At 34.1% G+C, this 64,671-nt stretch overlaps 2 protein-coding genes and 1 pseudogene across 2 annotated transcripts; all 3 read right to left on the minus strand.

Annotated features, from left to right (window-relative positions):
- Positions 1 to 5,284: 5,284 nt before the first annotated feature.
- On the minus strand, positions 5,285 to 6,223 carry LOC127564099 (olfactory receptor 6C2-like). The gene has a single exon (XM_052000410.1). It carries the CDS (start codon positions 6,221 to 6,223, stop codon positions 5,285 to 5,287), a length of 939 nt encoding a protein of 312 aa, XP_051856370.1.
- Positions 6,224 to 26,276: 20,053 nt separating this feature from the next.
- On the minus strand, positions 26,277 to 27,230 carry LOC127538700 (olfactory receptor 6C2-like; annotated as a pseudogene).
- Positions 27,231 to 53,266: 26,036 nt separating this feature from the next.
- Positions 53,267 to 54,205, minus strand: LOC127564094 (olfactory receptor 6C2-like). The gene has a single exon (XM_052000406.1). The coding sequence runs from the start codon at positions 54,203 to 54,205 to the stop codon at positions 53,267 to 53,269; it is 939 nt and encodes a 312-aa protein (XP_051856366.1).
- Positions 54,206 to 64,671: the final 10,466 nt, after the last annotated feature.

A 64,671-nucleotide genomic window follows, 5' to 3' on the forward strand; every position in this document is an offset into this window, starting at 1 on the left:
CTGTATTTCCCAAGTTATATTTTTCTCTTTCCCCTTTCCCCCCTTCACCAGTATTTTGCTTCTAACCATTACCTCCTTCAATCTGCCCTTCCTTTTACAGACCTTGCTCTTTTTTATCCCTTTCCCCTTGTTCTATTCTTTCTTCTATTACCTCCTTTCCTTTTCCCTTTCTCTCCTAGTTCTCTATATGAGACAATTTTCTGTATTAAACTAAATATGTCTAATATTCTCTCTTTGGGCCAAATCTGATGAGATTAACCCCCTTTCCTTCTTTCTCTTAATTGTAATAGATCTGTTTGAACTCTTCGTGTGATGTAATTTACTCCTTTTTACCTCTCTTTCCCTCTTCTTCCAATACAATCCATTTTCTACCTATAGCTTCTTTATTTTTTCTGAGGCAATTGGAGTTAAATGACTTGCCCAGGATCACACTGCTAGGAAGTGTTAAATGTCTGAGACCAAATTTGAATTCAGGTCCTCCTGACTTCGAGGCTGGTGCTCTATCTACTGCACCACCCAGCTGCCTCCATAGTTTCCTTTTTTATCTCATCACAGTGAAATCAAATTATACCTATACCCTCTAAACATACCCTTAACAAATATACAGTTCTCAAGAGTTAAACATGTCATCATCCTACATAGGCATGTAAATATTTTGACCTTTAAAGGACATAGTTTTTTTCCCCCTTTTTACTTTATTATTTAATTTTGTTGGATAGTTTTTGGATAGTGTTCCAGTCCAAGTTCCTTTGTCCTCCAAAATATCACATACCAGGTCCTTCAATCTTTTAAAATGGAAGTTTCTAGATCCTGGGTAATCCTGATTGTGGCTTCTTGATAGTTGAATTGTTTCTTTCTGGCTGCTTCCAGTATTTTCTCCTTGATCTGCTGATTCTGGAATTAAGCTACAATATTCCTTGGAGTTTTCATTTTTGGATCTCTTTCAGGAAGTGATCAATGGATTCTTTCAATGACTATTTTGCCTTCTGATTCTAGTACTTCAGGGAAGTTTTCCTTGATGATTTCTTGAAATATATTGTATAGGCTCTTTTTTTCAACATAGATTTCTGGGAGTCCAAAATTCTTAGATTGTTTCTCCTTGATCTATTTTCCAGGTCAGTTGTTTTTCTGATGAGGCATTTTACATTTTCTTCTGTTTTCATTTTTTTGGATTTTGTTTGACTGATTCTTGATGTCTCATTGAATCATTTGCTTCCATTTGTTCAATTTTAATTTTTTTGTGAATTATTTTCTTCAGTTAGCTTTTTAAATTTCCTTTTGTATTTAGCCAACTGAACTTTTAAAAAGATTGTTTTGTTTATTGGACTTTTTTCCATTTCCGAAATGAAATTCTGTTTTTCAAGAAGTTGATTTCCATTTCATCAAAATTATTCTTTAAGGATTGATTTTTTTAAAGATAATTTCTGTGTTTCCTTTCCCAGTGATCTCATTTCCTTTCCCCATTTTTCTTCTAACTCTCTTTTAAGATCCTTTTTGAATTCTTCCAAAAGAGCCTTGCTAGATGGAGATGAATTTATATCACTCTTTGAGGCTTCATCTGGAGATGTTTTGCCTTTAGTGTCTTCAGAATTTGAGGTCTGTTCTTCTCTGTATCCATGGAAGTTATCTTTAATCAGAGCATTTTTCCTTCCTCCTCATTTTTAAAGGTTGAGATTTGCTCTTTTTTAAAAATTATTTTTACATGTAACTGGGCAAGATAAAATACTAAATATGTTTTCAATAAAATGGAAAGCCTTGGACTTATGAAAGAAGATGTTATTCATTTTTAGAGAAGCAGAAGACAAGCATAGTATGTTCTCACATAGATGCATGTAAATGTATATATTGTGTATGATTTTAAAAATCTATGTATATGTATGTGTACATAAATATGTGCTTATGTATGTGTATATATCCCTTCTTGGGAGAACCGAGGGAGGAAAGATAAGAAAAAGAATAAAATAAAAAAATGCACAGCAGAGAACAAGAGAAAATCTACAAGAAGCAAAGAAAAGATGTATAGCCTTGAAGACAATGGGCAATATTTATTACATAGGCTTTCTTGAAATGGAAATTTATTGATATTTTAAATCCTCTCAAGTTCTGCTTTACACATAGGAATGTTTTATTTTTGTTTTTATTTCTCCTATTTTATATTTATGTTTTAAATAAATAAATAGTCAGACTATCTGATTCCAGTTTTTGTACTCAGGCTGCCCAAAGTCTGAAATTGGCCATATATATCTGTCTAGAATTAAGAATAGATCCTTAGTGAAGAATAGGATGTGTTTCCCACTTTTAATTCTCCCTCTCCAGAGGGAGAATAACTTTTACTTTGATAATTCTTCTTACCCATGTCCTGTTCAGAAGTCAAACCAATGTGCAGCATAACAAATCTTTATTTTAAAAGGGAAGCACATATGCAAACTGACTCCTTGAGACAGTATTACACTGTGTTTGTAACCAGCCTGAGAGTAAATGAGTCCAAACCAAGAGATGGCAACAACCAAGGCACTAAAAATGTCCTGTACAAGAATATGGAAGAGCAGACTAACAGTGCCCCCTTTGTCCAAAAGGGTAATTCATGGCTAGGGAGAAGGGAATTTTCTGAAGCATACTTTGGAGAAACTAGAAAATGAGCAGATACCCATCAGTTGGGGAATGGTTGAATAAGTCATGATATATGAATGTAACAGAATATTATTGTTCTGCCAAAAAAAAAAAATTGTGGCAATCAGGATTCTAGCTTGGACTGCCAATTATACTCAGAGAGAGCTTGACATTGTGTCTCCCATGCTTTTGTCACTTCAAATAAACATCAACGGTTAAGGGCAATATCATTTCCATTGAAAATCTTATTTCTTCTAGGCAGAATAATGGAAAAGCACCATTTGATCTAATGGAATAAATTGTGTTAATATTATATTTTTCTAAGAATATTGTAAAAGTCCCATTTGGGTACTGAATATAACTAACTCTAATCATTATATACCCAAATATTTCCTCCCTTTTTACCTCTCTTCAGTTTCACTTTGTGACATTAATACTTAATTTTGCCTAGACAGAGTAAATAAAACTGATCTCTTGCTTAACCTGGGGCGGGGGAGGGGGGAAAGAAAGAGAGGAAAGAGTGGGGTGTGTGTGGGGGGAGGATATCACAGTGCTACTAAGACTCTGTTAACTGTGTTTGAATATTCTTCCTATGTTAATTGTAAATAATAAAAGACGTCTTGAATAATCCAGAAAAATGCAGAATACTCTGTTCTTTAACACTATATATGTAGTGGTGAAAATGCAGTAATAATATTATTAAATAAGAACAGCAGTCTTTAGAGTCATGAATCACCCTTTCCCTAGCTGTATATGCAATGGCCATACTTGTTTCCTTCCTGTTTGTTCCTTTAGGTGTATATCTACTATTCCCATGAATAATGTATCTTTTTTGTGTCTCAAGTTTATGTGAGGAATATTTCATTATTACCTTGATTATTGTGCTATCTTATTAAATATTTTTAATTTGAACTAATTGTGTTTTGTATTTGAGGAATAAAATTAAATATATTGGAGAAGGTAGGGAATTATGGTTTCGAGTGGATACAAACCTAGAGAGTATCTCAAATCTCATGGTCTTGGGACCCATTTTGTGACTAAGGGTCATTTGTGACTGCTGGTGTTACACAGTGGGTGTACTCTCACTGAAAAGCATAGCTCATAATAGCTAATGAAACCCCACCATTGTGTTTGCCTTTATTAGTCAGACAAATGACATAGTTAATTCAAAACAAAAGCATTTAATGAGATAGAAAGAAGTATAAAAATAAAAATATTACTCTCCTCTAAATGGTTTAACCAATCCAGGTATCCCAGGTTGTAGCTTAGCATAATCACTGTAAATGTTACATATATATAATTCTTGAAATCTAGTTAACTTTCCCCTCAACTATTTATCTTAAAGGAAAGAAAAAAAAAGTGGTATATTTATAGAGTTGAACATGTTAATATGCTGTGGTTACAAGAAATAATATATAGGATAAATGCCATTCATAAGTCTCATTACTGAATTTAAGGAAAGTGTAAAATACAAGAGAAAAAAAAAGCTTTTTACTCTCACCCTTTATGTGCTACCAGAGGCTAAAAAAGGGCTCCTTTTTTTTGGAGCATAGGTACTAACAATATTATGGCATTTATATAACTTTACTTTTTAGGTATATGACCAATAATTTGTCTCATTGTAAAATATGGTGCTAGGAATGAATGGATTAAGAATGCAAGGAGAAAGAGCTATTTTTAAAGGAGGGAGACAAATCCATAGGTTGCCTCTGAGGGGAAAAAAAAGTGAAAGATTATAATATCTGATTTCTTATTTCAGGGTATCCTTCAGACTTTTAGTCTTCAAGATATGTTTTATTTTGAGGCTTTGACCTTACCTTCCAAGATTTTAAGCCTAAATCTACATATGACAATTTACATAGAGATAATTTCAACTTTCAAATAAAAGATCTCAATATTTTGTCTTTCATGATTTATAGCACAGATCACCAGGCAAAACTAATTTCTCGCTTGTCTATACTATCTTGAGTATTCTCTTGACTGATATCTCCACTGTGCACCAAGCTCATTATTAGGAAGACAATCATTCTGTAGGATCTCATCAGTCTTGGTAGCCTACTTCTTTACTACTTTTTTCCTTTTAATAGAGGACAGAGCCAAGAATTCCAAATCTTAAGTATTTCTCACCTGATTGCATTAATTTGGGACTTTCCTAACTTATTTCTCTGCCATACCCTCGTGTAGAGTAGTTTTTCTTTTCCTCCCAGTTTTTAGCTTTTGTGTGTATTAGATTTTAAGTTCTTATGGAGCAGAGATTGGATTCCTTTTTTCATATCAATATTTTTATGCTTAGCACAGGGCCTGGCATTTAATAAAGAATAAATGTATATTGACTTTTAAGTAGGGGCCTGGAAATTCTTTAATAATGTATTATGTATGTTTTGTTCTAAATAAATTAAATGTTCATTGAATTTTATAGAAATTAAGGGGTGATTGGGGAGGGTGAAAGCAAGTGAAATCCCTAGAACAAGGGATGAAATATAGAGGCAAAAGCATCAATCAATCATTAATACCAGTGAGAATTTCTGGTTAGGAGAGAACAAGTTGTTAAATTTGGGTCTGTGTCTAAGGGGGGCATTAGTAGTAGAATAAAATTGAGTTACAGGACCCGCAGCAGAATTCAAAACTATTCATATTTTCTTTTACTAATTTTGCAGCTGAATGTTCATGCCTTTTATATTTTTGAAATCAATATAGTCCTTTTTAATGTGTCTCTAAAAGCTTGTATCACTTGTTTATTCCTCAAGGTGTATATAAAGGGATTCATTACTGGTGCTACTGAGGTTATAAGTAGTGCCACAACCTTATTCAAAGCCACTCCTTCTTTTGCAGAAGGTTTGATATAGATGAAGATGCAACTACCATAAGCAATGGAGACAACAATAATGTGAGAGGAACAAGTGAAAAAGGCTTTTTTCCTTTGTTCAGCTGAGGGGAATCTCAGAATAGTCCTGCCAATATAGACATAAGATAAAATCACTAACACTAAGGTGATGATGAGGGTCAGTGAAGCTGAGGTTAAAATCATTCTTTCCATCAACTGTGTATCAGAGCATGTGATCTCCAGCAATGGTGATACATCACAAAGAAAATGGTCAATAATTTTGGAGTTACAGAATTCTAGCTCAAGACCTACACCAAGTATTGGAATGATGAACAGCAACCCAAATACCCAACAACCCAGGATAAGCTGGTTACAGACTCTGCTGTTCATGATGGTTGCATAGTGCAGAGGTTTGCAGATAGCTACATAGCGGTCATAAGACATAGCTGCCAAAAGAAAAAATTCTGAGGCCCCAAGGAGGATACCAAAAAATAATTGAGAGAAACATCCATGATAAGTCACAGTATAGTCTCCAGTTGATAAATTATAAAGGTATCTGGGAATGCAGACAGTTGTGTATAATAGTTCTAAGAAGGAAAAGTTCCTAAGGAAAAAATACATGGGAGTTTTAAGATGGGGATCCACCAGAGTGAGGGTGATTATGGTCAAGTTCCCAGTTACACTCAGGATATAAGTCAGAAGCAGAAAAATAAAAAGTAGAACCTGCATCTGTGGGTCATCTGTTAATCCTCGAAGAATGAATAATGTTATCACTGTGTGGTTTCTCATTTCTGACTTCTGTCTTTTGATGTATCTGTATGCATATAACCAAGAGAGATAGAGAGAGACAGAGTCAGAGACAGTCACAAATGAAGAGACAGAGAGACAGAGACTAAGAGAGAGGCAGAGACAGAGGAAGAGGGAAGCAGAGAAATTGAAAATGGGAACAGTCATCATAAAATGTCAGCAATATCATTTGGATATAAATGCTCAGAAGCCATTCCTTTCTCTTCCACTGGCTAAATAAAAAATCATGTCAACATTGTTTTATCCTCAATGACTTTAAGCATTTTATCAATCTGCCAAGCATAATATTTTTTAAAAAGACATTTGAACCCAATCTATCTTTCTTTATCCTCCCCTACAGTTCCTTGCCTCCACCCCATTCCTTCCCAAATCTACATTACTTTTTGTTATATAAAAAGGTTGTGATTCCTTTTGTTTTTCTCACCATATTCATTTCCAGATACACCTCTTTCATTGAATCTTTTGTGACCTAGAAAACAAAAAGTGAAGATCAACTAAGTGACCATCTATGATAGTGTATGCTAAATGCATTTATTGTGCTATCTTATTAAATATTTTAATTTGAACTAATTGTGTTTCGTGCTTGAGGAATAAAAGGAGCAATAAAGACCGTAGTTTTGAACAACAATTAGTATTTGAAATCTGAGTGTAAAATCTTAGAGCCCCATTATCCCTAAGAACCATTCTTTTCACATCCCATTATTTTCTAGCTCCATGTAGCCATAGGAGCTGAAGAATATTTGGAGTTTCTACCTAAAACATCCCCATCTGACTGAGCCTATTATGTATTATTTTGCCACCATACTCATTGCTTCGATAACTAAGAAACAGCAATCTTCTATTTCTGTTTCACTCTTTTTGATTATATTTACTCAAAAAAATACTTCACTAACACACTGCCTGATTGTCCAGGACTAACAAGAACATTCAGAGGAAATCAGTCCTCTGGATCTATAATTGGAAATTGATATAGTATCTGGTGCAAAGTTCTTATAGGAAAAGGTGATAGTGCTTGAGAGTCTTACCCTAGATACTAATGTAAAGGAAAGATGAAATCTTCCTATTGAAGGTTAGATCATCAGCTGCTTTGGGAATTAGATGGGGGGGGGAGGGGATTGGCATGGAAGAAATCTTAGGAGAGGGAAAATATTAATAGCACTCAGGAAGGAGGGGAACAATTGAGTAATATATGGGTGGAGGACCACAAAATGATGAGTAGGAACAATAACTGTATAGGGAGGAAGCAAAATTACTTAGAAAGAAGGTATCAACAGCCAGAGAGAGAGAATACCTGTTCCACTCACATCCTCCTAGATTAGCACATTCAAGGGAAGAGGTCCATTGCCCACAGCCCATTCATTCTAAGTAAGCCTCTGTTCAGAAGGCATGTCTCCACAATTCATAAGCTCTCCACAACTACTCAGGTGGTTGCTACCTTTGTTACAATCTGTATTTGAAATGAAGGAAATCACTCTTCTCTGCATAACTGTGAGACTGTCACCACCTACAACTGCAAACCCTCCTTTGTTGTTGCCACATTATTTTGACTGTGAACCAACTTTTCTGTATGCTTTTCTTTTACCTTAGAAGCAGCTGGTGATTCAATGGACAGAAGACTTTCTTAATCTGGAGTCAAAATAGTTGAGTTTTAATCCAACCTTCTTAGCTGTGTGATCCTAGGCAAGTCACCTCTGTTTGCTTGACAAAAGGATCCACTAGGGAAGGAAATGGTAAATCATTCCAGTTTTTTTTTTTTTTTTTACAAGAAAATTCCATTGGTAGATAGTCTATTGGTTCCTGAAGAATTGGACAAGCTTGTTCTCTTTTCTACTCTTTGGATCTCCTCTTTTTTTTTTGGTGGGGGGATGGGTCTGTTTGTCTATGAAACCTTTTTAAGAATCCATGGGAAGATTTAACTTAAGAAAAATTCCAGTTACAAATTTTGCCATTAGAGTTTTAAGAGGCTCTTCTACATTCTTCAAACTGTATCCTAATGTTTTTTCCTTCTTCCTAATTCTTTTTCTCCTTTCCCCTTATTTAGAACTTCCACTACATCCTGGCACTGAACTCCCTTTTTTAATTACTTCTTTAGGTAATGAATTCACAAAAGTATCTATAATAAATTACTACTAACTGATAATGGCCCTTTCCAATTAATAACTTAACTTGTATAATAATTTAACAAAAAGTAGCAAGGGAGTTTCTTGAAAGTGGAGGATATGCATCAATAACAACACCATGAAGACTGCTATCTATTTTGCTTTTATAGAAGAGTGGGGAATATTGGATAATTGACATTTCTCTACTGCTGTTCCTTTTTTGTTATCTTTTAAGATAACAGAATTTTAAACAATTTCAATGCACCTTGAAGGAAGCCACATTCAGAGACAGAAATAGCCACAGAGAAAATATTAACCTTTGCATTTTCATTTCTGTAGGGCAGATAAGTAGTGGGATTATTTCTGCAAAGACTGTGAATATTGCAGAGAGAATTTTAAATTCTCTCTTTTTCCTATTTAGAAGTGACAATTTGCATATTCCTAATGGGTTTTCCCTTCTATTTCCGGATCCCTGTTAGGATCCATGTATATTGTAACTTAATTTCATTTATTCCATCACAATGAAGCATTGCAATGAGAAGTCATCATAGACCAGCATCATCTTTTACTAGTGAAACTTTGTATCTTTGTAGATACCATTTCTGTCAGTTCATTCTGTCCCTGTGATTCTCAGGTTAAGCCACAAGAAATTTAATTTACTTTGAGCAATATATATATATATAGCTAATCATTAATCATTAGTTTATCCTCTTTAGAAGCTACAAAAATGTTTTCCATCTGCATTCAGTTTCCCTCCATGGGCCCCTGCTTTAGGCTTCTTAAGGAAGTCAATTAATTGAAGGAAGGATTATGCTTGATTGCTTTAAATATCGCCAAGAACCCTGAGGGGAATTTCTTCTGGAGTTTGTCACAGGAGGATTCGATATCCCAGAATGACCACAGTGCAGAATCCAATGTTGCAGACCCTATCATAGGCATGGTACAATGATCTTGGATTCTTGAATACATGAGAGGCATTTTGTCTTTTATTTAGATTTTGTAGGAAAAATTCCATATAGAGTGACATCTTGAGTCAGAATTGTGGCCTTGTAGAAACTTGTCTCTGAGATTTTCTTTCTGACAAATTCCTTCCTCTGATGCCTAAGTCCTACTGTGCCACCTTAAACAATTATTTCTTTCCTGAAAAGCATTCAACTTCCTTCTTCCTCCATCAGCAGGCCTTTCCTCTCAGTAAATTAAACTCTTAGGCCTGAAAAATTGTCACTTCCTATGTCAAATTGCTTACATTTTCAGTAAGAAACCTTTCATTCAAAGGAAATAACAAATAGAGGAAAGTTCAAGAGAGGTGCAGCAAGTAATAAAAGAGAAAGTTCCCTGTATCCCTGAGCTCACATAAGCTCAAAATTTATGAAGCTCAAAAGCTAACTCTATCAAGGGTAAGAAGTCAGTGACCATGCAATTCAGAAGAATATCTCAGATATGATACTAGATTTCATTTAGAAAATCCGTAGGAGTTGTTGGGTTTTTACAATAAGTTTTTGTCTCTGCTGACCACAGAATTCTTTTTTTTTCCTCCATGGAGTTAGGGATGGTACAATAAAGGGAATTCCAGGGGCAGCTAGGTGGTGCAGTGGATAGAACACCAGCCCTGAAGTCAGAAAGACTGGTTTCAAATCTAGTCTGAGACACTTAACACTTCCTGCTGTGTGACCCTGGGCAATTGACTTAGTCCCAATTGCCTCAGCAAAAATAAATAAATAAATAAAAATAAAGGGGATTCTGGAAGGGTGCTCTATTCTTTTGGTTTGTATCACTCTATCTGATAATTTTGTTTCCTACCCTATTCTAAGGCAGAATGGACTCATCAATCCCATGACTCTTGGCCTTGTAATTGGCTAAGAGATAGCTAGGCATCATCCTTCACTGATGATTTTTGACATTTTCTTGATGTTACTTCTCTTCAGTCTCTTTGTACTTGTGTTTATTTGTACAGAGGACAGAAAATTTTCCTTTTTTTAGAGTAGGACCTGTTCACAAATTTCTTCCTTCCTTCCTTCCTTCATTTCCTGCCCCCCCCCCCCATCTTTCTTTTGAGGCAGTTAAGATGAGACACTTGCCCAAAGTCATATAAGTAGTAAGTGTCTGAGACTGGATTTGAACTCAGGTCTACCTGACTTTAGGGCCAGTATTCTATCCATTATGCCTCGAAACTGTTTTTCAGTAATCATTAATTAATATATTCAATAGTTTGACTAATATTTCCCATCTCTACTTCAGCTATTTTTTACATTCTGAATTGAAATAATTTTCAATTAGGAGACCCCAATTAGTTATAGGGATAGGATTTGCTTGAGTGTTGTAATAGATTAGCCACCAAGAACCATGAGGAGTTTTTCTTTTGAGCTTGGAGAAATGGACCCCTGCCAGTTCTCTGCCAACTAAGATGGTTTGGGTCAGCTTGGGTTAAATGGCTATGTCATATAATTCAGGATCCAATGTTAAAGGCCCACTCACAAGCAAGGTGCTCTGACCCAGGTCAACTAGAACCATAAATAGGTGAAAGATGGAATATTCCTTCATCTCTAGGAAAATCATATATATAGATAACCTCTGTACAAATTGTAGCTTCCAGGTGGCTTATTTCTGGACCTGGATATTCCCTCTTTTTGTAAGTCCTATATCCAGGAGTCTAGAGATTTCACACTTACCACTGTGGATTCTTCTATGTTTTCCTACTCCCTAGGGAGTGAATTCCTACTTTTCAAAGTTACCTTGCCTTCTTCCCCCCTTCCTCTTTCTCCCTGAGCTTTATTGCCTAGAATATATATTTTTAGTTAATCTATCTTTTTGTACAATTGACAGATTACTACATGTTTTAATTCTCTCAGAGGTGCATATTTATTCAATCAGAAAGCTTGGTCATTCAAAGAAAATATCTTGAATTGTGAAATATTAAGAAGTATACTGCAAGCAAGTGGGGTGATAGTTTTTGGTAGGATGCTGTCATGCATTCCTTAGATTTCAAGGATCAACATGTAATCCATACACATGTGAAGTTAACCCTGTGAAACGATTTTCACCAAAGAGTACATGTCAAGTACATATGATACAAAATAATAATAGTATCTTAAAAGTGACTTTTTTTTTGTCTGAAACACATTGTAATTTGTATTAGTATTAGTATCCTTCCCTCCCTCCCTCTTTCCTTCCTTCCTTCCTTCCTTCCTTCTTTTCTTTCTTTTTTGTTTCAACAGATTTGATTTCTGTGTTCCTGTTTTTGAGACCAGCTACATCTCTTCAATACTCACAGTTTATAGCTATAAAAAAGTGAAAAATCATTTTCTTACTTACTTTTCTGCCCATATTTCATGTCTCAGTGAGAAGTTTTTTCCCCAAAGTCCCTTAAATGCTTCAAAGCTGAGCAGCAACAAGTTACTAGAAAGTCATATATCTATTTCTGGCCACATTATCTCACAAATCCATGACCTCAGCCTAACAGGAAGAATGCAGTTCTCTCCTAAATTCCTAGAATATACCAGTCTCTCTCTCTCTCTCTCTCTCTCTCTCTCTCTCTCTCTCTCTCTCTCTCTCACACACACACACACACACACACACACACACATTATCACCTCTAAAATGATCCTGCAACAGAGAACCTGTCCTGCTTTAAATGCAGAAAATATTTTGATGTGCTGTATAATGCTTAAATAAAGACAGAACCGTTGGAAAGAAAATGGCCTCTTAGGTCCAGCCTTTCTTTGGATCCCCTGATTTGATCCATTTAGGCAGAGAGAGCATTTTCCCTCCAAACTATACACTAATAACCCAGGATATTTGTTGCATCTGTCCAATGTGCTACAGCTGCCTAGGGACGAACTGACTTCACAAATGAAGGGCTCCTTGGGGGAACCCAAGTTCAAGAGTCACTAATGAATCTCTATTGTAATCAACTTTGACAAAAGATATAACATAGGTAGGTATGGGACTAGTACCCATAAGGATTGGAAAAAGTAGCAAGTAGCTTGGTCCATAGTAGTAAGGCAGCTGATGAAGGAAGAATGACATGTTGTTGATCTTCCTCACGTTGATCTCACATAGAGAGCAGTCTACAAAATTATTTGATCCTCTGCTTTAATCTGTTTTTAAAAGTGAGCATGCACTACACACGCACATTTATATATTATTCACTGTAGTACTTCATTAATGTATTATGGAATCAATCAAGTAGCATTTAATAAATTCTTAGTATCTGTCAGACACTATGCTGAGTAGTGGGCTACAAAGGAGGACAAAAACATTGTCCCTGTCCTAAAAGCCATTTTAATGAATGAAGTAACATGTAAATGAGTGTACATATAAAATAAATATAGAGTACAGGAAAGCTGATTTCAGAGGGAAGGCACTATAGTAGGAAACTGATATATCACCAGAAAAGGTTTCTTGCTGAAGGTGGGATTTGAGCACATTCTGGGGAAGCTAAGAGATGGAAGTGAGGAAGGCATTATGTTTCAGGATTGGAGAATTCCCAGTAGAAGGTCATAGAATAGGGAGATGGGTTATACTAGGTAAAAAACAGCACAGGCTTTGGGTGTGCTTTGATCTGTGCTTTGATGTCTTTGAATGACTACAGATAACTTCAATCACAGAGCAACAAATTTAGGTCATTTTAGGAACATTTAAAGGAACAAATGACAATATAAGTAATGAGTTCTTAGGCAAGACCTTAAAATCAAACTATTAAGTATTTATTAAGCAGCCATCATGTGCCAAACTTTGCATTAAGCACTAAGGATTCAAATAAAAACAAACTTTCAAAAAAGAGAACAACTTAATAGAGTTAATAGTCTAGCATAAAAAGAAACTATATAGAAGATAAATTGATGATAATATCAGAGAGCAGACACTTACTATTAACTGGAAAAGGGAAAGCCTTCTTGTAGAAAGTAGGATTTTAGTTGGGACTTCAGGGAGCCAAGAAATGCAGATGAGGAGGGAGAAAATTATAGACACAGTGGACGCGCAGTGAGGGGATGATGGTCTTATGTGAGGGATACCAGGAGGCCAGTGTCACTAAATTGTATACATTTACATATTTTGCTTATCTATATCAATGTATAGATCTAATTAAATAGACAGAGGTGAATAGAGAGCTAGACAGACAGAGCTATAAATAGAAAGGTAGATAAGTAGATGGAAAGATAGATAAAGAAATAGTAGGATTCTGGGAAGATGGCGAGTATGTCACAAAATTACAATCGCTTCAGATTTCCTTCACAAAAAGACAAACTGAGCTTAAGGGCAAACATATAAGTTTAAAACAAATTGGAGTTGGGGCAATACAGTAGTCCTCTTGGGCCAATAGGAGAAGATCCAAAGTAAAATTTCAGGAAGGAGGTTTGGCTCATGTGAAGTATAAAAATCTCCAGGCTAGTGGAGAAAAATGGGGAGCCCTGGGAGGGAACCTCAATGGGTCACTGGAACTTTCATTTCTCCAACAATGTGGGAATTCAGTTGTGTGAATTGCAAGACTGAGGGAAACCCTGGTGATAAGGAATGCCAGACCCAGCTGTGCTTCTGAGATGAGGCCCTGGGTGAGAAGGAACTAGCACATGCAGATGAGCACAAAAGTAGTGGTGCAGGATCACTGTTGGCTGTGAGCATTTACAAGACAATAGTTCTCAGTTTTGGGAGTACTGAAGGGAGGGTCTGAAGCCAGAGACACAATTCCATCCTTACACAGGATGAGAGGTGATTATATTAACCAGTTCTCATTTTTAAAAAAAGTGGAGAAAGAATCAAATCATAGAAAATTATTATGAGAATAGGGAAAACTAGTGTTCATTTTCAGAGGAGGATACAAAAGTAAAATAAACAAACAAATCTCTTCTACCCCAAAGAGTAACAATTAATATCTACCTGTCCCAAAAGAATTCAGAAAAGAATTCAAAAATGACTTTAAAAATCAAATGAGAGAGATTGAGGAAAAACTAAAAAAAAAAAAAAAAAAAAAAAAAAAAACCAAAACTAAAAACTAAAAATGAACAATTCAAGAAAAACAAGATTATCAAAAAGAAAGTCATCCAATTAGAAAAGGAGATCTAGAGTTAAGGAAGAAACTCTTTGAAAATTAGAATCAGACAAGGGGAAGTCAGTGAAGTTATAAGAGACTAAGAAATAATAAAACAAAATATACAGAATGGAAAAAAAAGAATATGTGACATACCATAAGAAAAATAACATATCTGGAGAAGAGATGAAGCAATGAAAATATAAGCATAATTGAACTACCTGAAAGCTCTGATGGAAAAAAAAAATCTGGATGCAACAATACAAGAAATTATTAAAGAAAATTATTATGAAGTATTAGAACAAGAGGGGAAAGTAGAAATAGAAATTAACCCACTGATCATGACCTGAAAGAGATATTAGAAGGAAAACCTTTAGGAACATTATTTCTAAATTTGGAAACTTCCAGATTAAAAAGAAAATTTTGCAAGCAACAACAATAACAAAAAAATTCAAATACAATATCTATTTATGTACTAAAAACTGCAAATTTTAAAATATAATATATTAAAGATCAAATGAACTAGAGTTGTGAGCAAAAATACACTATCTAGAAAAATTAAGTATAATACTGAACATCAGCAGCAAAAAGGATATTCAATGAATTACTAGAGTTTCAGGATTTTGTCGTAAACACACCTGAATGTAATAGAAAATTTGACATAAGAATTAACATGAAACACTCATTTTAAGGGATTCAATAAGGGCAAACTGTTTATGCTTTTTACATGGAAATATAAAACATGTCTAACATTGTCATCAGTAATTGTATAGTTCAAAAGTAATATTGTAGTGGAGCTGAGTATGATGTGATATTAAAAAGCAAAACTACAAAAAGGTAAAAACTAATTAAAGGAATGAGATGTGAGAGCAAGAATTGATGCAAAAGAATTAGATGGGAAAGGAGGGCTGGTTGGATAAGCCAGGCTATAGAAGAGCATGTAGATTAATGGGAGTGGGAAAAAGATGAATTAAATAATGGGAATGGAATAAAGAAGGAGAGATCCTTGGAGTGGATGGGGAGGCTAAATAATAGCAAGGCAAGCTAAACAGTAAAAGTAAAATGTAAAAGTAAGTAGAGGTAGAGAACATGAGATACTCACAAACACAATAATAATGATCTAATAATTTATTAGGAAAAAAAGCAGTTAGTAATCATCAAAGACAAACTTAAAATTAAAATAAATTCAATCAAATCAAATCAAAAAGGAGTCAAACACTCCTTCTTTGCCAGCACTCCTCAATTGTGTGTAATACACTGTGGTCTGATGAATTTGTCTGTCTTTTTTTGGTAAAGATACAAGATTGGCTTTACATTTTTCTCCAGTATGTATCTGTTTTTACAGATAAGGAATCAAGAAAAATAAGAATTAAATAATTTGTCAAGGATTATATAGCTAGCAAATGTCTCGGGCTGGGTTTGAACTTGTCTTCCTGTCTCTAGACCCAGTGATTTAACAACTGTACAATCTAGTTGCCCCCACATATTGGACCTGCTTCCCATTATAACTTAAAACTCCTTGAAGGTAGAGATTGCCTCATTTCAGTGTTTTATTCCATAGATTTTAGCATAGCTCTGGGCACTTAGTAATTATTTATTTTTATTTAGTGATTATTACTTAGCAATAAATAATCATTTTCTTTTTTCTTCCTTCCTTACACACTTATTCCCTCTTCCTCCTCCCCAGCCACTATCTTTTACTTGTACTCTGTGAACTGTTCTTTCTTCAAAATCTTGACCTATTGTTAAGATTCTTATAAGGTATTAAGACAGCAGAATTGATAGAGACAATAATTATTTAATTTAGCATGGTTCAGTATGATTGATTTAATTCTACAAGATGTTATGGGCCAAAACAAGGTACTAAGTGGAATTGAGGAGATACTGGTTAAATCTAGTTTAGCACTGATTTAATCCTACAACAAATAATGGTTTCCTAGTGATATAATGATTGGTGTATACTCAGTGTGGAACATATAAGGAGGAGTTCTCAAGGCCAGAAAGGACAAGTGCACTAGAAGCTCTCAGAGGCTGAGACAGATTCATTCCATCTTCCACCTTTATGCTGGCTGGAGGCTGGAGCACAAACCTTTGGATTCGGAAACATTTGAAGGAAGCTAGAGGCAGAAGCTGGCAGAGGCAAAGGACTAGTAGGAGGAGTTCTCAGAACCAAAAAGAGAGATAGACCTCTAAGAAAGCTAACCGGGCCCAAGAAAGGAGACAAGACTTTGAAGGAGACAATAAAGAATTTGGAATTTAATCCCTGGTTGCACTTGTGATTATTGAACTGAAACAAAGGCTGCTCCCAGAAGCCCCCCAAAAAACCTGCTCCCATAGAATATTACATTTTAGAGAAGAATATTACACCATATGATTAATTAATCTAAGCAACTATTATTCATTACTCTTGCCATCACATCCTTCCTTTCTTCCTTCCTTTTTACCTTCTTTCTTTCCTTCTTACCTTCTTTCTTTCCTTCTTTTCTTCCTTCCTTCCTTCCTTCCTTCCTTCCTTCCTTCCTTCCTTCCTTCCTTCCTTCCTTCATTTTCTTCCTTTCTAAAATATATTTAGATGATTTTTTAAATTTGGAGTTGGAGTTGATTGTGATATATGAAATGAGATTTGGTCTAAATCTAATTTCTTTTAGACTGCTTTCCATTCTGCACTCCCTGCCCCCAATAGTTTCTGTGGAATAATGGGTCATTTTAATAATTGTACTTATCAAAAACTATCTTTTCTACTAATGATTTTTTTCCATTGGGTTTAGCCAGTATCAAGTAGTTTTTAAGATCTTTTTTTGAATTGTAGTTGGAAACCTAGCACTACTATGTCTCTTTTTTCCATAATTTCTCTTGAGATTTGATTTTTTTTTTTATTTAGTCAGATCAATTTTGTTATCCTGATAGTTTTTAGATTTTTAAAATAATTTTTGTGTAGATTGTCATGCAACTGAATAAATAAACAAATTTTGGTGGTATTGGTATTACTAATAGTACCAATGGGACTACCAATTGTCATACTATTACTTATATTAGAATGATCAAGCATCAGGAATTAATGCTTTTCCAAATATTTAGATCTATTTATTCCTGTGATCAAATATTTTGTAGGTGTATTCACATTGTTCTTTTCTCTCTTGGTAGGTGGACTTTCAAACATGTTATACATTCTGTGATTATTTTTAATAAATTTTCTCTTTCTATATTTTATGCTGCAATTTATTGTTAATGTATAAAATAATTGTGTAAGTTATTTTTATATCCTTCCACTTTATGAAAGTTGTCTTAATGATTTTTTAGTTGAATCTCTAGCATTTTCTAGGTAGACCATCATTTACACAAATACATCTATTATTTTTCCTCTTTATCTATGATTATTCCCTCTTTGGCAATATGAGGTTATCACAAATAATATAATATTGTTTTTTATATTGCTGCATTTAGAAATTCTAAACTGTATCAAATAATAGTAATGACAATGAACACCCACACTTTATCTCTAATCTTATTGGAAGGTCTTCTATCCTTTCTATTACATCTAATAGTTTCTCTTGCATTTGTATTAGTAAATGTTTTACTTATTCCCATGTTTTATAATGTTGTATTAAATGTACAAATATATTTTATATTTTTTTTATCTATTGAAGATATTTTATACTTTTTAAAAATTGTTTTGCAAATAATATATTATATTTATTATTTTCCTTATACTGAACCAATTCTTTATTCCCTTTCTACATAAAATCTGGTCATGATATATAATCTTTTAAAATATTTTGCATTAAATGGTCAAATTCTGTTTCATCTTAGTCTTTATTTTCTCTCTTCTTGTTATTGAGTTCTGCTTCCTTCCTCTTGACTGTTCAGAAAGGATTGTCATCATTCAATATTCTCATTTATTGCTCTGCAATTTACTCTCCTTGATTCAGAACACAAGGTAATCTTTTGTCCCCATGGAGGCTTCCTAGATAAGGACATTTTAGGGACTCTGTTTTGAGGATTGCATCTAAGTAGCACAGTAGATAACATATCAGGCTAAGAGTCAGGAAGATTTCCCTAGGTTTATCCTCTGTCTCCTTTGAGGTTTTTCTGGTCATACCATTGAGAGGCATGGGTCTTCCCTGAACCCAGAATTAGATGGTCTTTCATTCCCTCCTGAGATTTACCTATTAAGAGAACTGTTGTTTTTATCATTGTACTCCTCTGGTTTCCACTTTTTGGACATTGGGGGTTTGTCTACTCTTGCAAGTGATGTTGCTTCAGGTATGTAGTTTGTTTACTAGTTCTGCTGCTTCTCTGACAGCATTTTGCTTCCATTATTTATATCTTTTTTTGGGGGGGGGTTAAGGATGGGGCATGGGGGTGGGGTATGGGTGGAGTTCAATCCTGAATAAGATTAATAATGTTAATGAGGATTTTTTTTTTTTTTTTTAGGATTTCTTGGACTTGTAATAGTCCAGGTGAAAATTGATGAGGATCAGAAGTAAGAGTGATGAGATATGAGTAAATTTTTAAGAGAGGATTTTAAAGAGAGAATCAAGAGAATTTGAACATTGGGAAGTTTGGGCATATAAAAGGACAGAGAAAAGCCAAAGATGACTACAAAGTTATGAAACTGGTGATTAGAAATATAGGAATGCTTTGAACAGAAAAGGAAATGTTGGGAGAAAAGAAAGATTTAGGGAAGAAAATAATTAGTTCCCTTAAGGTCATTTTGAGATTGTGATTCCTTCAGAATAAACAATTTTTTTTTGAGGGCTAATGAATTGTATTTTATTTATTTATTCTTTATTAAAGTTTTTTATTTTATTTTTAAAAACATATGCATGGATAATTCTTCACCATTGATCTTTGAAAAACCTTGTGTTCCAATTTTCCTCTCCTTCCCCTGCCCCCTCCCCTAGATGGGAAGTAGTCCGATATATGTTAAACATGGTAGAAATATATGTTAAATGCAATATTTGCATATATATCTATACAACTATTTTGCTGCACAAGAAAAATCAAATCAAATCAGAGAAAAAAGAGAGGAAAAAAATAAAATGCAAGCAAGCAACAAAAAAGAAGTGAAAATGTTATGTTGTCATCCACAGTCCTCTCTCTAGGTAGTATGGTTCTCTTCATCTCTTCATCAGTAATTTTAAGAAAGATGAGGATTGAGGAAAAGTCAATTGTTTTTGCATTGAAAGGATTATTGAGAGAACTTCCATTTAGATGTCCAACTAGCAGTTGTCACAAGATTCCAGCTTTCTCAATAACAAAACAATAACAAAGAAGAAGCACCAAATTAAACCAATAAGGGCAGCTTGATGGTACAGTACATACACAGTTGGGCCTGAAGCCAGGAAAACTCGACTTCCTGAGTTTAAATCTGGCCTTAGACACCTACTAGCTATGTGACCTGGGTGAGTTAACCTTGTTTGTCTCAGTTCTTCATTTGTAAAATGAGCTGGAGAAGAAAATGGCAAACTATTCTAATATCATTGTCGAGAAAATCCCAAATGGAAATAAGATAGAACAACCCTTATGGGTTTAAAGGCATTCAGAGCCTTAAAAGAATTAGTGTTTAATGACCAAATGTTCATTGGAAAAACAGGAATTAAATTTGGCAAGGTGTCTCTAGGCCTTCTTCCTCTCCACTATCATCTCTGCCTTTTGTTGTGCTTGCTTCTGTTTGGTCATTTAGTCATATTTGATTCTATCTGACCCTATGGGCAAATCCATGGGCTTCTCTTGGAAAAGTTACAGGAACAGCTTGCCCTTTCATTCTCCAATGTGTCTCAATTTTACACACGAGGAAGTGAGGCAAATAGCAGTTAAGTAACTTGCCTGGTATCTGACAACTAATAAATAAATGTTTGAGGCCAGATTTAAAGCATATCTTTCTAACACATTATCCACTATCTCACACAGAGAAGTCTTATATCTTAATTACCTATAAATAACTTCCTTTCTAAACATACTCATCTGCATGGAAAAGAAGAAATGTTTTTGGAATTGAGAAACTGGGGGACCCTGGAATTTTGGTCTATTTATTAGAGACATATAGGATGATATAAGGAATGCCTAACCTGAATGAGAGTGAGAGCTCTGAAGAAGAGATTGAATCATTTGTAAATTAAAGTTAATATAAAATATTTTAAGTTAAAGTATTAGCAATTTAACTAAAAGTGACCCTGCTCTGTGTACTTTTTCAAAATAAAATCTAAACTTGACTTTTATTTTTTAAATTTAAATATATGTTTCAAATTAATAATAATTAATTTTTCCCTTCCTTTTCCACTTTACCACCAGACAATTAAAAAAAAAAAAAGAAAGAAACCCTAGCAAAATTATGTATAGTAAAGGAAAGCAAATTCTCATTTTGATCATGTTCCAAAGCATATGTGCACATCACCTCTCTGGTAGGAGGTGAATAGTGTATATTTATTCCCCTGTAATTGTACTTTGTCTTAGTTTTAGGAATGGTTTCAAAATCTTTCAAAGTTGATTTGCTTATGATATTGTTATTTTATATATTGTGTGTGTGTGTGTGTGTGTGTGTGTGTGTGTGTGTGTGTATCTTTCTTTAACCTCTGGGAAAATATGCACAATAATGGTATTGCTCAATTTAGTGACTTTTTGTGACACAATTCCAAGTTGCATGTTTGGAACAGCATGGTTGGAACAATTTATACTTTTACTAGTGGTGCAAATGTGTTTCTGTTTCTGTTTCTATTTCTTACAGCTTCTCCAACACTGGCCACCTTCCTCTTTAGAATATCTTGCTGGATGTAACAGCTTGACTCTGAAAAGAACATACAAACTACTCCCTCAGCAAACAAAAAGTCAGATCCCTTTTGTACTTCAGTAATGAATTTCATGAAATATTAAGTGAGCAGCTTTGGCTGCTCTGCCAGGATCATGTTTGTTGATTCACTGATGGAAGGATTAGTTCTGTGGAAGATCAGAAAATAATTTTCTTATTGGACCCTTGGTCTTGTGATCATAGGAAGAAGTATCTGGAATATGATGACTAGTCATTGAATCAAAGGGTATTGTCTTTCTCAAGGACATTAAAAGGAATGGCCTCACCCTGTAACTTTGTGTCCTCAGCAAGTTCTGGCTTCACTTTGGGTAGAGTTCCAACAATTACTATGGAGCTTATTAGATAAAACTCAAGAAAATGAAACCAATGTTGATCTGTTTTGAGAAAAAAAAAAGTAAACAGAAGGAATTGTCTGGATAGTACATATTCAATGTGAAGATAAATTGCTAATATAGTAGTCTTTTACAATAATACATGTTTTGATTTTTTTAAGCTTCAGTCTGCTGAGAGTGTATGCTAATAGTTATTAGTCATGGTTTTATTTTTGTTTTGTTTTGTTTTGTTTTGGTCATGGTATGTTTGTGAGTCTTTTGTATAGAGAAAATAAGTAGCTGTCCTCTATTATACACCTACATACACAATATTATATTTACATAATATATACCCTCATATAGTATACTTAACTGCTTTTTTATTTGCCTTTTTTTGGTTGGGGAGATTGTAGACAAGAGCCAACTCTAAATTTTAAGTTATTTTCCCTAGCTATTTAGTATGAGGATAAAAAAACAGTCAAAGAATATTACCTCATTTAGAGGGCCCAAATTGCCCTCCAAATCTGAAACTAGCCATGTATTTCTGAGCCCAGAATTAAGAAAGGTCCTTTAGTAAAGAAAAATAGGATATATTTTCTCTCTTCACTCATCCTCTGGAGTCCCAATAGATATACTTATTGTTATAATTTTTCTTTTTCTTGTTCTGTTCAGAAGGCTGAATGAATGTTCAAAGCAATGTTCAGCATAAAGATCCTGTTTCTAAAGGTTAAACACTTTTTTATGGAAATAGTCTCTCATCTCACAAACCGGAAAGAGTTGTCTTGAGGAAGAGACATATAATTATTATATTTTGTTTGTAGGTAGCCTAAGAATAAATAAGTCCAGACCAAGAGATTTGGTCTCTCAATGACTAATTGAGAGATTGCCAAGAGATGGCAATGATCAGAGTACTTAGAGATTTCCTGTAGAATGATATGGAAGAGGCAGAATAACATTGGTCCAAAAGGTAACGTATGGGTTTGGAGAGGCAATTTCCTGATGACTCCTGCTGTTTGGAGAAAGATCACTCACTCAGTTCCTGAAAAATATTTTATTTCACAAGCAAAGAAAAGGAGTGATATCCCAGGACAGATCTTCTAGGAAGAAGAAAACTTGTGAAGCCACCCGAAAATGTCTTATGGTAGAAATTCAGAATTTTAGTGTTATAAAATGAGTTTGGGTGGGATTCAGTATCTGTTTGTGATCTTCCCCGATTCTTTTGTATATTCTGCATTCTTGTTGGCATGAATTTAAGATTATTTTATCATTAGGAAAAGAAAATAAAGGGGAAAAAAGAAGTGAGAGAAAGTGAAAAGCTGTGAATTTTTTTCCCCTTGCATCAAGGGATTATTTCTGATTCATGACCTAGAATATTAAAGCTTGCCAGGAGGGCAGCTTGTCCATGTAGTGGACAAATTGCTTATCCTGTAGTCAGGAGAACTTGGCTTCCTGAGTTCAAATCTAGCCTTAGTCATTTGGAAGCTATATTGAACCTGGGCAAGTCACTTAAATCTGTTTGCTTCAATTTCCTCATTTTTAAAATGAACTAGAGTATGAAATGGCAAACCATGCTAATGGCTTCATCAAGAAAGTCCTAAATGGGATTATAAAGAGTCAGATATGACAGAAATGATTAAACAACAAAAAATTGTAAAAGAGCTAGGGAAAGCCAGAGAATGCCATGAATTCAAATAATCCTGTGAACTGCAAGAACATGGTAAAGTTCAACTTTTCCATAAAGAAGATAACACACTAGGTAAGGCATCTAGATGAAGCTGGAAGTCGGAATCAGAGGGAAAGCTTGTAATCACATGTGCTGTGGAGGGTTGCCTAATGATGACCACAAATTCCATGGAGAATCATCCAGAATTTCTTTTGCATTTAATAAAGGAGGATTTATCAGAAGCAATGGAACCAGTGGGGTCAATGCATTCACTCAGCAGAAATGATACGTATGATGGAGACAACATGAAAGCTATTATGGAATCAGGGTCCTAACTTTGATCATCCCTCCAAAGAAAAACCAATTGTTAAGGAAAACATCTTTTCTTACTGCTTCTAGGCAGAATAATGGAAAAGCACCGTTGATTTACTGTATTAAATTGTGTTAATATTATAATTTTCTAAAAATAATTCCAAAGTTCCACTTGGTTATTGAGTACTACCAATTCTCATCATCGTATACTTTCACAAATTTCCTTCTTCTACACCTTTCTCTTCAGTTTCACGCTAAACCACTCATAATCATTTTTGTTTTGATGGAGTAATTAAATTTTTTCTTTTCCTTAATCTTGGATAAAAATACCACAATGATAGAAAGATTCTGTGTCAATATTGGAATATCCCTCCCATTTTAATTCTAAATAATAAAGGGCAATGTCTTAGATAAGCCAGAAAAATGCAGAATAGAATAGAAAATAAAAATAACATACGCCTCCCCTTTTAATGGGATAATTTATAGGCTGTAATAATGCCACCAAGTGTCATCTATTTTGTAACACCCAAAATCTATTCACTTTTCTCCTCAAGTAATTGTCTGAAAGGAAAGAAAAAAATAATGGAATATTTAAAAGCTTAAAATACTTGTTAATATATCCAAAGGTCTATTTAGAAGAAATAATACATATAAATAATCTGAAAGGAAAGAAAAAAAATAATGGAATATTTAAAAGCTTAAACTATTTGTTAATATATCCAAAGGTCTATTTAGAAGAAATAATACATATAAATAAAGATCATTAATAATCTATATAATATTTCTGAACTCAAAGAAAAAGTGAATTGTAACAGAAAAATAGTTTTCCCTTTATATGCTCTCAGATGCAAAAAAGCTGTTTTTGGGAAAAGTACTAACCAAGTTCTTCTGTGACCTTATTCTGCTTTATATTTTGGGCATAAAAGCAATATTTTGTCTCTTACAGTTTTATAAAATATGGTGCCAAAATCATTGTGTCTAGAATGCAAGGAAAATGATCTATTTATTTTTAAAATTAAAGCTTTTTATTTACAAAACATATGTATATGTAATTTTTCAACACTGATTCTTGCAAAACTTTCTGTTCCAAATTTTCCCCTCCTTCCCTCCATCCCCTCCCCTAGATGGCAGATAGTCCAGTACATGTTAAATATGTTAAAATATATGCTAAATTTAAGACATGTATACATATTGATGAAGTTATCTTGCTGCACAAGAAAAATCAGATATAGAAAGAAAAAAAACCTGAGAAAGAAAACAAAATGCAAGCAAACATTAACAGAAAATGCTATGTTGTGGTCCACACTTAGTTTCCAGAGGCCTCTCTTTGGGTGCAGTTGGCTTTCTTCATCACTGGACAATTAGAACTGATTTAAATTATCTCATTGCTAAATAGAACCACGTACATCAGAATTGATCATTATATAGTCTTCTTGTTGCTGTGTACAATGATCTTCTTGGTTCTGCTCATTTCACTTATCATCAGTTCATGTAAATCTCTCCAGGTCTCTCTGAAACCATCCTGCTGATCATTTCTTATTGAACAATAATATTCCATAACATTCATATATCATAATTTATTTAACCATTCTCTAATTAATGGACATCCACTCAATTTCCAGATTCTTGCCACAACAAAGAGGGCTGCCACAAACATTTTTACACATATGGGTTCCTTTTCCTTCTTTAAGATTTCTTTGGGATATAAACCCAGTAGAAACACTGCTGGCTCAAAGGGTATGCAGTTTGATAACTTTTTGAGTATAGTTCCAAGTTGCTCTCCAGAATGTTTGGATCCAAAAGATTTATTTTTAAAGGAATGAGACAAATCTATCAGTTGCCTCTAAGCAAAAATAATGTATTAGTAAAAGGTGGAAGGTAATAATATTAGATTTCTTATTTCAGAGCAAACTTCAGACATTGAATCTTGAATATTATTTTGAGGCTTTGACTTTTACATTCTAAGGTTTTAAGCCCAAAGCCACATATGACATTTTACAAAAAAGATCTCAGTATTTTGGCTTTCATGTTTTATAATATGGAATATCGGGCAAAATTGATTTCTCACTTGGCTGCCCTGCTTTGAGTATTATCTAACTGTCATTTGCACTGTATCCCAGGAAGTTAATTATTAGGAAGACTTAATAATCTTGCACAATCTCATTAGCCTTGGTAGTCAATCACTACTCACTTCTTCTACCCAGTACTCTTTTCCTCTGATTGGATGGTAGAGCCATGAATTCCAAAACTCCAGCTAAGGAGACTGTTGAATTCAAACATTCCCTCATTTCTCACCTGACTGCAATACTTTGGGGTTTCTCTGACTGTCTTTTCCACCATTCCTCATGCAGGCTATCTTTATCTTCCCCTTTTTAGCTTTCTTTGTGTGTGGTATCTTTCTAGTTAGATTTTAATTCATGTGGAGCAGAGATTGTTTTTCTTTTTTCATATATGTAATTTTGTACTTAACACAGTGGCTAGTACCTATTAATATATTGACTATTAAATAGGAGATTTGACAAATCTTTGCTATATTGGTTTTAAATAAATATTCAATGGGTTTTATAGAAATGAAAGGGTGAGTGAGATGGTTGAAAACAAGTGAAATTCTTATAGAGGGGAATGAAATGGGTGGGAGAATTTCTTAGTCAATGAGGATTTCTGTATAGGAGAGAAAAAGAGGTGTGAAATTTATGACTGTTGTTTAGGGGGCAGAAAATAAAAATGGGTCATAGAACTCATAAGAAAGAATTTAAAGGTATTCAGATTTTCTTTTACTAATTTTGCTCTTCACTGTCAATTGTCTCATAGTTTTTAAATTAATACAATCCTTTTCATGGTGTCTCTAAAAACTTGTATCACTTGTTCATTGCTCAAAGTATATATAAAAGGATTCATTACTGGTGCCACTGAAGTTATAAGTAGTGCTACCACCTTATTCAAAGCCACCCCTTCTTTTGTAGGTGGTTTGTTATAGATAAAGATTCAGGTTCCATAAGTCAGAGAGACAACAATCATGTGGGAGGAACAAGTGGAAAAGGCTTTTTTCCTTTGCTCAGCTGAGGGGAATCTCAAAATAGTCCTGCCAATATAGACATAAGATAGAATCACTAACACTAAGATGATGATGAGTGTGAGTGCACTAGAGTTAAAATCATTCTATCAACTGTGTATCAGAACATGTGATCTCCAGTAATGGTGATACATCACAAAAGAAGTGATCAATAATATTGGAGTCACAGAATTCTAGCTAAGACCTACACCAAATGGTGGAACCATGATCACCAACCCAGAAATCTAACAACCTAAAAGAAACTGGTTACAGACTCTGTTGTTCATGATGGTTGCATAATGTAGGGGTTTGCAGATTGCTACATAATGGTCATAAGACATGACAGCCAAGAGAAAAAACTCTAAGGCCCCAAAGTAAATAGCAAAAAATAATTGAGTGAAACATTCTTTATAGGTCACAATATAGTCCCCAGTTGATAAGTTGTAAAGGTATCTAGAAATACAAATAGTTGTGTATGCCAATTCTAAGAAAGAAAAATTCCTGAGGAAAAAGTACATGGGTGTTTTAAGGTGGAGATCCACCAAAGTGAGGGTGATAATGGTCAAATTCCTAGTTACACTCAGGATATAAACCAGAATCATAAAGATAAAGAACCTGCATCTGTGGGTCATTTGTGGATCATCTGTTAATCCTCGAAGAAAGAATGGTGTGGTTTCTCGTTTCTGACCTCTGTTTTTCCATGGATCTGTATGCATGATAATAGGGAAGATAAGCAGGGGTGGGGGACAGAGACACAGAGAGATGAGGACATTGGATCTGAGAAGAGGCAGTATAAAATAAGTCAACATTGCAATGTGGTTAAAAATGCTCAGAAGTCATGCTTGTGTCCTTTTGTTTTTTCACTGACGAAAAGAAATCATGTCAACATTTAGTTATCCTCATTGACTTTTTAGCAGGGTATCAACTAATGAATATAGTATTATTGTAAAGAATTTTAACATCAATTTTTCTTTCTTTCTTTCTTTTTTTTTTTTTGAGTTCCTTGCTTCCACTCCATTTCTTCCAAATCAATTTTAATTTGTGTTACCTAAAAAATTTTGTATTGATTTCTTTTTTTTCCACCATAATCATTTCCAGATACATCTTTTTCACTGAATTTCTTTGTAACTTACAAAAAAAAGTTAGGCAAGGACAACAGAGTGACTATCTATGATAGTACATGCCAAATATTCTTATCAAACGTAATACAGTTTTCAGCCATTTCCCAACTGTTAGACACTCACTTCATATCCCCTTTGTTGTTGTCACAGAATGTACCACTGATTTTTCAGTATCCATATGATGTTTCTTTGACCTCCTTTAGATATATTTTTAAGTAGTAAGATCACTGGCTCAGAGACTTAATAATTTATCAATTTCTTTTCTTAGAAAATTTCCAATTGTTTTATGGATTATATTGACAAATCTGTAATATGTCATAGATTAATGTTTCTGTATTTCCAGATATCCTCTAAATTGAGTAGTTTCATCTGTTTTTGGCCTTTGCTAATATATGGGTTATAGGAGACAAAACCTCAGAGTTTTAATGAATTGTTTTAATTTGAATTTCTTTTATTTAATGTTTTATAGCATATTTAATGGTTGTTGCCATTTTATAATACATATCTTGTGAATTGTTGTTTAAAGAGAGTAAATGGTTCTTAGTCTTATACATTTATAGAGTGCATATCATTTGAATTTAACTAACTAGTGCCATGGGAAATAATGTTCACTCACATATCTCCTCAAAAAGCCCAATTTCTTCTTTTCACCTTATTAAACCAATCTTCTATACAATCAAACTACACATCATTTGCATTGTTTGAGGTCCTTGTGGTTTCTCCTTGAATACATTCTGCCATCTCTTAAAATGACAAAGCTCAGAATAGATCATCATAGATATCTTATCTGTCCAGTATTTTTCTATTATACCTAACACTGTGATTGCTGGGTTCAGCAGAAGTGATGATAATAGAAATCAGGATGAGGACTTAGAGCAACAATAAATGCTGAATTTGAAGTCTCATTGGAAAATATCAGTGACCCCCAGCCCTAGAAACCTTTTCCTCTACATTCCAGTATCCTTTAGGGACATGTAGGTGAAGGAACTGAAGTCCATCAGGATTCTCTTTGTGATAATATCCTTACTTAAGTGAGCCTATTACACATTATGCTGTAACCCTGCTTATTTTGAAACAGCTTTCCTATCTTTGCTCATCAACTGTACTGGTCTTTACATTCTGGAGGTCCTCTGTTATTTTTATCCCTGAAATTTTTCAAGGAAAGGGCTTGGGAAGATCTAGTTTAAGAAAAGTTCAAATTATAGAAGATTGTCATTCGATTTTTCCAGGGGCTACAAGCTGGCACTTAATACCTTGCTCTGGCTTTCTAATACTTTTCCCTCTTTCTTTCTGACTAGTCTTCCACTACATCCTGGCATTACACTCCCTATTTAATTATCTCTTTCTCCAAAAAGTAATAGAAAACATAGGAATGGAATCCATAATATGGAATCAATAGCTTTAAGACTACTTGAAATAAATTTATTAGCTTTTAAAAGTTGATATATTACTTTTTGGAATTGACATTAAAGTTTATGTATATGATGGTAGAATACTGAAAACTATATTGTGAATACTGCTATCTATTTTATTTTTATAGAAGAACAACTTAGTAGAGAATATTGCATAATTGACCATTTTCCCTCCTGCCCCTCTTCCTATCTTTTAAGGTAAAACTATATTAAGATATAAATGTTTCCATGGCACAATAGATACTCCAGTCCTAGAGTTAGGAAGATTCATCTTTCTGAGTTCAAATTTGGACTTCTGCTAGCTTACACACTTACTAGCTGTGTGACTCTGGGTAAATCATTGAAACCTGTTTTCCTCAGTTTCCTCATCTGTAAAATGAGCTGGAGAAGAAAATGACAAATCACTTTGTCAGGAAAACCCCAAGTGAAGTTAAGGAGAGTCTGAAACGACTAAACAACAACATATATTAAACAATTTCTACATATAATCATAGAGATCATATTCAGAAACAGGATTAACCAGAATTTTAGAATGCTAGAGGGCTAGGTGAGTTTATTTCTATAAACACTATCAATATTGGGCTGTAATAACTAGAATTTTCTTTTTCCTAGATGAGGAGGCAAGTATTATGTTGTGATAAGGTCCTTGAGGGATTCTTTCTGTATTTTGGGATTCTTGTTCTAATCATTGCATATCCTAGTTTTATTTCAGAGAGGAACAGGTCATATGCTCCATCACAATGGAGTATTTCAATGAGAAGTCAATATAGTCCTGCATCACCCATTGCCAGTGATCTTTGTGGATGCCATCTCTGTCTGTTCACTCTGTACCACTTTCTTTAAGCAGGATCTGGTCATGATTGTTTCTCACTATTCACTAGTTAATTCTATTCAGTAGTTTTACAAATGTTTCCCAGTAGTATTCAACTTCCCTTCATGTTCCACTGGATTAGGCTTCCTTAGGAGAATCTAAGTAGTTATTATAATAAATGATTTCCTTGGTTGCAACAAAATATTTCCCACAAAGAGCTCTTAGGGCAATTTCTCCTGAGTTTTGAGAAATGAAGATTCTGCATCCCAGCTAAGATTACATATGCCCAGATCACACAATGAAGAATCCCATGTTGCAGATACCAAACAAGTGGAACAAGAAGCTTACTTTTCCAGATACATGATTATTGGAGAAGTAATTTCTTTTTTTCTTTTGGTTTTGTGGAAAATATTTCACATAGAATGACTTTTTGAGCCAGAATTGTTTCCTAGTAGAAACTCCTCTCTGAATGTGTCTTTCTGTCCTTTCTGTAACTTCTCTCCTCTGAAACCTACGGCACCTTTTGCCACCTTAAAGAATTATTTCTTCTCTGGGAAATATTCCCTTTCCTTTTTTATCTAACAAATTGCCCTTCCTCTAAAAGTCCTGATTACAGCCAATTTTCTGATGAAAAGGATCTTTTAAATAACTTACACTCCAAGACCTTGAAAAATATCCACTTCATGGGTCAACTGTCTTACTATTGCTTTCATTTTCAGCAAGGAATCCTTTTCTTTCAAGTAAATAACTAGGAAAGAGGATGTTTTAAGAAATGTTTAGCACTGCTAATAGAGAAATCACATGGGTAACTGACATATACGTAAACCTGACTTTTCTTCTATCAAGAGGTGTGAAGTCAATGGGCATGTTATTTTTTTTAATAGGTTTTTAAATCGACCACACCCATTTCATCACAGCTATCAAAAGGGACAATACTGACAAGACAAACTCTTTTTATACTTACTTTTCTAACTAGGCTTATGTCTCAGTGGCAAGTGTAACCCTGGTTTATCTTGCCATAAATCAAAACTGAGTAGTGCTGGTTTAAGAGAGAAGTGTCTATGTACATCTGGCTATGTTTTCTCTCATGCTTCTGCAATTTTACATTCACAGGCAGACTGGGTAATGGACAGAGATCTCCAAGTTCCTTTCTTGTATAACTTCACAGAGTATTGCTCTAATTTGTTTTCCCTTATCATCTCTAAAATGTTACTGAATCAAAAATTATCTCCCAAATTTAAAATACAACATATTTTCATGATTCTACATAGGGAAACAAAATATAAAATCATGGTTGAAGGAAGAGGACTTCAATTCCTTTTTTTATTGTGAGGAAAGGCCTCATTCATCTGAGCAGGGGACAGATTTCTCTCCAAATTATAGGATAAGGACCAAGGATATTTATTTTGTCTGTTCCATGTTCTCTAAGTACATGGGGATTGAACTCACAAATAAATGGGACCTTGGGGAACCAAGTTCTAACATTACTAACAAATCTTCTATCTAATTAATGTTGACAAAATGACTTTAAATAGACCTCTCTATTACCACTCCCCACAGAGGCCCAATTTAGATTGTCAAAGTGTTAAGTGGTCCTCAAACTTTTGTTCTCAGTATCTTCATGTTGTTAAAAAAGTATCAAGGATCTGTTCAAAGAGTTTTTGTTTACATGGATCATATTTATAGCTATTTACTATATTAGAAATAAAAAATAATTTTGAATTTGTAGATCCTCTGAAAGGGTTTCAGAGACCCCAACAATTCTTTGGACTACACTTTGAGGACTACTATACAGTTAAGCATTGAGAATATGTGATTGAGTCTGGCATCTCATTGCTCCTTCCCACATTGTCTATGAGCTTCTTGACTTTATACAGAAGCTGTGTAGGATTCCCTAGGACAAACCATATTTAGAAGAAATTCCCATTAGTCCATTTTCTATGAGATCATGAAGTTTCTATTTCTCTTATTGTTATAGAATCTGGCACAGTATTAGGATGGAACTACAGGTACCTATTTTCATATTGTCCTACCATTCCTTCCTTTCCAACTTCTAAAAGAGAAGACTCAACCCATCTTTTTTAAGACTGCCCTGATAATGCCAGCTTCTTTGTAATCGCTAGTATACTTCACATTCATTGTTGGGTTCAACTACTCTTTCTCACATCTACACTGTCAATGACCTATTTATGGATTAAATCTGGTCATATCTAGACTCATTATCTTTTATACAATATACACTGATTTACAATTGTGCTGCAATCCAGCTTCCCATCAAATTCATACTACTGTTCCCACTCAGTCATTCCATTCACAAAACCAGTGTTCCTTCCATAAATCTTTTTTCACTCTACCAAGGAAAAGTTTCCTGACATATCTTTAAGTGATTGATGTCAAAAGAATAACTATATAGTTCAAGATTCAGCAGAATCTGCTAGCTACAAAAAGTTGTATATTTTTCATATAATTTTCAACCAGATATGAACATTATGGAATATTATTGTTCTGTAAGAAATGACTTGGCAGGATGAATATAGAGAGCATTGGTGAGACTTACATGAACTGATGCTAAGTGAAATGAGCAGAACCAGGAGATCATTATATACCTCAACAAAAATACTGTATGAGGATGTATTCTGATGGAAGTGGATCTCTTCGATAAAGAGAGCTAATTCAGTTTCAATTGATCAAGGATGGACAAAAGCAGCTACACCCAAAGAAAGAACACTGAGAAATGAATATAAACTGCTTGCATTTTTGTTTTTCTTCTTGGGTTATTTATACCTTCTGAATCCAATTCTCTCTGTGCAACAAGAGAACTGTTTGGTTCTGCACACATATATTGTATCTAGGATATACCATAACCTATTTAACATGTAAAGGACTGCTTGCCATCTAGGGGAGGGGGTGGAGGGAGGGAGGGAAAAAATTGGAACAGAAGTGAGTGCAAGGGATAATGTTGTAAAAAATTACCCTGGCATGGGTTCTGTCAATAAAAAGTTATTTAAAAAAAATAATTTTCAACCAGGGCATCTTCAATGATTCTCTATCCCTTCCATTAAAACACATAACTGAAGTTCTACCTCCTGCTACTTAAAAGTCAAGTCAAGTCAGCAAGGATGTTGTAAGTAAAAATCACAGAGATTCACTAAATTCCACTCAGAAAGTGTTTTCTCAATTAACTAATCCTAAGAAGGGTTCTAAGTTCCTCCTCTCTATCTCTTCTTTAATCAAGAATACTCCCTATATCTACATATATGAAACATAATTTCTATTTTGCTTCACTACTTTTTCTATGACATGATTTTTTATATTTAGTTAAGCATCCATTTAGAGCCTTACTTTTTTAAAAAAAACTTTTAATAGCTTTTTATTTACAAGTTATATGCATGGGTAATTTACAGCATTGACAATTGCCAAACCTTTTGTTTCAATTTTTCCCCTCCTTCTCCCTACCCCCTCCCCTAGATAGCAGGATGACCAATACATGTTAAATATATTAAAGTATAAATTAAATACAAAATAAGTATTCATGACCAAACTGTTATTTTGCTGTACGAAAAAAAAATTGGATTCTGAAATATTGTACAATTAGCCTGTGAAGGAAATCAAAAATGCAGGCAGGGAAAAAATATAGGGATTGGGAATTCAATGTAGTGGTTCTTAGTCATCTCCCAGAGTTCTTTCACTGGGTGTAACTGGTTCAGTTCACTACTGCTCCATTGGAACTGATTTGGTTCATGTCATTGCTGAAGATGGTAAGATCCATCAGAATTGACCATCATATAGTATTATTGTTGAAGTATATAATGATCTTGTGGCCCTGCTCATTTCACTCAGCATCAGTTCATGTAAGTCTCTCCAGGCCTTTCTGAAATCATCCTGTTGGGCATTTCTTACCAAACAACAATATTCCATAATATTCATATACCACAATTTATTCAGTCATTCTCCAGTTGATGGGCATCTACTCAGTTTCCAGTTTCTGGCTACTACAAAGAGGGCTGCCACCAACATTCTTGCACATACAGGTCCCTTTCCCTTCTTTAAGATCTCTTTCAGATATAAGCCCAGTAGTAACACTGCTGGATCAAAGGGTATGCACAGTTTGATAACTTTTTGAGTGTAGTTCCAAATTGTAGAGCCTTACTTGATGTATTGTGTGAGTTATTGGTCTAAGCCACAATTTTTGCCACAATGCTTTCTAGTTTGTCAAATGATGAATTCTTCAAGAAACCAAAGTCAGAGATGAAATTGTCAAAGAGGAATAATAAGGAAATTAGAGGAAAAAAAATCCTTGAAAATATCTGATTCTAGGAAGAAGAAATCTCAAAGGCTTTAAATAAAAATTGAGAAATCAAAAGAAAAAATAGTAACAAAAGAAAGAAATGTGATCTCCAGAGCTAATAATGAGTTTAGGTACCATTGAATAAATACTTAAAAATGAAAGACTATAATTCAACACTTGAGGAAATAGAAGACTTTGAAATTTGAAGAGAACATGAGAATTATTAAAGCAGAATTTTTCCTGTACAACAGTAATAATGAGCAGAATAGAAATACTTGGATTCTCACTGGTAAGGCTCATCTAAGAAACAAAGAGAAGAATGTATTGGGAATGCAAAAACATAGAAGTGAAATAAAACCTTAAAGAAGAGAACCAAAAAATAAGCCTTGTTTTTCAGATTTTCCCCTCTTTTCCCCCACTTCCTTCCCTAGATGGCAAGCAATCCAATATAATAACCATAATTTTTAAAGATATAATGGTATTATGTGATATCCATGTCCGTGCATCTCATACCAATTCCCTTTTCTGTGAGCCTTTCCTTGATTTCCAGTTCTTTTCTACCACAAAAATGCTTCCATTAATACTTTAGTTCTTTGATATCCTTTTAGTATATGCCTAGCACTGGGAATTCTATGTCAAAGGATAGGGACATTGTAGATTATTAAAACATAATTCTAAATTGCTTTCATATAAAGGTTGGATGAATGTTCAGCTTTATCAATAGGACTTTTGGCAATCTCACCCAACATTGATTGTTTCCACTTTTTGTCACTTTTGCAAATTTGTATGGTATGCATTGAAACCTCAGCATGGGATGGCGGAGCAGACACACATGACTCTCTAAGCTCCTCTCATTACCCTCATAACCAATTATTTAATCCAGCCTCAAAAATAGTTCTTCACTGCTTAAATTCATGAAGATTAGAAGCACTACAACTTACCAGCCGAATTCAATTCGGAAGATCGCCAGGAATGGTTTGTCCTGAGAGGACATAAATAGACTAGCACAGGCAGCGAGAGGATAGCGTCCTGAGCAGGCATCTTTGTGGCTAGAGAAGTTATAGGGACCACTCTGCTATAGGCTAACTGCTCTATCTTGATTAAAAAGCAGTAAACTGGCAGAGAAGTTAAAGTCTGAAACAGAGGGTACTCTAAAAAATCACCAGAACCTAAAGAGATCTGGCTGTAACCCCTCAAACCCGGAAGTGACTCAGGCAGATTTTAACAGCCCTGTATCCACATCCTGCAGTTCACAGCTTTTGCGGGAACAGTTACTAATCTGCATGGCAGGGGGGCACAGCCTGGGCAGCCTCTAATTGGCAGAGTGGGGGCTCAGCCTGGGTCAATAGAACTTTCCCAGCAGACTGTGCTTCCAGGGCAGACACTTCGGGTCCCTGCAAATCCATTCACTGCTCAGGTGCTAATACCCATAGCCCCAGGGTAGGCTTTGGCTTGGGAAGTGAAACTCTCCCTGCTCAGTGTCTAGCCCCAGGGCAGTCGTTATCTCACACAGCAGGGGTTCTTTGAAGGGCACTTTCCCAGCCCGGCCCTGCAGGCCTGAGTTAATTTCGGGTGGGGAACTCTTTTCCAGAGCACTCCAGTACCTCGCTGCTTTTTGTAGCGGGTTGGCAGGACAGCTACCGGTCCATACACCTTTCACTGCTCTGCAGAGGAAGCTGGTAACCTCCTGGCTCTGAAGGCAAACCTTACAGTCTTTAACAAAATGAGTAAAAAAGTCAAAAGAACAATTGATAGTTTCTACACAGAAAGAGAACAGCTTTTCAACCCTGAAAAGACTAATAGCAGACAGTCTCCAGATGATTGTGGGTCTCCAATACAAAAGGCTCTCCTAGAAGAGACTATTAAAAACCTTAAAAGACAGCTAGAAGAGAAATGGGGAAAGGCACATAACTCACTAAAAGAAAAATTTGATAAAGTGGAAAAAGAAAACAACTTCCTGAAATGTGAATTGGAAAAGGTAAAAAACTCCAAAGAAGTGCAAGGAAACAGAGTTTGCGAATTGGAAAAAGAAAATAACTCACTAAAAAAAAAAAAAATTAGCGAAATGGAAAAAAATTCCATAGAGCAAAAACAACTCAATTGGACATATACAAAAAGAAGTAAAAAAAGCTCATAAAGAAAATAACTCAATAAAAATCAGAACTGAACAAATAGAAATGACTGATTCATTGAGACATCAAGAATCAGTCAAGCAAAACCAAAAAAATGAAAGATTGGAAAAAAAATGTCAAATATTTACTTGGAAAAACAACAGACCTGGAAAATAGATCTAGGAGAGATAAACTGAGGATCATCGGACTACCCGAAAATTATGATGAAACAAGGAGCCTAGATACTATTTTACAGGAAATCATCAAAGAGAACTGCCCAGAGTAATAGAACTGGAAGGGAAAATAGGTGTTGAAAGAATTCATCGAACACCTTCTGAAAAAGACCCTAAAATAAAGACTCCAAGGAATATTGTGGCCAAACTTCATAATTTTCAGACTAAAGAAAAAATTTTACAAGCAGCCAGGAAAAAACAGTTCAAATACCGAGATGCCACAATAAGGGTCACACAAGATCTGGCTGCCTCAACATTAAAGGATCAAAGGGCCTGGAATCCGATATTCCGAAAAGCAAAAGAACTTGGAATGCAGCCAAGAATAAACTACCCAGCTAAGCTGAGTATTTTTTTCCATGGAAGAAGATGGACATTTAATTAAAATAGAGGAATTCCATCTGTTTCTAAGGAAAAAACCAGACTTAAACAAAATATTTGAAATCCAACAACAGGAATCAAGAGAAGTAGAAAAAGGTAAAAGGAACTCTTGAGAACTGTATTTCTGTTGTGGATATACATAAAAACCATATGTATTTTGATTTTACCGATATAACATAAAAAAGGGAAGTAGAAATGGAAAGGGGATAGTGTCAGAAAAAGGGAAGAGGGGAGATAAAAAGAGGGAAACTGCATGTGACAGTGAGGCAAAGGAAACCTATCATATATGAGGGAACTTAGAGAGGGGGAGGAACATTGTGTGAATCCTACTCTCATCAGAGTTGGCTCAAAGAGGAATCAAGTTACATTTTGTTTTACAGAGATTCTTCTCTCACTTCATTAAAAAGTGGGAGAGGAAAAGGGAAAAGGAAAAAGAGTAATAAGGGAAGGGTACAAGAAAGGGGAAGGGATTCAAAGGGAGGAGGGAGGGATACTAAAGAGGGAGAACTGCGTGACGTTAGTGGGACCAATAAGTTTAATACTAGAGAAGAAGGGAAGGAGGGCAAGAAAAAGAAAAGTATAATCTGGGGATATTAGGATGGCAGGAAATACAGAATTGGTTATTTTAACCAATGTGAATGGAATGAAACAATGTAAATGTGAATGGGATGAACTCTTCCATAAAGAGGAGGCGGATAGCAGACTGGATCAAAAGTCAGAACCCTACAATCTGCTGTTTACAGGAAACACATTTAAAACAGGGAGATACATACAGAGTAAAGGTAAAAGGCTGGAGTAGAATCTATTATGCTTCAGGGGAAGTCAAAAAAGCAGGGGTAGCCATCCTTATCTCAGATCAAGCAAAAGCAAAGATTGATCTAATTAAAAGAGATAAGGAAGGAAACTATATCTTGCTTAAGAGTACTATAGACAATGAAGCAATATCAGTATTAAACATATATGCACCAAGTGGTATAGCATCTAACTTCCTTAAAGAGAAGTTAAGAGAGTTGCGAGAAGAAATAGACAGCAAAACTATGATAGTGGGAGATCTCAACCTTGCACTCTCAGATTTAGATAAATCAAATCACAAAACAAATAAGAAAGAAATTAAAGAGATAAATAGAATAATACAAACGTTACATATGATCTTTGGAGAAAATTGTTTGGAGATAGAAAGGAATACACTTTCTTCTCAGCAGTTCATGGAATCTACACAAAAATTGACCATATATTAGGACATAAAGACCTCAAAATTAAATGCAGGAAGGCAGAAATAGTAAATGCTTTCTTTTCAGATCACAATGCAATAAAAACTACATTCAACAAAAAGTTAGGTGTAAATAGACCAAAAAGTAATTGGAAACTAAATAATCCCATCTTAAAGAATGAATGGGTGAAACAGCAAATTATAGACACAATTAATAATTTCACTCAAGATAACGACAACGGTGAGACATCATATCAAAATTATTGGATGCAGCCAAAGCAGTAATAAGGGGAAATGTTATATCCTTAGAGGCTTACTTGAATAAAATAGAAAAATAGAAGATCAATGAATTGGGCCTGCAACTTAAAAAGTTAGAAAAAGACCAAATTAAAAACCCCCAATCAACTACTAAACTTGAAATTCTAAAATTAAAAGGAGAAATTAATAATATAGAAAGTAAAAATACTATTGAACTAATAAATAAAACTAAGAGTTGGTTTTATGAAAAAAACAATAAAATTGATAAACCTTTGGTAAATCTGATTAGAAAAAGGAGAGAGGGAAATCAAATTAGCAGTCTTAAAAATGAAAAAGGAGAACTTTCCACTGATGAAGAGGAAATTAAAGAAATAATAAGGGGTTACTTTGCCCAACTTTATGCCAATAAATTTGATAACCTAAGTGAAATGGATGACTACCTCCAAAAATATAGGCTTCCCAGATTATCAGAGGAGGAAGTAAATTGCTTAAATAGTCCAATTTCAGAAAAAGAAATAGAACAAGCTATTAATCAACTCCCTAAAAAAAAAAATCCCCAGAACCAGATGGATTTACATGTGAATTCTACCAAACATTCAAAGAACAATTAGTCCCAATGCTTTATAAACTATTTGAAAAAATAGGGAATGAAGGAGTCCTACCAAATTCCTTTTATGACACAGACATGGTACTGATACCTAAACCAGGTAGGTTGAAAACAGAGAAAGAAAATTATAGACCTATCTCTCTAATGAATATTGATGCTAAAATCTTAAATAAGATATTAGCAAAAAGACTACAGAAAATCATCCCCAGGATAATACACCATGATCAAGTAGGATTTATTCCAGGAATGGTATAAATTTCAAGTTTAGTAATTGATTGGGGTTTCTTAATTTGGTCTTTTTCTAGCTTTTTAAGTTGCAGGCCCAATTCATTGATCTTCTCTTTCTCTATTTTATTCAAGTAAGCCTCTAAGGATATAAAATTCCCCCTTATTACCACTTTGTCTGCATCCCATAAATTTTGGTATAATGTCTCATCATTGTCATTATCTTGAGTGAAATTATTAATTGTGTCTATAATTTGCTGTTTCACCCAATCATTCTTTAAGATGGGATTATTTAGTTTCCAATTACTTTTTGGTCTATTTACACCTAATTTTTTGTTGAATGTAGTTTTTGTGGCATTGTGATCTGAAAAGAAAGCATTTACTATTTCTGCCTTCCTGCATTTAATTTTGAGATCTTTATGACCTAATATATGGTCAATTTTTGTGTAGGTTCCATGAACTGCTGAGAAGAAAGTGTATTCCTTTCTATCTCCAAACAATTTTCTCCAAAGATCATATGTAACTTTTGTATTATTCTATTTATCTCTTTAATTTCTTTCTTATTTGTTTTGTGATTTGATTTATCTAAATCTGAGAGTGCAAGGTTGAGATCTCCCACTATCATAGTTTTGTTGTCTATTTCTTCTCGCAACTCTCTTAACTTCTCTTTAAGGAAGTTAGATGCTATACCACTTGGTGCATATATGTTTAATACTGATATTGCTTCATTGTCTATAGTACTCTTAAGCAAGATATAGTTTCCTTCCTTATCTCTTTTAATTAGATCAATCTTTGCTTTTGCTTGATCTGAGATAAGGATGGCTACCCCTGCTTTTTTGACTTCCCCTGAAGCATAATAGATTCTACTCCAGCCTTTTACCTTTACTCTGTATGTATCTCCCTGTTTTAAATGTGTTTCCTGTAAACAACATATTATAGGGTTCTGACTTTTGATCCAGTCTGCTATCTGCCTCCTCTTTATTGGAGAGTTCATCCCATTCATATTTACGGTTAAAATTACTAATTCTGTATTTCCTGCCATCCTAATATCCCCAGATTATCCTTTTCTTTTTCTTGCCCTCCTTCCCTTCTTCCCTAGTATTAAACTTATTGGTCCTCATGCAGCTCTCCCTTTTTAGTATCCCTCTCTCCTTCCTTTAAATCCCTTTCCCTTTCTTGTGCCCTTCCCTTATTACTCTTTTTCCTTTTCCCTTTTCCTCTCCCACTTGTTAATGAAGTGAGAAAAGAATCTCTGTAAAACAAATATGTCAATTATTTCCTCTTTGAGCCAACTCTGATGAGAGTAGGATTCACACAATGTTCCTCCCCCTTTCTAAGTTCCCTCATATATGATAGGTTTCCTTTGCCTCATCGTCACATGTAGTTTCCCTCTTTTTATCTCCCTTGTTCCCTTTTTCTGACACTATCCCCTTTCCATTTCTACTTCCTGTTTTTATGTTATATCAGTAAAATCAAATTATACATATGGTTTTTATGTATATCCACAACAGAAATACAGTTCTCAAGCGTTCATTTTACCTTTTTTTACTTCTATTGATTCCTGTTGTTGGAGATCAAAGTTTTTGTTTAAGTCTGTTTTTTTCCTTAGAAACAAATGGAATTCCTCTATTTCATTAAATGTCCATCTTCTTCCATGGAAAACAATATTCAGCTTAGCTGGGTAGTTTATTCTTGGCTGCATTCCAAGATCTTTTGCCTTTCGGAATATCTGATTCCAGGCCCTTTCATCCTTTAATGTTGAAGCAGCCAGATCTTGTGTGACCCTTATTGTGGCATCTCAGTATCTGAACTGTTTTTTCCTGGCTGCTTCTAAAATTTTTTCTTTAGTCTGAAAATTCTAAAGTTAGGCCACAATATTACTTGGAGTCTTTATTGTAGGGTCTTTTTCAGAAGGTGTTTGATGAATTCTTTCAACGCCTATTTTCCCTTCCGGTTCTATTACTTCTGGGCAGTTCTCTTTGATGATTTCCTGTAAAATAGTATCTAGGCTCTTTTTTTCATCATAATTTTCGGGTAGTCCAATGATCCTCAGGTTATCTCTCCTAGATCTATTTTCCAGGTCTGTTGTTTTTCCAAGTAAATATTTGACATTTTTTTCCAATCTTTCATTTTTTTTTTTTTTTTGATTTTGTGTGACTGATTCTTGATGTCTCAATGAATCAGTCATTTCTATTTGTTAAGTTCTGATTTTTAGTGAGTTATTTTCTTCATTAGCTTTTTTCATTTCTTTTTGTATTGTCCAATTGAGTTGTTTTGCTCTATGGAATTTTTTTCTATTTCACTAATTTTTTTTTTTTTTTTGTGAGTTATTTTGTTTTTCCAATTCACAAATTCTGTTTCCCTGCACTTCTTGGGAATTTTTTTATCTTTTCCAATTCACATTTCAGTTCTTTTTCCACTTTATCAAATTTTTCTTTTAGTGAGTTATATGCCTTTTCTGTACTCTCTTGCATAGTTTCTCTTTCCTTTTCCCATTTCTCTTCTAGTTCTCTTTTAAGATATCTAATAGTCTTCTCTAGGAGAGCCTTTTGCATTGGGGACCAATAATTGTCTAGAGACTGTCTGCTATTAGTTTCTTCAGAGTTGAAAAGTTGTTCTCTTTTTGTATAGAAACTATCAATTGTTCTTTTGATTTTTTTACTCATTTTGTTAAAGCCTGTAGGATCTGCCTTCAGAAACAGAAGGTTACCAGCTTCCTCTGCAGAGCACTGAAAGGTATATGGACAGATAGCTACAAAAAGCAGCGAGGTACAGGTGTGCTCTGGGAAAGAGTTCCCCACCAAGGAGTTACTCAGGCCTTCTGGGTGGAGCTGGGAAAGTGCTCTGCAAAGAACCCCTGCTGTGTGGGATAATGACTGCCCTGGGCCTAGATGCTAAGCAGTGAGAGTTTCACTCCCCCAAGCCAAAGCCTGCCCTGGGGCTGTGGGTATTAGTAGCTGAGTAGTGAATGGATTTGCAGGGACCAGAAGTGTCTGCCCTGGAAGCACAGTCTGCTGGGGAAATTCTATTGTCCCAGGTCAAGCCCCCCACTGTGCCATTAGAGGCTGCCCAGGCTGTGTCCCTCTGCCATGCAGATTTGTAACTGCCCCGAACTGCAGGATGTGGATGCAGGTCTGCATTAAAGTATGCCTGAGTCACTTCCGGGTTTGAGTGGTTACAGCCAGATTTCATTAGGTTCTGGCATTTTTTAGAGTATCCTCTCTTTTAGGCTTTAATTTCTCTGCCAGTTTATTGCTTTGTAGTCAAGCCAGAGCAGTTAGCCTATAGGAGAGTGGTCCCTATAACTTCTTTAGCCACAGAGATCACCCCCGCCCCTGGTCTGCGCAGGATGCTAGCCTCTTGCTGCTTGTGCTAGTCTCTTCCTGGCCCTCAGGACAAACCTTTCTTGGCCAACTTCCAGATTGATTTAGGCTGGTAAATTGTAGTGCTTCTAATCTTCATGAATTTAAGCAGTGAAGAGCTATTTTTTGAGGCTGAATTAAATAGTTAGTTATGAGGGGAATGAGAGGGGCTTAGAGAGTCATGTGTGCCTTCTCTGCCATCTTGGCTCCACCCCCAGAAGTCTAATTTGTTCCTTTCCTAACATTTTTAATTGTAAGCCCAATTGGTTGACCTTCTCTTTCTCTATTTTATGCAAGTAGTCCTCTAAAAATATAAAACTTCTCCTTATTGCTGCTTTAGTTGCATCCCACACATTTTGGTATGACATCTCATTATAGTCATTTTTGGGGGTGAAGTTATTAATTATGCCTATGATTTGCTGTTTCACCTAATCATTCTTTAGTATGAGATTATTTAGTTTCCAATTATATATTTTTTGGTCCATTTTCCCCTGGCTTTTTATTGAATGCAATTTTCATTGCGTTGTGATCTGAAAAGGATGCATTTACTATTTCTGCCTTACTACATTTGAATTTGAGATTTTTATGTCCTGATATTTGGTCAATTTTTGTATAGGTTCCATGAACTACCGAGAGGTAAGTGTACTCCTTTCTGTTTTCATTTAGTTTTCTCTAAAGATCTATTATATCTAACTTTCCTAATATTCTATTTACCTCTTTGACTTCTTTCTTATTTATTTTGTGATTTTGATTTATTTAATTCTGAAAGTGCAAGGTTGAGATCTTCCACTATCATAGTTTTGCTGTCTATTTCTTCTTGCAGCTCTCTTAATTTCTCTTTTAAGAATTTAGATGCTATACCACTTGATGCATATATATTTAATATTGATATTGCTTCATTTTCTGTGCTACCCTTTAGCAAGATATAGTGCCCTTCCTTATCTCTTTTAATTAGATCAATTTTTGCTTTTGCTTGATCCGAGATCAGGATGGCTCCCCCTGCTGTTTTGACTTCACCTGAAGCATAGTAAATTCTGCTTCAATCTTTTACTTTTAATCTGTATGTATCACCCTGCTTCAAGTGTGTTTCCTGTAAACAACATATTGTAGGATTCTGGCTTTTAATCCATTCTGCTAACCACTTCCTCTTTATGGGGAAGTTTATCCAGTCACATTTATGGTTAAAATGACCAATTCTATATTACTTGCCATCTTGTTAACCCTTCCTTATGCTTTCCTACTTTCCTTCCCCCTTACTCCTTTCCCCACTATTAAACCTGTGGGCAACAGTTCCTTTTCACAGCTCTTCTTTTTTAGTATCTCTCCCCCACCTTAGAATTCCTCCCTCTATCTTACCCCCTTTCCTCACAATTTCTGTATTCCCTTCTCCTTAGTGTACTCCTTCTCTTTTCACTTTTCCCCTCCCACTTTTCCATGAAGTGGGAGAAGTTTCACCATAAATCAGATATGTCTAATATTTTTCTCTTTAAGCCAATTCTGATGAGAGCAAGAGGCACACTATGTTTATCCTCCCTCCATTCTTTCTCTTAGATATAACAGGTTTTCTTTGCCTCTTTGTGAAATGTATCGCCCCCAATTTCACCTTTTTCTGGTACAATTCCTGTTCTACCTCTAGTTTCTAGAACATATTTTACATGTGTTCTTTATATATCTTTATAATAGAAATATAGTTCCCAAGATTTCTTTTTTACCTTTTTAGGTTTCTCTTGAGTTCTATATTTGGAAATCAAACTTTTTGTTTAATTCTGTTTTTTTCATCAGAAAAACTTATTTCATTGAATGTCCATCTTCTTCCCTGGAAAAAAAGATCATTTTGGCTGGGTAAGTTATTTTTAGCTGTATACCAAATTCCTTAGTCTTTTGAACTATCAGATTCCAGGCCCTTCCATCCTTTAAAATGGACATTGCTAGATCCTGAGTAATCTTTATTGTGCCTTCTCTATATTTGAATTGATTTTTCTCTAGCAGCTTGTAGCATTTTTTCCCTTGGTCTGATAGTTCTGGAATTTAGCCACAATATTTCTTGGAGTTTTGATTTTAGAGTCCCTTTCAGTAGGTGATCGATGAATTCTTTCCATGTCTATTTTATCCTCTGTTTCTATAACATCTGGGCAGTTCTCTTTGATAATTTCCTGGAAAATACTGTCCAGGTTCTTTTTATCATCATATTTTTCAAGAAGTCCAAATAATTTCTCAGATTATCTCCCCTAGATCTATTTTCCAGGTCTGTTGTTTTCCCAAGAAGGTATTTGACATTTTTTTCCATTGTTTCTTTTTTCTTTTCTTTTCTTTTCTTTTCTTTTCTTTTCTTTTTTTTTTTTTTTTTTTTTTTGGTTTTGCTTGACTGACTCTTGATGTCTCCTTGAGTTATTCAATTCCCTTTGTTCAATTCTGATTTTTAATGATTTATTTTCTTCACTTACTTTTTAATATGTTTTTCTAATTGTCCAATTGAGTTTTTAAGTGAGTTGTTTTGTTCTATGGAATTTTTTTCCCACTTCGCCAATTTTATTTTTTAGAGAGCTATTTTCTTTTTCCAATTCACTGATTTTGTTTTTCAAGGATTTGACTGCTTTATCCACTCTATCTTCAAATGAGTGTCATGACTTATCCAGACTCTCTTGCCAAGCTTCCCTTTTCTTTTCCCATTTTTCTTCTAGCTCTCTTGTTAGAGCCTTTTAAATTTTTTCTAGGAAAGTCTTGTGTGTTGAGGACCAAATCATATCCGTCTTTGGGGATTCATCTGGAGACAGTCTATTTTCAGTCTCCTCAGGGTTTAAAGTCTGCTCTCTATCCATATAGAAGCTATCAATAGTTAGAGCCCATTTAAATTTTTTGCTCATTTTATCAAAGAATTATCAAAGAAAACAAAGTAACAAGAAAAACAAATGCAGTTTGCTTTTTTTTGGGGGGGAGGCTGGATCGTATTATGGAGCTTCCTCGGCCGAATGCAGGGGACAGCAGTGAAGCACTAGCAGGACAGCAATGGCTGCACTGTGTATACACTTTGAGACTCTGAGCATATGCTGAGAAACTCTGAGTGGCTGTGGCCAGGTCCCAAGAGACCCTAGCTTTTTGGGGTTATAGTCTTTACCCTCTGTGTTTATAACTTCTCTGCTGATCTACTGGCTTGCTGCCAAGGCAAAGTAGCCACACTGTGGTAAAGTTCTCCCCACAGAAATGACTTTGATCATACCCACTCCCCTCAGGTCTGCTCAGTGTGAGATGCCTTCTGTACTCTCACTATCTGCTGTGCTGCTGCTGCCTGCCTTCAGTCTGTGGCAGATCTAACCATCCCCACCTGTGAGCAAAAACAGACCTTTTATGGCAAATTTCGAGGATATATTCTGTTGGTAATTATTTGTGGTTTTTTTCAGTGAAGCACTAATTTCGAGGTCTTGTCATGAAATAAAGTATTCTGAGAGCAAAGATGGAGCTTAAATATATGTGTATGTCCTCTCTGCCATCTTGACTGGAAGTCCTGTTACATGCTTTCTTCACTAAACTTATCCTAGATTTATCTGGAGGATTTCTTTCATTTGTTGTTATAGGGGAGGGTCAGCCTATGCTTTGAACTGTGCACTCTTACAGAGAGCTGGTCTCAAATAATACTTTCTTGTAAGCAAGTAATTAATAAGTAAATCTCTTCCTTTACATAGACTTATTCAACACTGGCCCTTTAAAGCTAACTCTCCATCTAGTTCATATCACTATATCTTATCTAAAAGGGTATTATGATACTTCATATTGTAGTAAAATTTAGGTATAGTGTGTCTATACTTGTTTGCTGATTTAGATTTATTACTATTTTGTGTTGATCAGGGACACTTTCTATTTTGGGAATCATCATAGTTAAATTCCTTGAGAGCACAGGTTATAGATTTTTGTCAGAAAGGGGCAAGTTCCACATAAGTGAATATGACCTCTGGCTCAGCTGGAATAAGTCAATAACTCTTGATGAGGAGTTGTGTTAAAGATGACTTGGAAATGAAAATTATGGGAGCTAGATTTTTTTTTTAATATGTTCTCCTTTGTAGAGTCAACAATAGGAAGAGCCATGGAAACACTCTCTTCTGATTAGTTTGCTTTTGGGACTATTCACCAATGTTTTCTCTCTCTTGAATTTCCTGATAGTAGGAATTGGATTTCTCTTCTTATTCCTCTCTAAGTCTCCTCAAGTAGCACGTGGCAGTGGGAATATGCACTTGCCTATGCTACTTTGAATCTATGACTACATTCTACTTTTTCTTTCCCTGAGCACCAATAATTGATAAAAAGTTGCTTTGAAGCTGAAAAGTAATCTAATAAGTAAAGCAATTACCTAAGGTAGTCATATGGATAAATATTTATATGTTAAATCCTGCATTAGAAAAGTTAATAATGACATACTTTTTAGAAAATATGACCATAGACATTACCATCTAGTAGCAGAGAGAATTATAAAGAGACCTCTGCTGCAGATTTTGATTTTTCATAGTTACTTAGACAGAAAAGGTATAAGTTCAAAGCAAAATATCTATTTAGTAATACCACAAAGATGTATTTTCCTTCTTTGGGGGAATATATGGAATATAATTGTACTTTTCCGTTATTTTATATATTTTTTGTGTTACTATGTGTGTGAGCTTTTGCAACATAAGCATTTTCAGAAATGGAGAAAATAGAAGCAAGCCTTTATCCAATTCTCACATGTATGTGAAAGATCTTTTCCTAATTCCTTAAAAATAGAATTGCTTAAGGAGAAGCTCATGATGATAAGAGTATCTGATACATAGAGAAACAAACAACAACTATAATGAGGTTTGCCTGTGCATGCTTAAATCATGAAAAGCAGCCTCCTTTTCTGAGTTCTGTTACCACAAGAGCGGGCATAGACTCTTTTGACAAACTTTTGACAGACTGAATAGCCTGAACTGAACAGTATATCTTTAACACTCACCAGATTGGGATAGTTCCTTTTATTCCAGGGAAGTATCTTCTTTATAATCTAGAGGGTAAATATCAAAATTCATCTATAGCATAGGTACTATGAATTGAATTGGGAAGAGAAGTATCTTCCATGATTCTGGGAATAAGTCAACACCAGAAAAACACTGCAAAGTAATTCATGTTCATATCCCCAGCTTGCTACACTAGAAATTTTAGTAAACTCTTTGAGTGACATCTAAGTCTCTCTCTGTCTCTGTCTGTGTCTCTGTCTATTTGTCTCTCTGTGTGTGTGTGTGTGTGTGTGTGTATGTGTGTGTGTATGTATGACAGATGGACATACATCTCCATCTGTCTCTCTTTCTCTCCCTCTCCCTCCCTTCCACTCCTTTTTAATTAAGCTGAGTTATCTCGACTTCACTTTGTATTTTCTATGATATATTTTTCAAAGTACAAAACCTTGGATATAGAACTTGGTCCTTCTTTCTTCTTTAATCAACAGTAATAAAAATTTAGCTTGTACTCCAAAACTGTATGTCCTCAACTAATGATATTTATGATGCAAACACACACATAATGTCAGTTCTGTATTCTCTTTTTCTGAAGAGAGCAGCATAGTCAAGCTTGTGATCCAAATATCTTACTTTCCTTCCTGGCAAGAAACCCAGTTGCTCTTGAAATTAGGTAGGTGAAGAAGAGAGTACAAATGTATATTCTGCCTATCTTTATTTTTATTTTTTTAAGAGTAATAAGAAAAGATTTACTGAATGTAAAGCAAAATTAAGCATATGGATCCAAGAAAATAATATACACAATGAATGTAGCTGTTCAAACAGAAAAAACAAACCATAAAACAATAGAAATTAAATGCTCCAAAATTACAAAGAATAAACACTTACCAAAAGAAGAAATACAAATATATATCCCTAATATTGGAATTAATTAATCTTTAAATGTTTGGTTGAATTCACTTGTGAATCCATCTGGCCCTGGAAATTTTTTCTTAGGTGGTTCATAAATGGCTTGTTTAATTTTTTTTTTTAATGGGACTATTTAAGTAATTTATTTCATTTTCTGTGAGTCTGGGGCAATTTGTATTTTTGTAAATAATCATTTATTTTGGCTAGATTACCCAATTTACTGCCATAAAGTTGGGGAAAATAGCTCTTAATTATTGCTTTAATTTCTTTTTTCAGTGGTAGTAAGTTCATCCTTTTCATTTTTGCTGTTGGTGATTTATTTTGTTTTCTTTCCTATTTATAATTAAATTAACCAAAGGTTTATCTATTTTGGTTTTTTTTTTTCATGAAACCAAATCTGAGTTTTATTAATTAGTTCAATAGTTTTCTTAGTTTCAATGTTATTAATTTCTCCTTTGAGTTTCAGAATTTCTAATTCAGCATCTAGTTGAAGGGTTTTAATTTCTTCTTTTTCCAGCTTTTTTAGTGGCATACCCAATTCATTGATCTCCTCTTTCTCTATTTTTTTTTACTCATGGAGCTATTTAGAGATACAAAATTTCCCTAAGAAGTGCTTTGACTGTGTCACATAGGTTTTGGTATGTTGTCTCATTATTGTGATTCTATTGGATGAAATTATGGATTATTTCTGTGATTTGACCCATCCATTTTTTAGACTTACATTATTTAATTTCCAATTGGTTTTTAATCTATCTTTCCGTGGTCCTGTATTGAATATATTTTTATTGCATTGTGGTATGAAAAGAAAACATTTACTATGTCTGCCTTTCAGCATTTTATTGCAAGAGTTTTAGTGTCCTTAATACATGGTCAATTTTTGTGTAGGTGCCATGTACTGCCAAGAAAAAGATGAATTCCTTTCTGTCTCTATTAAATTTTTCCAGAGGTCTGTCATATCTAGGTTTTCTAGGATCCCATTAACCTGTGTAGTTTCTTTCTTGTTTATTTTGTGGCAAAATCCATTTGATTCTGGGAGGGGAAAGTTGAGGTCCCCCACAAATATAATTTTACAATTTCTTCCTATTACTGGCTTAATATATTCACTAGGGATTTGCATGCTTTACCTCTTGGTGCATGTACATTTAATATCATTACTCATTGTTTATGGTACCCTTTATCAAGATGTACTTTCCTTCCTTATCTCTTTGAATGAGATTTATTTTTTACTTTTGTTTTATTTGAGATCAGAATTGCCATTCCTGCTTTCTTTTCTTTTTCATTCTCTGGTCCAGACTTTTTCCTTTATTCTGTATGTATGTCTGTGTCAGATGTGTTTCTTATAAAGAATATTATAAAGAATTATCAAATAGTATATTACTATAGCCCTTGATTATTGTATCACATGTACCTAATCTATTCCACTGATTCACCACTCTATTTCTTAGCTAATATCAAATCGTTCTGATGACTGCTACTTTATATTATAATTTTAAGTTTGCTACTGCTAAGCCACCATCCTTTGCATTTTTCATTAATTCCCTTGATTTTCTTGACTTTTTCTTCTTCCAAATGAATTTTGTCATTATGTTTTCTAGTTCTATAAAATAATGTTTTGGCAGTTTGATTTTTATGACACTGAACAAGTAGATCAATTTGGGCAGAATTCTCATTTTATTATATTAGCAAGGCCTAACACCAAGAGCAATTGACATTTTTCCAATTGTTTAGATCTGACTTTATTTGTGTGAGAAGTGTTTTATAATTGTGTTCATGTATTTCTTGGGTTTGTCTTGGCAGATTGACCCCAAAATATTTCATTTTGTCTACAGTAATTTTAAATGGGATTTCTCTTTTTATCTCTTGCTGCGGGGCTTTGTCAGTAATATATAACAATGCTGATGTTTTGTGTGGGTTTATTTTATATCATGCAACTTTGCTAAAACTGTTAATTGTTTTGGGTAGATTTTTTTGGATGATTTTCTGGGATTCTCTAAGTATATTATTATATCATCTACAAAAACTGATAGCTTTATTTCTTCATTGCCTATTCTGATTCCATTAATTTCTTTTCTTTTTTTTATTGCTAAAGCCAACATTTCTAAAACAATATTGAATAACAGGAGTGATAATGAGTATCCTTGTTACACCTCTGATCTTATTGGGAATGAATTCAGCTTCTTGCCATTATAAATAATGCTTTTTAAAGTTTTATATAGATTCTGCTTATTATTTTGCTTTTAGGTACATACTACTTATAATTTTAAAGAAATCTTCCTTTAACCCTATGCTCTCCTGTGTTTTATAGTTTTATTTTTATATTATTGTTTTAAGTGGATGCAAACCTAGAGAGTATTTAAACCCCTATATAGCCTTGTGTTAGGATCCATTGTTGAGAGAGACGGTTACTACCAGGTGCTAAATGGTGTTTGTATTATCACACAAAAGCATAATTTGTAATAATTTATGAACCTCCACCAATATGTTTGCCTTTATTAGGCAAATGATACAAATAATGCAAAACAAAAGCAAAACAAAATGCAAAACAAAAAACAAAATGAGGTAGAATAGAAAAAGTAAAAATAAATCCCCTTTAAATTGGGATAAGTCCAGGGAGCTCACTTTATAAGCTGGAATATTTCCTGCAACATATATACATATATATATGTATATATAAAAGCTGGAATATTTCCTGCAACATATGTGTGTGTGTGTGTGTGTGTGTGTGTGTGTGTGTGTGTATTATATATATATATATATATATATATATATATATATATATATATATATAAACACCAGGAATCTAATCAACTTTTTTCTCAAGTAATTATCTAAGAGGGAAGAGAAAACAATGGAATATTCGATAATATTTATTATATATCCAAGAATAGCAGAAATGATGCAGATGAATAAATGTCATTAATAATATTTTTCTGAACTCAAGGAAAGAGTAAATTGTAGCAAAAAAGACTTTCCCTCCTTTACATGTTGCCAGATGCAAAAAAGCTCTGTGTGTGTGTGTGTGTGTGTGTGTGTGTAAAAGCAATAACCAAGTTTTCTGATGTCCCTTATTTAGCTTTATTTTTAAGACATATTTTTGGCCATTTGTCTGTTATGGGTCAGAAAAAAATATGTTGCTAGAAAGGAAGGGGTCTGGAATGCAAGGAGAAAGAGTTATTTTTAAAAGAGAGAGAAAAATCCATAGGTTGCCAGTGAGGGAAAAGCAGACATGTTAGTAACAGATGAAATGTAATAATGTCTGATTTCTGGTCATCATGCAGACTTTCAGTCTTGAAGATGTGTTTTATTTTAGCTTTTATTTTCCAAGCTTTTTAAGCAGGAAGCCCTATCTAACAATTCACACAGAGCTAATTTTGGTTCTCAGGCAAGAGATCTCAATCTTTTGTGTTTTATAACATTGATTATCTGGCAAAATTGATTTTTCATTTAGATGGACTACTTTTTTGTTTTTGTTTTTCCTCAATAGTATTTTGTTTTTTAAAACACATGTAAAGATAGTTTTCAAAATTCATTTTGTTAAGACTTTGTGACTTAATTTTTTTCTCTCTCCCTTCCTAATCTCCCACCTACCCTAGAAACAAACAATTTGATATAGGTTAAACATGTGCAATCCTATTAAACATATTTCAATATTTGTCATTTTGTACAAGAAAAAAAGAACAAAATGGAAAATAAAAAATGAGAAAGGAAAAAAAAAACAAGAAAAAATGTGAAAATACCATGTTTAGATCTACATTCAATCTCCATGTTTCTCTCTCTGATATTGCTGAGAGCAGCCAAATCCATCACAACTGATCATTTATAATCTTATTATTACTATGTGCAGTGTTCTACTGGTTCTGCTCATTTTACTTACTATCAGTTCATATAAGTCTTTCCAGGATTTTCTGAAATCAGCTTGTTTATCATTTCTTATAAAATCCTAATATTCCATTACATTCATATACCATAACTTATTCAGCTATTTACTATAATGGGCCACTTGATGTCCATTTCGTTGTCACTACCAGAAGATCTTTGCCTTAACTACTTTGCATATTAATACTCCAACTGACACCTTCACCATGCCTCAGGAAGTTCATTATTGAAATGATTTTCATTTCATTATTGTTCATTATTGAATCAATCAATATTGAACAATTTTCATTGTTGAAAAAATAATCATCACATGAGATCTCATTAGCTTTGGAAATCCATCTCATCACTATACTCTGCCTTTGAGTGGAGGATGAAGCTCATTAACTTCAACCTTTAGTTTAGGGACCTGAGTTCAAATATTCCCTACTTTCTCACCTGACTTAAGAACTTCTCTGCATGTTTTTTTCCCCATTATTCTTCTATATAGCGTATGTTTCTTCTCCCTCCCACTTTTTAGCTTTCTTTTGTGTGTTGTCTTCTCAATTAATTTTAACTTCTTATGGAACAGGGATTGTTTCTTTCTTTTTTAAAATATTTGTGTTTTTGTGCTTATCACAGTACCTGGCATGTAATAGACACTTAAAATATATAGATTATTAAGCAGAGGGCTAGAAAATTCCTTGACAATTAGTGTCATGCATATTTGGTTCTAAATAAATATTCCTTATATTCTATAGAAATCAAATGTTAAGTAAGATGATTTAGTGCAAGTGAAATTTTTCTAAGGAAGTACAGAGTAGGTAGGAAAAAAGCCTTAATCAGAGAGGATTTTTGGATAGTATTGAAAAAGATCTTTGAAATTTGTATCTATAAGTAAGGTAGAATTAGTAAGAAATAAAATTGGGTCATAAGATCCAGAGCAAATAGTTCAAAGATATTCAGGTTTTCTATTATATCAGGTATATCAGGTTTTTATCATCTGAGTGTTGTCTCTTATATCTTGGAAATCAATACAGTCCTTTTGAATGTGTCTCTAAAAGCTTGAATTACTTGTTTATTCCTCAGGGTATAAATAAAGGGGTTCATCACTGGTGCCACTGAGGTTGCAAGTACCGAAACCACTTTATTCAGAGCCACTCCTTCTTTTGCAGAAGGTTTGATGTAAATGAAGATGCAGGTTCCATAAGTCATGGAGACAACAATCATATGGGAGGAACAAGTGGAAAAGGCTTTTTTCCTTTGCTGGACAGAGGGGAATCTTAGGATGGTCCTGACAATATAGGCATAAGATAGAACCACTAAAACTAAGGTAATGATGAGTGTCAACACAGCAGAGGCTAAAATCATTCTTTCTATGAATTCTGTGTCAGAACATGTGATCTCTAGCATTGGTGAGGCATCACAGACAAAATGGTCAATGACATTAGAGTCACAGAATTCTAATTCAAGACCCACACCAAGTGGTGGAATGATGATCATCAATCCAGACAACCAACAACTCAGGAGGAGCTGATTGCAGACTCTATTATTCATGATGGTTCCATAGTGCAGGGGTTTGCAGATAGCCACGTAGCGGTCATAAGACATGGCTGCCAAGAGAAAAAATTCTGAGGCTCCAAGGAAGATACCGAAAAATAATTGAGTAACACACTCATTATAGGTCACAGTATAGTCCCCAGTTGACATGTTGTATAGGAATCTGGGAATACAGACAGTTGTGAATGACAGTTCTAAGAAAGAAAAGTTCCTTAGGAAAAAATACATAGGTGTTTTAAGATGGGGATCCACTAAAGTGAGGGTAATGATAGTCAGGTTCCCACTTACACTTAGCATGTACGTCAGAAGCAGAAAGATAAAAAGCAGAACCTTCAGCTGTGGATCATCTGTCAATCCCCGAAGAATGAATAATGTTATGATTGTATGATTTTTCATTTCTGACTTCTCCCTTTTGATGGACCTGTATATAAAACAGAGAGAAAGAGAGAGACAGAGACAGAGACAGAGAGACAAAGAGATTCACAGAGACAGAGACACACACAGACATAGAAAGATACACAGAGACACAGAGAGATACAGAGTGAGATAGCGAGACAGAGACATTGGAGTTGAGAAGAGGCATTATAACATAGTCAGCAAGGAAATTTAGATATAAATGTTCAGATGTCACTTTTTGCTTTCACTGCCTTAAAATAAATCATACCAACATTGTGTTATCCTCAAATGACTTGGAGCTCTGTATCCAGCTACTAAGCATAGCACTGTTGTAAAGACTTTTATCCTCAATCTGTGTTTCCTTTTAATCTGAGTCTCCTGCTTTAATCCCATTCTTTCCAAATTAATTTATTAGTGTTTCCTAAAAATTTTGTGTTGATTTACTTTGTGTTCCCAAAATAATAAGTTCCACATACACCTCTTTTACTGAATTCTTTTGTAACCTTGAACATAAAGTAAAGCAAAAGCAATGAAGTGACCATTTATGCTAGTGTATGTCACATATACTTATCTTCACACAATATAGTTTTCAGCTATTTCCCAACTATCAGACATTAATTTCATATCCACTTTGTTGCTAGCACAGAAAGTACCACTAAATGTCTTGGCATATATACGATCCCTCTTTCTGTCTTTGACCTTCTTTACATATATATTAAATAATGAGATCACTGGTTCAAAGATTATGAATATTTTCATTACTTTTCTTAGAAAATTTCCAATTGTTTTATATATCTTTTTGACCACTATTTACTTCTACTAATCATAAATTTATGTTTTTTTTCCCAAAATATCCTCTAAATAGTATAGTTTCATCTGTTTTTAACCTTTGCCAATATATGAGTTGTAGGAAATAAAACTTGGAATTTTAATTTTTAATGTATTATTTTAATTTGAATTTTTTTATTTAATGTTTTTGTAGCATTTTTAGTGACTTGGTAATTTTCAATTCTTATTTTGTTAATTGTTGGTTAAACAGAGGAAATGGTTTTTGGTCTAATACATTTTTATAGTACATATTCTTTGAACTTAACTGGTGCCATGGGAAATTCTTTCATTATATATCTAGAAATCTCTAGAAATCTAATTTCTAGGGAAGCATTCTGGGAAGAAGGTGGGAAAGGGAAGAAAATTCCCAGAAACAGAACAAAATTGCACCTTAGAAAGTACATAGGTGAAAAAAAGAAAACTTGAGGTAGAACAACTGTCCTGATTTAAAAGGAGAAGATAGGGGTTAATGGGTGTGAAATGCAAATGCCTCCAGGCTAGTTCCACAGAAATAGCAAGTGGGGAACCTTGGAGGTAGCTGCATTAGGCTGTAGCCTCAGTAGGAACCACAGGAATTTTCACATTTCAGACAGAGAGGGAAATGCATGGTCTGAGTCAGGAATTCCAAAAGAACTTTTGCTGATTAGGAATACCAGGCCCAGCTGTATTGTTGAGATATGGCCCTGGGTAAGAAGGAACAAGCATACCTTGTGAATGCAGAAGTACTAGGGCAGGGCTGCAGCTGGAAGCTACACTTGCAGTTGGTTGGAGCTTATATTTTGAGGTTCCAGGTCAGAGGGAAGAGCAGAAATGAACCTAGAAACACCATTTTGCCCACTCCAGGATTAGAGGTGCTTACTTTAATAGTTCTTATTTTAAAAATGAACAGGCAAAGAAGAACCCAATCATAGAAACTTACTATGGGAATAAGCAAGACCAGAGTTTATCTTCAGAGGATGGTGAAGTAAAAGAAGACTCTACTACTGCAAAGAGTAATGTTAAATGGCTTCCTGCCCAGAGAAAATTTATAGAACTCAAAAAAGATTTTAAACATCAGGGGAGCGGGGCAGAGCCAAGATGGCAGAGAACAGACAAGGCTTTCTGTGACTTCCTCTGATTTTCTCTCAAACCAACAGTACATTAAGCCCCTAAACTGATTTTGGAGTGACAGAATCCACAAATATCTGGAGTACAACACATTCCTAAAAAAAGATACCTTGGAAGAACTTCAAACAGGTCTGTTTCAAATGCACAGGGGGACAGTCTGCCAAGCCCAGGCTGCAGCACAGGGAGCCTGGGGTAAGGAGTTGGTGCAGGAAGCCTTATTGTTGCTGAGTCCACCTGGGAATCTTCTCTGAGGCTCTCAGGCTACTCTGTCCTCGTTGCAAGTAGCAGGTGTTTGCAGATTTGCTGTAAAACACCCAAGGGTATATACAAAAGTCAAATTGTAAGTCACTGAGCCCTGGAAGAACCTGGCACCTGACCCTGATTATCCAGTGCCAGAAATCAGTCAGAAACATTGGCTCCAGGACTATCTAAAACAGCAGATGCTCCTTTGCCTTGAGAGCAGAAGTCAACCCTTAAAAAATGAAAAAAAAAAAAAAGCAAAAAGAACTCTGACAATAAACAAGTTTTATGGAAAGAGAGAACAGATTTCAAATCCCGAGGTTCTTAACATCCAATCAACTCCAGATGAAGTCTCAAAAGGAGATATGAGTTGGTTCCTATTTCATAAGGTTTTCTTGGAAGATTTCAAAAAGAATCTTTAAAAAAGACTTAAAAGAAAAATGGGGAGAGGAAATGAGATCTTTGCAGGAGGGTATGAAAAAGGAAAAAAAAACCAACAACAAATTATCTGAAGAAAACTCCTTAACAATGATTTTATGAAATGAGAAAAGCATATAACTACCTACAAAATAAATTTGATGAAATGGGAAAAACATATAATTCCCTATAAAATAGATTTCATGAAATGGAAAAGAGCATATACTTCCATACAAAATAAATATGAAAAAGATACCAATTCACTAAAAAATAGAATTTTTGAAGTGGAAAATGTGCAATGAACAAAACAATTCAATTGGCCAAATACAAAAGAAGCTAAAAAAGGTAAATGAAGAAAATAATACACTAAAAATTAGAATTGAACAGATGGAAGTGATTGACTCAATAAGACTTCAAGAATCAGTCAAACAAAACCAAAAGAATGAAAAAATAGAAGAAACTATGAAATACCTCCTAGGAAAAACAACTGACCTGGAAAATAGATCTAGGAGAGACAATCTAAGAATTCTTGGACTTTATGAAAGCCATGATGAGAAAAAGAACCTAAACACCATCTTATAGGAAATCATAAAAGAAAACTACCCTGATATCCTAGAATCAGAAGGTAAAATAGCCATTAAAGATTTTACTTGTCACCCCCTAAAAGAAACTCCAAAATGTAAACTGCAAAGAATATCATGCATAAATTTCAGGACTATCAGATGAAGGAAAAAATATTACAAGCAGCCAGAAAGAAACAACTTATATATTGATGAGCCATAGTTACGATGGCCCAGGACTAGCAGCTTTCACCTTAAAATATGGAAGTGCCTGGAATCTGATTTTCCAAAAGGCAAAGGAGTTTGGATTATAGAAAAGAAGAAGCTATCCATCTAAAATGAGCATTATCTTTCAGGAAGAAAATGGATATTCAAAGAAACAAGTGAATTTCATCTGCTTCTGAGGAACAGACCAGAGCTGAACAAAAAATTTGATCTCCAATCACAGAACTCAAGAGAAGCACAAAAAGGAAAAAAGGAAAGAACTCTTGAGAACTATATTTATGTTATGGGTATACTCTTATATACTTTTTAAGTTTTATATCTCTAGATGCTTACTTGCATAAAATAAAGAGATCAATGAGTTGAGCTTATAACTAAAAGAGCTAGAAAAAGAACAAATTAAAAACCCTTAATTAAATAGCAAATTTGAAATTCTGAAAATAAAAAGATTAATAAAATTGAAAATAAGAAAAATAATGAATTATTAAATAAAACAAAGATTTGTTTTTATGAAAAAAAAAACCAACAAAGCAGATAAAGCTTTAGTTAATTTGATAAGAAAAAGGAAAGAAGGGGAGCTAGATGGCACAATGAATAGTGTAGCAGCACTGAAATCAGGAGGACTTGAGTTCAAATCTGGTCTCAGACACTTAACACTTTCTAGCTGTGAGAGACCCTGGGCAAGTCACACAACCCCAATTGCCTCAGCAAAAGAAAAAAAATAAAGAAAAAGTAAAAGGAAACAAGAAAATTAAATTCTTAGCCTCAAAAATGAAATGGGAGAATTTTCCACCATTGAAGAAGAAATTAGAGCAATAATTAGAAGTTGTTTTGTCCAACTATATGCCAATAAATTTAATAATCTAAGTGAAATGGTAGAATATATATATAAAAATAGACTGCCCAAGTTAACAGAAGGGGAAATAAAATATTTATATAGTCCCATTTTAGAAAAATGAATAGAACAAGCTATGAATCAAATCCCTAAGAAAAAATCTCCAGGACCAGATGGATTTACCTGTGAATTCTAACAACATTTAAAGAACACTCAATTCCAACAATATATAAACTATTAGAAAAAAATAGGGAAAGGAGTCCTACCAAATTTCTTTTATGACACAAATATGGTGCTGTTTCCTAAACCAGGTAGGGTGAAAATGGAGAAAGAAAATTATATATCAATTTCCCTAATGAATATTCATGCAAAAATCTTAAATAAATATTAGCAAAGACATTACAGAAAGTCATTCCCATGATAATACATTATAACCAAGTAGGATTTATACCAGGAATGCAGGGTTGTTTCCATATTATGAAAACTATTAGCATAATTGACTATATCAATAACCAAACTGACAAAAACCTTATGATCATCTCAATAGATGCAGAAAAAGCATTTGATAAAATCCAAGATCCATTCCTATTAAAAACACTAGAGAGTATAGTAATAAATGGATTTTTCCTTAAAATAGTCAGTAGTATCTATTTAAAAGCATCATATATAATGGCCATAAACTGGAACTATTCTCAGTAAGATCAAGAATGAAACAAGGTTGCTCACTATCACCATTATTATTCAATATTGTATTAGAAATGCTAGCATTGGCAATAAGAAAAAAAAAGACATTAAAAGAATTAGAGTAGGTAATGAGGAAATTAAATTATCCCTCTTTGCAGATGATATGAGGGTATTAGAGAATCCTAGAGAATAAAAAAAAAAACTATTAGAAATATTCCAAAACTTAGCAAATTTTCAGGATGCAAAATAAATCCACACAAATCATCACCATTTTTATGCATTACTAACAAAATCTAACAAGAGATATGAAGAGAAATTCCATTTAAAATAACTGTTGATAGTAAAAAAATATTTGGGAATCTATCTGCCAAGGGAAAGTCAGCAACTATATGAGCAAAACTACAAAACTTTCCACACAAATAAAGTCAAATCTAAACAATTGGGAAAATATCAAGTGTTCTTGGATAGGTCAAGCGAATATAATAAAGATGCCAATACTACCTAAACTAATCTATATACTTAGTGCTATATCAATCAAATTCCCAAGAAACTATAGAAAAATAACAACCTAGAAAAATAGAACCTACCTAAAAAAAATAACAACAAATTCATCTGGAAGAGCAAAAAGTCAAGAATTTCAAGTGAATTAATGGAAAAAAAAAAAAAAAGCAAATGAAGGTGGCCTAGTTGTACCAGATCTAAAACTATATAACAAAGCAGCAATCATCAATCATATTTGGTACTGGCTAAGAAGTGGAATACATACTTGATCATTGGAATAGATTAAGTCCACAGGACAAAATAGTCTATAACTAGGGCTATCTAGTGTTTGACCAACCCAATGACCCCAGCTTTTGGGATAAGAACTCACCTATTTGATAAAAACTTCTGGGAAAAATGGAAACTAATATGGTAGAAACTAGACATTGACCCACGTCTAATACACCTACCAAGATAAGGTCGAAATAGGTTCATGGCCTAGACATAAAGAATGATATTATAAACAAATTAGAAAAACATAGTTTACTTATCAGATCTGTGGAGGAGGAAAGAATTTGTGACCAAAGAACTGAAGATCATTATTGATCACAAAATAGATAATGATTATATTAAGTTTAAAAGTTTTTATACAAACAAAACTAATGCAGACAAGAATAGAAGGAAAGAAATAAAATGGGAAAACATTTTTACATTTAAAGGTTCTTATAAAGGTATCATAAAATATATAGACAATTGACTCAAATTTATAAAAATTCAAGCCATTCTCTAACTGATACAAGGTCAAAGACAATTTTCAGATGAAATTAAAATCATTTCTAATTATATGAAAAAGTGTTCTAAATCTGTACTGATCTGACAGATGCAAATTAAGACAACTTTGAGATACCACTACACACTTCTTAGATTGACTAAGGAGACAGGAAACGATAATGAAGAATGTTAGAGGGGATGTGGGAAAATTGGGACACTAATATTGGTGGTGGAATTGTGAATGGATCCAGCCATTGTGGAAAGCAATTTGGAACTATGCTCAAAAAGTCATCAAACTACTCATACTGCATCCAGCAGTGTTTCTCCTGGGCCTATATTCCAAAGAAATTTTAAAGGATGGAAAGGGACCCGCATGTACAAAAAAAAAATGTTTGTGGCAGCCCTTTTTTTTTGTAATGGCAAGAAACTGGAAACTGAGTGGATGCCTATCAATTGGAGAATGGTTGAATAAGTTATGCTATATGTTCTATAAGAAACAATAAGCAACATGATTTCAGAGAGGCCTGGAGAGACGTACATGAACTGATGTTAAGTGAAATGAGCCAAATCAGGAGATCATTGTATGTGGCAATAGCAGTATTATATAACGATGTGGTGGATGTGACTCTTTCCAACAATGAGATGATAATGATCTTGTGATAAAGAGAGCCATCTGTGTCCAGAGAGAAGCCTATGGGAACTAGCGTGAATTACAACATAACATTCTCACTCTTTTTCTTGTAGTTCTCTTACGTTTTGTTTTCTTATTCATTTTCTTTTCTTTTTGATCTGATTTGTCTTATGTAGCAAGATAATTGTATAAATATCTTTACATATATTGAATTTAACATATATTTCTACCATGTTTAATATATATTTTATTTCTTGCCATCTAGGGAAGGGGATTGGGAGAAAGTAGGGGAACATTTAGAACATAAGATTATGCAAGGGTCAATGTTGAAAATTTTTTCCTCCATATGTTTTAAAAATAAAAATCTTTAATAAAAAAGAAAAAAAACAAGTGAGAATGACAGAAAAAAACTAAAGAAAAGAAAGAAATAAAAAAGAAAAATAGAACTATTTAAGAAGAACAAGAACATTTTGAAAGAAAGTTAACTTTTTTGGAAAAGGAGATAGCAAATCCTAAAGAAGAAAATCATTCTTTGAAAATTAGAATTTCACAGTGGGAAGGCATTAAAGGTATAAGAGGTGAAGAAATAGCAGGATAAAATATAAAAAATGAAATAGAATAGAATATGTAACATCCTATAAAAATACAACAAATCTGGAGAACAGATCAAGAAGAAAATATATAAGAATATACAGACTATCTGAAAGCTGTGATGGAATAGAGAATCTTGACACAAAAATGTAAATAATAATCCAAGAAAACTATTTTATAATGATGGGATAGGAGGGAAAGGTAGAAGTAGAAAATATATTCTGATTTCCACCTTAAAAAGATGCTTTGTGGAAAATATATAGGAAGATTATTGCCAAATTTTGAAATCCCAGATTAAAGATTTAATTTTTCAAGAAAAATACTAACAGACAAAAGCAATTTAAATATGCTGAAACAACAATTAGAATTGAACAGGATTTAGTAGCCAAAATAAAAGACCACAGGTCCTAGAATCATATGTACCAGCAATCAAAAGGACTAGGACTATGGCCACAAATATCATATCCAGCTAAATTATCCATCATATTGAATGAAAAAAAATGAACATCTAACGAACTTGCAGATTTTCAGGACTTTGTCTCAATCAAACCCAAACTTAATAGAAAATTTAACATATAACAAATATGAAATATTAATTTCAAGAAACTCAAAAGACAAATTATTCAAGTTTTATACATGAAAATAAAAATGTATATCATATGTTTAAGATTGACAATCAAAAGAAAGATTGGGTCAGAGTTGAGTATGATCTGATGCTAAAAATCAAAACTATCTAGGTAAAGTTAACAATAGTAATTATTTTACACAAATGAGGAGCAGAGGAAGACCCAACACAGAGGCAGTAGAGAAGGGAAGGAGGACTTATAATTCTGAAACTTCACTTTGAGAATGTGTTAAATGGGAAACACCACAATACACGTATATACATTTATATATGCATTATATATTTGTATATATATATATGTATGTATGTGTATATATATAGATATAGAAATAGATATAGACACCATAGCACCCTCCAAAATCTATGAAGAAAAGTGGAGAGGGAATAGGATGAGTTGTCTTATAGAAGGCTATGTAGAGATATAGTAGTGGGAGAAAGTATGTAGATTAATGGAAAAGTGTTAGGGGTGGGGGGAGAATGGCATAGGATCAAGTGAGGTAAAGAAGGGTGCTTAAATTAGCAGAAGTGGGAGTAGATAAATGGGAATGAGATAAAGAGGAAAGGAAAGGTAAGGGGGGAGAAGACAAGGTAGGAATCCATGGGTTGGGGGGAAATTAAATAATAGTAAGGCAAGTTAAGGACCAGAATTAAAGTAAAAGAGATAGTATAGAGAGATAATAAAAGACAGACACTACACACACACGTATGTATAAGCAAGGATTGGGAATAGAATTTATTAGAATAAAAAAACAGGACTAGTAATCATTGATCTTGGACAAAATTAAACTTAAAGATTCAGCTAAGAGTGAAATCTATCGTATATATCAATTGTATTAGTATTGTTTAAATACCTATTTACATATGGGTAAATTTATAGGTATATATTTGATGAGAGCATATGTGTCAGTATATATCCATGTAGGTGTTTATATGTGTATATATAGATATATGTGGGTGGGCATGTGGGTCTGAGTATGTGGGTGGGCATGAATATCTATTTATTTATACACACACACATACACACTTATGTGTGTGTGTATATATATATATATATATATTATATATATATATATATATCTGTGCTTAACTATAGTCTAACATAGATGGGGGGAAGAAAGGGGGAAAAGAATAGAGTAAAAAGTGCACAATAGAGAACAAAAGAATAAATTTCAAAGAAGCAAAGAAAAAATAGACATGCATGAATATAATCTTTTATATTATTATATAGTCTTTTCTTAAAATGGAAATCTATTGTTATAATTTTTGAAACCTCCCTGATGTTCTATTGGGCACAAGACAATGTTCTGATTTGCTTTTCTTTTTTGTTCTTTTTTTTTTTCTTTTTTCCCCCTTGTTTTGTATTTTGTTCAATTAAAAAAGATACTAAATAAGAAAATAAAGTTAAAAAAATAAAAATCCAATTTCTTCTCTTTAACTTTACATTACCTCTGGATTCTTTTCTCTTTTATAAAATCAAGTTTTTATATAACAAGACCACACATCTTTTGCAATACTTTAAGTCTTTGTGGCTTCTCTGTGAGCATGTTCTTTCTCCTCTTAAGATTGCAGAACTCAGAACTGAGCATCACAGATACCTTATTTGTCCAGTGTTTATCCATTATAACAAAGGCAATGTTAAAATTGCTGGGAAAGAGAGAGGGTTGGGAATATACGTTAAGGACTGAGACTTAGAGCAACAATAAATGATGAGTTTGAAGTCTTATTAGAAAGCATTAGCGCTTACCAGCCCCAGCAAACTATTCTCTCCACAGCCCTATATATATTAGGGACATGTAGCTAAAGAAGCTGACGCTGATAAAAAAACCTCTATGCCACCTGACTGAATCTGTCATGCACTGTCTTGCAACCATGGTCATTGCTCTCATATCTAATCCCAAGAAGAACTGATTTTCTACTCTATTCTACTCTTTCTGACTATATGTTTTTTTTAAAAAAACTAATTCACCAAGACACTGCTTCACAGCCCCTGACTATTGCTCTTCTGGGTCCATAATGGGAAGCAGAATCATTATAGTATCTGGTGCAAATTTCTTATAGGAAAGGAGGGTAGTAGAAGAGAGGACAGTTTTATCACAGGTAAAGTTTTTATCACATGTAAAGGAGAAGTGAAGTGTTTCTGTAGTAGTTTAGATCATCATTTGCCTAATAATTAGGTCATTGCAGAGAGGGAGGGAGAAGATCACTTAGGAGAAGGAGAAAATGTTAATAGGAAGCAGGAAAAAGAGAGGGGAGAGCTATGCAACAGATTTTTGGAAGAATACAAAGTGATGTGTGGGGATAGAAATTGCACTTGGGGTGGAGGCACTCACAACCAGGGCAAAAGTACACATGTTCACCCCATATTTCCTCCAGATGAACTTATCTATGGACATAAGCCTATTTTTATTAAAACCACTTATTCTAAGCCTCTGCTTCCACCAATTAGATTCATAAGGCATCCATAACCAGTCAGGT

This window comes from Antechinus flavipes, chromosome 5, assembly GCF_016432865.1.
Source record: "Antechinus flavipes isolate AdamAnt ecotype Samford, QLD, Australia chromosome 5, AdamAnt_v2, whole genome shotgun sequence".
Classification (NCBI taxonomy): domain Eukaryota; kingdom Metazoa; phylum Chordata; class Mammalia; order Dasyuromorphia; family Dasyuridae; genus Antechinus; species Antechinus flavipes.

Bases quoted from the DNA above. Each gene is read 5' to 3' on its own strand.
- LOC127564099 (XM_052000410.1), bottom strand. From the start codon at position 6,223: ATGAGAAACCACACAGTGATAACATTATTCATTCTTCGAGGATTAACA.
- LOC127564094 (XM_052000406.1), bottom strand. From the start codon at position 54,205: ATGAAAAATCATACAATCATAACATTATTCATTCTTCGGGGATTGACA.